The 72,089-nt window shown below is 39.0% G+C and overlaps 1 protein-coding gene across 1 annotated transcript; it reads right to left on the bottom strand.

The window, feature by feature from the left end:
• Positions 1–37,127: 37,127 nt before the first annotated feature.
• SLC25A36 (solute carrier family 25 member 36) lies at positions 37,128–67,804 on the bottom strand. The gene is made up of 7 exons (XM_042820713.1): positions 67,680–67,804; positions 60,320–60,490; positions 54,983–55,060; positions 51,790–51,890; positions 44,369–44,435; positions 42,282–42,571; positions 37,128–41,442 (listed from the first exon to the last, which is right to left on the bottom strand). The coding sequence occupies exons 1-7, from the start codon at positions 67,718–67,720 to the stop codon at positions 41,249–41,251; spliced, it is 942 nt and encodes a 313-aa protein (XP_042676647.1). The 5' UTR covers positions 67,721–67,804; the 3' UTR covers positions 37,128–41,248.
• Between the last annotated feature and the right edge of the window lie 4,285 nt (positions 67,805–72,089).

Raw genomic sequence — 72,089 nt, 5'->3', positions numbered from 1 at the left:
ATAGTTAATGGTGGTTGAAAAAAATGTTTTGTAGCTGAGGATTTGCTCTACTAAACAGTGCTATTGTGCTCTTCGTACCTATTGTAATTCCTGGGGAAATAAAACAGGTTTCAGAGCAACCCATGTAGATGCTGTGTGGCTGTACACACAAAGACACATTAGTGTCTAAATAGAGAAAACATAACTGGATATATTGGTGTTTAAACATCCGTTCAAGGAATACTTTAGTAACATTAGTACAGCACAGTATAGCATTAAAAGAATAAATTGCAAGTTCAAAGTTGCACATACAGCCCACTGACAGCATGAGCAGCTAGCTTCAGGTGAAATTTTCTCTTGTTCACACAGTCATGAATAGCCAGCAGTACATGGAAGGAAAGCACCTGAAACCTGACAAATCCCGGGCAGTTTGTTTCTTCCAGGTATTGTATATACATCTAAGCAGAGATACTCCAACCAAGAAATGAATGTTAAGCCAACCATTAATCAAAGCCAAAATACTCATATCTGGTTTTAAATCCTTATCATCTGGTTTTAACTTATTAAAAGCCACCACCAACAGAACAAAAACAACTCGTGCATAAAATGAGTGTGCGTTGTGTGCATCAGTTCTGCTTTCAGATATCAAACCTGCCTCAGCTGCCCACATGAGTTATGCATAAGGAACAGGAAATGATAAAATTATCCATGAAAAGTCAATGGCGTATTATTTGAATTTACAGGCAGAAGGAAACATCACTCAAGCTGTAATTGCATCAAAGCAGCATACTGGTGAAACAATTTGCATAGGATTTGCAGTTGCAAGATCCCCTCTCCCCAGCATTAAAGCCAGTCTACCTTGGCTGTACTTCTGAACTGCGGGTCAGCCTCTGCCAGAACAGACAAGCTAATTCCTTATTTCCTGTCACCCACATTCTCTGGGAACAAGCATACATACACCAAAACACAAAGTTATAACAGAGCTTAAGGGAAGGACAGACATAGGTGTGCTATGCAGAAGCAATTAGCACTGACTAAACTAGCTCAGTTAAGAAGCAGAAAGACCTGTTAATAGGATTCACGTATGCTTGTCAGAGTAATATTACAGTAACAGTAGAAATGGCCAGAGGATCAGGAACAAAAGGATTGCTGAGTACATAAATACATAAAATGCAAAGTAAGTGGAACCATACACCTAAAAAATCATAACTACTTGATACCTGTAGCATCGAATTTCTGACACTAGTAATTACTTATATAAAAACATGATTATACAGAAAGGACTGCCTTCTTCTTGAAGCCCATTTGTGCACTTAGTGCCCTATGACAGACCTGAGAGTTCTCATAAAGGCATACGAATGGTTTCTTCCCATCCACCCGAGCTGATGTCTCAACCTGTACTAACAGCCTCTGGGTGTATGACCAAGGCACCCATTGGCTTGTCCTTCCCAGGACTCCTCAGAATTAAGCTCAGTATTAAAATGCAGCTCTGTGAGAGCAGGGCTATCAGAAGTAACTGACACTGCTTTTACCTTTTAACAATTCCTATCACATTTGCAACTCAGGGCTAACAAACACTGGATGGTAAAGACATCACAGTAAGTAGCTAATATAAAGAATTCACACCAGTTTAATCTTAGTACTGTTTTTTAAACAATATCGAGTTAAGCAGAATTTATACAGAACTTAGATAACCTTTGTTTTGGTGAGGATTTAAGAAGTACCTTTGGTAATCTTTTCCTATCTTCCATTCTTCCAAGAACTGCAATTACTTACAAGGAAACAACCCATGCCTAATCAACCACTTCTTAAAAATGCACTTCCACTTGTGAGGAGGCATTCAACTATTTCTGAAGTGGCTATTCATCTCTGCCAAAGAAACAAAGAAAGATGAAAAATGAACGGTATGAGTTGAGCACAACTCTATCTCACCTTGCAGGCTATCATCTTTTCCTTGATCCCTTGAGAATGCCCCACAGCTTCTTGATTCCCCAGACATTAACATTTTAACATCTAATTACCACTGAGAGCAATCATAGCAAACTGCAACAGAGCTTCCAGAACGCAATATGCAACAGAGGACAATCTGTTTATATTAAGGTTAACTGGTCTTTCAGGAACTAATAGTATTTGCTAAAATAAAAGATAACTGTAGTCCAATAAGAATGATTTTCATTCTTTGTCACCAAGCTGGAAGACTAAAAAAGATAGTTTCCTTCAAGGATAAGAAGGCATATAGGGACATATTTGTCCCTAACTGATAAGTTCCATACTTCTTTTGTCCAACAGATGTTTAAAATACATTTACAGTGTACAAAGTAGATTATTCAGTAGTTCTCTATGACTAGACCATTACTCAGCAGTTTTAAAGGACAGTTTTATAAACAGACAATAGAAGACTCTTACAAAAAAAAACGCATATTGGTGTAAGAGATATATAACAGAGTGTGTCAAAAAGTTAAATGACACAACTAAGGACACTTACTACTGGAATGCCCCAGAACTTGTATCCGGAATGACATGGGAAGAGTTTATTGTTATCTTTGTTTTGCGCTGTAGTTTAATGCAGTTGTCACACTAAACAAAGCCTTGAAATTGAAAGGTCAAGGAATAAAACAAAGACTTAGAAACTTGCCAGTTTTTTATGCCATTTGAGAAGGAGTGCTTAAAATGGAATAGGCCTAACTTTTCCTATCAGCCAATGTAACAGAAGTGTCTATTCACTTGCACTGCTACAGTGGCTCTAAGCTCATCTCTGTCCTCTGGAGCACCAATGAGCTTAATGAGCCCAAAATGAACATCGTTCCTCTTCGCATTGCTGGATATTATTCCAGCTGTAGCACAGGCTCAGGATACCCAAATCATGTTTAGGAAGAACAGAGGGGATATTTACTATTATTTTATCAGTGAGATCCTGTATCAGAAGGTGTAACCATGACAATATCAAAGGAAAAAAAACCTAGGATCCTTCACAGCCACCAAGAAAAGAAAGTCAACTTGCCTCCTCTCCAAAGGAAAATCATAACAGGATTCAGATGCAGGCATTAACAGGTATCACACAGTTACATCTGTGTACATTTCAACAGAGCCTGTCTCACTGAAAACGGGCATATGATGGAAATACACTCAAGAATTCACCCAAGAGAAGTTCAAAAGTAGTTTTGCTGGAGCATGCAATTCATATGATGATTACAAGACAAATATAAAAAAAATAAGAACGATGCTGAATGAAACAATTGAAATAAGGGCCTTGAACTCTCAGGAAAAATATCCAGTGGGTGTTTGCGTGTGTCCTGGAATAGTTGCACTGAGAACTGAGTTATGTCATCTCCATTCCACATAAAATCAACTGTTCTTTACACATAACATTGCTACGTAACTCTGTGTTACAGCTGTTTAACACATGGCCAATGAGTAGGCTTTAAAATGGAAACTCTGGGGAAGATTCCAAAAGCTTTATTACCAGCTTTAACAGGCACCAGACTTTTCTCCATCAGAACATAAAATACATCTAGATAGACAAAACCACAATATTTCTGATTAGGTAAATATAACTAATGGTGAGCTTATAAAATGCCTATGCAGTTATTCTCGATTTGAATTAAAGCTCTTTTAAAATTAACACAAAGAAGAGAGACTCACTTTCATTTAGACCAACTAACAGTTAATCTAAAGTGATTCAATCAACTCCCTGAACTGACATGTCTCCTTTAGAATTGCAGTCCTTCCTAGAGATATTACTATCTGTCCTATTTCAGGAACAGGTATTCACAACTTCCCACTAACTCTGTGTAATCAACAGCAGAAAAAAAATATTATTTGATTTGTAACTTCATGTACAAAAACAAGCCAACAAAAAAACCCAAGCACTACAAAGCAGTACTGTTCTTCCCCCCGGTTTATAATATATTGTTACAGAATTACTGAAAACATCATTAAGAATCACAGAAAGACAACAGAATTCTTGTCTGCTTCTCTTTTTTTTTTTTTTTTTTTTTTTTTTTTTAGTTAATAATTGTATTTCACAATCAATATGGGCCATAATCAAAGAGAACATTCTCATGCAACGCACACTGCCTTGCCCCCTTGGGTCAGATCCCACTGCCAACACAAGGACTGATAAAATGAATGTTTGGTTTGAAAAGCTCACAATCAAAGCCCAGGAAACACCCCAACATTGTGCTTCTCTGCAAATTGTTCTATGACAGCACTTCCAAAGCTTTCCAGAATTAAATAAGGAATAAATGTGCGTTTAATAAATGTGTGTTTGCTAGCAGCAAACACAGATGTACCCGTAAGTCTGAATGTCTCCAGTGACACCACACCGTTTCTCCTGATGATGCAAATGCTTCTTAACATTCTTTAAGAAAGGCTCCCTCCTGTGATTTATTTCTAAGAGATGCTTGCTAAAATACGAACATTTCACTTCTGTTGCCACAGATGAATAAGTTACATACAGGTTTTAGTATATTCCTGCAGAAAACAACATTGGGATCCCTTCACAGCGAATGCATAGCTGACACACCTGCTGCCACCACTACCACGCACACAACAGGCTGTCACCTGTCACCACAGCGATGCAGAAAGGCCAAAACTGAAAGGATTCATTTCTTTACAGCCCCAACCCTTTACCACAAGGGGAGGCACGGTGGTTCTGCAGCCATGGGGACCCGAGGGCAGCCAGCACGAGGCCGGGGGCTGCGCACAGAGGCTCTGCTTTGGCCAGACCCCTAAGGCCTCACAGGCGTCACGTTTGTGATAAAAGGGAAATGAAAACCAGTTATTCTTGGGATGCATCTGCAGCACACAGCAGGCAAATACATGCTTTTACCTTGTGTTTTCTTTAAAGTCCTTCAGATCCTGCATCTCGAAAAAAAATCCATGAAAGTATGTCTGAGGTATTTCAGTTTCCTTGTTCAGCACTCAGAAAAACAAATAAACGAAAAGCTCGAAACACCACAGTTCTAAATTGAATTATGCTTTTCTTGAGCACACCAAGAAGCAGCAGAACTGCCCCCTATGACAACGACCGTAAGGATGTGAAAAACGGGTGGCAAAAAACACCATTTTACCTCAAGGTGTTTTGCTTTTTTTTTTTTTTTTTAAACACAACCCCAGAGAGAAGCTCTCGCTGGCGCCCACGTCAGCAGCCCCGCGCTCGCGCCACCGCCGTTCCGTCGCGCCGAGCACAGCGCGCACAGACGAGCACGGCGCCTTCCCGCCTTTTCCCGCGGCGCCATTGGCCGCCGACTGGAGTTGACCGTGAGAGACTGTGGGGCTGCCCACCCACCGGCGAGCAGCGCCGCCGGGCTCTCCCTCGTCCGCTTCCCGCCGCCTGCAGGCAGGAGAGGTTGCTCGGTATATCTCAGCGTGTGAACGGCTGACCCTTCAGAGCCCTTTCTCTCAGGTGTGAAAATAATAAAAAAAACCCAGCATCACTGTAATATGTGAACAGAGCTGAGCAACACCACTAAGAAACTGCCATGCACAATTACTGAAGGAGGTGCTGGTTCCAAACTTACTACATCACTATTATTCATTTGTGTCAATTTTTCCTAATTTTCAGTAGAAAGAAACCCAGATTGCATTCCATGCAAACATGCCCAAAGCCACCTTGAAAGAGTTGTGTGCTTTTCAGCAGGATGAGTACGAAGCAAGGAGGCACACCGTCCCCACCGCCCTGCTGAGGCTGCAGAAGGCCCTGCAGAATCATTCCTGTGTCTGCTGCAATAAATCCAGGTCAGTTCATTGGTACAAATCTTAACATTGCTGTAGGAAAAAGATTTTATTCTAATGATAGCTCCAAATAACTTTTATACATATAAATATTATGCTTTTAGCTTTGACAATCCCATGATGCTTCACACAAGGACAGTGGGGCAGCGGGGATAGGATTCAGTGTTTGAAAAGTGTGACTATATAAACTTTTCAAATGGTGATAAATGATCCTGATTCTGATGCATCATGATGTGCCAGAACCTCAGAATTTCACTGATCAAAGGCTGAATATTCCTAACTTGAACCGCACCCATTTGAATGGGAAGCTGCATATCTGGAGTAAAGAAAACAAATCTCATTTTTATTAATGCGCAACAGGGGCTTGAAACTTTCCATTAGTTTGGAATGCTAATGATACTGTGTTAGAAATGCAAAATGCATTTGGTCCCTCATTAACCTAAGCTTGACAGAAGACAAAACAGATTTGGGAGTGGGGAGGAAGAATAACAAAATTCTGCTAAACAAATTTTTTGCACTGAAAACAAATAGAAATAATAACCCTGAAATAACAGTAACAATTTGCTTTAGAAAGAGTAATAACCTCTTTAATTTCCCAATTCTGGAAAATGCTTGTATGTCAACTATCGTTTCTGCACATAAAATAAATACAATTTTACATTTAATATAATACTCCGTTGTCGCATTAAAGATGTTGTCTTGAACCTTGAGAAAGCTTTTTAGTAACAAGCTTTCAAGTACTGATAAGCTCTTTCACAAACCATACCACTTTTTTTGTTTTACTGATTTCACATAATAAATCCATTACAATTTCCCCATTTCTTATTTAGTAAGTAGGAAAAATATTAGACCAGATCATCCCCAGCAGCACTCACTTTTTGTCCAAATTACTAAACGTTTGAGAGCATTTTGACGTCAATTCTGACGGCAATACTTACCCATTGCTCATATACAATCACCATTAAAAATCACTTCAATGCATGAAGTACAAAACTAAAATGTGTTTCCAATCAAAGTTACCTTATTAAGTTTGTAGCATTTTAATGAACGATCCTTAGAAAAGATAAATACTTCTCCAACACCAGAAACTACTTCCTGCAATGTTTGTTTAAAGTGTTCTAAATTCTCTTTTATACGTTTTTAAAAGTTTTTGGAACGAACAAAATCTAGCAAAGAAGCAAAACTTGGAAAAAGCCTTCTATAAAACAGTTGTGTAATTTTTTTTTGCTTTGATTGTTTTTTTTTTCCCCACATGCCTGACAGCCAAACTCTTTGTACCTTTTAAGTGAGGTAGGAAATAACTCACATTCCTGCAGCTTCTGTCTATGCCTTCCAAGATTGTCATCTGTATATGTAGTCAATAAATCCCACAGGAGAAAACCGATGTACAATTTAACGCGTTAATCTTATGACTTAAAAATACGTTAACTCATTTCTTTTACTGTCTATCTCTATTAATGCTACTACTAAGAGCAAAGCAGGTAGGGCTGCTTTTTGTTAAGACTTGCATTTCAAATGTGCTATCTTTAGTTGAATGTAACACTTTAAATTTTGACGACAGAGTTGTAAATCCTTACAGAACAAAAAACTAACTCCCAGTAAATTTATAGGAATAGCTTTTTAACGTATAGCTACGTAGCCTCAACCTTTTATTTAAAGATGAAAGGCAAATTCTGTTTAGTTCCAAGTTACCTGTTGCCAAACAAGGTTGAATTTATAACCAAATCATATACACCGTCTTGTCTTGAGTGGTTAGCACTTCACTACCTCATGATTACATGGATCTTACCTTGTAGATCTTGACTCGCACACAATCAACGTACGCTTCTATTTAACACCCAAGAAAAGGCAGTCTTTCGTGCTGTTTGCCAAAACCAATAAAATCACTGCTGTGAGTACCATACTGGGGAGCATTCATAGTTTGATATTCAAATGGAATATTCTTCAAGCTATCTCGGATGTCCTTAAAATAATAAGGATTCTATGATGTAAATTCAGTGTATTCAATAGGGATGTTTTCTCAAAAACGTTACCTTCAGCAGGGGGGTTCATGTCAGACTTCAAAAGTTAATTCACCAGTTTATATTCTTACTATTTTACTTTATTTCGTTCTAATTTCTTGTCCATGCTATTTTTGAAAACAAAATTTTGAAATTAAATCTTAATGTCAAAACCATGAATGCAAATTAGAATGTCAGAACCTGCGTTTCTATTATGCCTGTATGCTAGTGAAGATAGGTTTGGTGCTGCTGAACACGCAAATATTTTAAAGCAATTTAGAAATGAAGACAACTTGCAATAGTAAATTGCCTATTAAAAGTTCAGTCTCTCTCTGACACTGCTGTATTTTACAGTGGGTAAGAATTATCACTCTCTTTGAAGTCAGCCACTGTACAGCTTTGCCAATTTAGATTGCTTTGTGATAAGTACATCCTGGGTTGTCAGTGAATAATCATTGAAAACATGGTGAAATAACAAGATGTTTAATAAATATGCAAATGTCAGACACAAAATAACTCATGGTAGGATGTACTGTCCCACCACATTAAACTATTCTCTTAGCTATGATGTAAGAGAATCTCTGTGTCCTGGCTGTAAATGGGACTGTAAATAGTTCAGCTCTGTGTTCCTTCACATTTTGTGGGTTCAGCGATCTCTCAGTACAGAAGCTGCATGGCACGTAGGCTAGGGAGTGGGAAGGCTGAGGGTATTCTGTTCTGTAGGACAATTTTGGGCTCAGCTGCATTTGTAATCAGAACAGGTTTCTAAGGAGACTTGGAAGGTCCTTCAACCACATCACAGGTAATGAGCACCTGACAGTGAATATCTGTAAAGCCATGCTAGATCTAATCACACTAGTCAAGCATAAACCAAAACCCATAATGCATCTATGAATGCTGGCTGCAGTGAAGCCTGAACAACTACTATCATGGCTAGCTGAGGTAATTTTGCTGTACTGATGTTTCTTTTTTTTTTTTTTTTTTTTTTTTTTTTCTCAATAGCAGCTTCAAATGCTGAAGAAAAGATGATTTTTGGCTATGATTAAAAAGCAATGAACTCAAATGCAATACCACAGTGTTAATATTGAAAGCAGAAGTTTAACTTGCCACTCACATATTTGTTTTACTCATGATTTCCATATATCATATTAGTAAGGCCAGCTTTCAAAGTAAAAGCAAGGCCAGCTGAAACACATTAGCTTTCTTCTGAACAACTAAGATAAGCAGAACTAGTAATCAAAAGGAAAACATGCAATTTGGAATCACCTTTTTTATCACAAAGTACTACCACAATCAGAATTTTATGAATAAGCTATTGAAATAATATTCCTTCATATCATGAAAAGCATTGCTTTTCTGGGAAGGAATTTAAGAGAAGAAAGTTCTGAAAAATAGATGGTTAAAAAAAAAAGGCAACAAATAGTGCAGCAGAACAGGGCAATGTACTGACAAATCTGTAGGCTGGGAACTCCACACCAGAGAAACGGTTGCATCACGGAGCAGTAATGGCAGCTGGATCTGCACAGCACAACTGCCTGTCCTTAAGAAGTGAGATTAAGAAATGGATTAGCTGAAATGTATAGTTAATAAAATACCTGATGCTCCTACTGAAATTATCCTAGTTTCTTCTCCTTTTCAAACATTTATTTCTAGAAAATTAGACTCTAATTGTTAAATTTCACAGAATCGCAGGGCTTGGAAGGGACCTCCAGAGATCATCGAGTCCAACCTCCCACCAAAGCAGGTTCCCTACACCAGGTCGCATAAGTTGGCATCCAGGCAGGTCTTGAACATCTCCAGAGAAGGAGACTCCACACCCTGCCTGGGCAGCCTGTTCCAGTGCTCCGTCACCTCACCTAAAGAAGTTCTTGCGCACATTTGTGCGGAACTTCCTATGCTGCAGTTTTTGGCCATTTCCCTTTGTCCCGTCTGCTGAAAAGAGCCTGGCCTCGCCACTCTGCCCCCCAACACCTTAGATATTTATAGACCTGGATCAGGTCCCCTCTCAGCCTTCTTTTCTCAAGGCTGAACAGACCCAGTTCACTCAGCCTTTCCTCATAGCAGAGATGCTCCAGGCCCTTCACCATCTTTGTGGCCCTCTGCTGGACTCTTTCCAAGAGGTCCCTGTCTTTTTTGTACTGGTGAGCCCAGAACTGGACTCAGTTCATTTCATCTGAAGCTTGAGCTAGTTAAGACTCGTAACTGATACATTTTCTCTTAAAGTTCTAAAAAATGCTACCTGCGAATAATGCCATATTTTAAACACAATAGAGAGAATTTACTACACTCAAACGCTTGCCAAAATTTTTCACTTCTAATATTTGAAAATTTAAAATACCTACATTCACTTCTAAAATGAAAATCACTCTGGGATAGTTTCCAGTGTAGCTAGCTAAATTCACAGGAAAGATGAAAAACATTAAGATGAAAAACATTAAGATGAAAACATTAGGAAGATTTTAACAAACTCTTAATTGAACTTATGTTATAACATAACCAGTTTGCAACATGTTTTGAAAAAGACAACAGATGATCATATTGGCACGACCAGCATTCCAGGTACACTGACAAGTATATATCTCACCCTCTTTTCAGACTGAAAGGAATTGTTACGTTATCTTTTTCCTCTTTGAAGTCAATGAAGAGAATTGAAAAGCTCAAAAATAATTGTCTTTCCTACTAAGTGCTAAGTTTGGAAGTACACATTATATTGAGAAGCAGAGGAGCATTGCTGAATGATGGAAGAGAACTTTCTTAATAAGGAAGTGAGCACAGAAACTGATACCCTTCTTCAAAAGTGAATGAAATACTATATTTCATTTTTATTGTATGTTTTTATTGAGGACAGTCCCCAACCAGGTGGTGACTTGAGCTTTTCTAATCTCAGCACAGCAGGAGAAAACGTTGGTAACCTATCCATAATTTCTTTTTCACTCAGCAGTCAGTCAAGGAAAAAAATCCTGTCACTCAATTTCCTCAGCATGGCTAATAAAGTATAGATCTTTTCTAGGAAGTACAGAAGATCAGAACGAGACCAATGGTAGGGAAAACGCCCTCAGCAAAATGAGTCTGGAGAAATTCTATTCACTGTTGCTGACAAACTGCACATACAAAAGAACAAATTTGTTCTTTTCTCCCATTCAGTTAAATTTTTCATTACATTATTTAAAAGATTACATGGACAGTTCACAAGGAATGATAAAAACAATCATGATGATTTTAAAATTTATTAATCTGCTAGTTTTCTATTAGAGTTATACCCTATTTGGGGCTTTTTTTTTCTCCTCAGAGTTGATCTTTCCCTTTGCAAGCAACCCAGCGTTGCTCTGAATGGCACTTAGTTGTTGTGGTAGTTTTCAGAAAATTGCTAGCTTGATGCAGAAATTGTTTTCCATGTTTCTACCTAGTCTAACAATTCTCCCCATGGAAATTTTATTCTTCAGTTCTAGGATAGTCCTGAACTGGCCAACTGGTACAGGTTGCAAAGCAACTGACTCAATTCACAGAATTCAGTGGCATCTTGATATGAGGCGTTGTCTGTGTGGAAAAGAAGCAGCTTGCTGTGCAAGCAGGTAACACCACTTACAAATCATTTCCACGGTTCCGCAGCCTGTACACACCTGTTGGGATCGGATCATTCAGAAGCAAATTTAAAATGTATTACATTGGATCTTAACAAGCACTTAATATAGGTAATGATTTCTGCTCTGTTTTCTGAAGGTAACTACAGGTTCTGTAGCAGTGCTTTCTCCAGTTGCTAACACGATCATGATAAAGCTGTTTACAGAGACATCTTTCCTTTCTTTTCGAACTCACATTTCATCTCTGCTTTGTTGAATACAACCTTGAATTACATGGAAAAGTAATTATCAGAAGTGCCACAGGCATGCTAAAAATAACTTCCCAGCGCAGAATAGGTAGGTAGATAGGTTAATTTGCCTTTTCAAGATCTCTCCTGCTTTCTTGGGGCTTTTCCATCTTCAGTGTATTGTTACTTCATTTGAAATGAATGCTTCCTTCTCTTCCACTCTAGTTTTTGCCTGAAAAATAGTCACACTTGCATTTATAATAAAGATAGACAGGAAGATCTATTCATTTTTAATGAGCTCTCTCTCTAAATTCAGTTAGTTAAAAAGAAGTACGAGGAAAACCTGAACATGTCACTGTTAAGTTTGGCTGAAGCCAAAAGCATCAGTGCTTTTAGTGTGACAGAAGTTTCACCCTCAGTGTGTCAACTCAGCTGAGCTGTAAATGCTTCATACGTCTGTACCAATTCCTATTCACACTCTGCAGCGCTGCCAGATGAAATGTAACATTTGTTTTACTCTTTTCCAATACAAATATTCACTGCTGACTTCATGGTGCACGACAGAAATGTACCAGCTGGGGAAGTGACATAAGCCTACCACATTTCTGCATTGAAACAAATCAGCTGATTGAAGTATGTTGGTAAAACTTCAGTTCAATTTCTGAACTGTCCAATAAAAACAAAGACCCAAAACATCAAGTCTTGAGTTGAATCCAAAAGAATGCCACAGCTGAGCCACTGTCTTCAATGTAGCTTCTTGCGAAATCCTAGATTGCCAGCATGGTTACCTGGATGCAATTTTTTTTTTCCTCTCTGTATGGTTCCTTTAATCTGGTGTGAACCATCTGAAATGCTGTAATTTTTAATTGAAAGCCTCCTGGTGTTGAGGTATATATATAATGATGTGAAATCCTCTGCAGGAAAGTTTTCAGAATAACTACAAATTTACTTTCATATTTGCGAGTAAAATTACACATCACAAAGCTTATGACATGACTGACCTCAAACACTCGTATTTTAGTAAATGCATGCCATACTGCCACATTCAGCTCAGTCTCTTCTAACTTGCTTTGTACATGTAAAGCACACAAGTATGAATGAGGTTGCTATGTATTTTAGAAATATCATCCTTAGGTGACTCCTTTAGTGAATATTAATTTTAGGTGTCTTTAATATCATTATTGTAGTTACAACTTTCTATGTTTTGAAAGAAAATTCTTCACAGAAGCTAAAGATACATGTTTATTTGAGAGCAGAACAGAAAACAAAGGCTGTGTTGGATCCATTCAACCACCATAGCAGAGATAAAGCAATATTTCAAGGTGCTTCCTGTCTGCAAGTTTTGAACATTCAGCTGAACAGAAATCAGTAGTTCACCTATCTATATATAATCTGGCATTATTTATAAACTGACCTGACTCAGAAAAGCCTAGTGTCTGCTTATTAGACCTCAACAACTCAGTGCCACTAGAAAACATTGCAGGTTATGCAGTGGACTCGCAGACAGACACAGCTGTGATTTTCTGAATCCATGGCTAAGCCGTGCATGAGGTAAGCTGGTGTAACACTCAAATGTGGTGCAAAGTAAAGCAATAGCAATGGGGTAGCAAAGTCTTGGACTGCGGCAAATGAAGATGAGTCCGAATGCAGAAACAAAGGAAAAAAAGCTGCTTACCTTTGGAAGGCCTCAGTTAAGCAGGGATCTCCTGCAAGATACTCTTGCCTCCACTGACAACCCTTCCATGAGGTCTGGAAACAGGTGGATCCTGGCTCCAGGCTTTCTAGTCACTCAGGCACACAGCATGCACCTGAGCTCCACTGGGTGGCCCTGCCTTCCACCAGATGCTCAACCACTGCTTCAAGCCATGACTTAGCATTTCCTCTGCAGTTGGGGTGCAGGTCTGGTCACTCAGGTTAATCATCAGAAGGCTGTTTGATTGTGAGCAGCTCTTACAGTGAATCAAACTGCTGCACAACTGACCAAATTCATGAATATCAAAATTCTTGAAGCAGTTATTTCCCTGTTCCTTTCCTCTCTTCACTACCTGTCTCAAAATTTTAGGGAATAAAGTTATAAGTATTATAGAAGCACACTTACTAAATAAGCATAAATTTTAAAAGAAAGTATAATCATAACCGTTGACTTCAGCAGGCTCCCTCCTAGACAACTTGCAGTATTTACTCAGCCACTTACATCGCAGTTTGGCTCTATTTGTAGATCTCACACTTCTCAAGAGATGGGAGACATATTAAATGCATTTGCTCATAAAATCTTAAGTACCATTTCAAGAAATTGGACAGTGCTCTGAGGATTTCATAAAAGAGAACTCCTAGAGTGAAGTAGCTGTTGCTGAACAGTTTTCAGAACAAGGAAAAGCTGCTGTTTGTTTCTTTTGTTGTTATTATTGCACACCGCTTTAGTTCTTGAGTGCCAACAAAAGGAAAATCAGAATTATTATATAAAGCCTGCAGAGTGGATATACATGATTATTAAAGCTTTTTCAAAGAAAGACTTTTTCAAGAAGCCAATTTTTTTTTTAAGAAACTGAATTCTGCAACCTGTTATTGCAGAATGCATTGAAACAAAACAGGCAGAAACTGAAGCGTGAACAGGAAGGCTGATGAAGGTGACCTTAGGAAAAGCTGGCAAGGGCTGAACTGCTATGCAAGGAATCTCCTTATCATTGCATTTCTTTATTCTGTACCCAGCATATTTTCAACACACTAGTGACCAAGACCACCACAGGAAAATATTGGTAGAGAAACACACAATTACTTGGTAGATAACTACATTTTTTGAGTAACTGCATGCAGGTGGCAATACCATGAACATAGCTGGCTCCTCCCAGCCTGTTACAGCCAATTGACCTATTTATTTCCTAAAGGGGAAAAAGAAGATGCAAATGCTCCAGTGGTGCAGAGGCAAAGTCACTTTCTAAGACAGTAGAGGAAGAAACAGAGACATCTTTATGTAACAACATTATTTTCTGTTTGTTCTGCTTTTTCTTGCTATCATCTGACAGCTCAACTTGTCTGACAGTATTTGAGCAAAGCAGAATTCCAGAAAATGAAACAAATTCTGAGATGCATCAGATCAGCTTGTCTACAACTGCTGTGTTAGGTGACAAAGCATCTCCTATATCAACAGTAATGCACACCAACCCAGACTTCATCTCATAGTTTATTCTGTCACTGACACTGGAAATTTCAAAGGAGCAAGAACTCTCATAACTTTCAATTGGTCTCTATTTGGGATTATCACTTGCAATAGGGACAGTTTACAGGGTGGTAAAGACAAAGATGACTTAAAGTTGAAAAATACCGTTACAACATTAAAAATTCCCCTTTATATTTTATATATTCACACACACACACACACACACACACACACACACACACACACACACACACACATATATATACATATATATATAAAAGCAAGAATAGCATGAACATTTCCCCCACTGAAGACATTTCTTATATGAGATGGAATTTCTCATTTATCTTCCTTACATTTAAAAAAGTAATTTAAGGAAAAAGAAGACAATGATTAAAAACCAGCAGATGCACGTCTTCAGGAGCCAGCTTTCTGCTTATTCCTTCAGTGACCAACTAAATAGTACCTCAGTCATTGCCACAACACAAATTATAGTATCTACTGTAAAAGAAAAATAATACTTATTCCCTGGCTTGGGTCCTATCTGACAAAATATTGTTAGAAATATCTCTTTCATCAGGACATTCCTAATGTGTTATTTTCCCCTATATTCCCCTATTATAAAAGTAGAGTTCTCAGCCCACATCTAGCATGACTGTATATACTTCCTGACCAGGATTTTGTAGATGGATGGATTACACTCTTAAAGCATAAATTCAATGGCATTATGAGAATTTATGCATAAGTTGCTTGAAAAATCATGCAGACATCAGGAACTCTCTTGCAGCAACAGTAATCACAATGGACTTGTTCTTACCACACTGTTTGCATGTCCATTGTGCACTATTTTTTGCTGTTCACATGTACCTTTCTGTTGTGTGAAAGGACTAACAGGAGATGAATACTGAAAATTTGCCAGTTGCTTCGATGAACCCAGACAAAAGCCCTGATAGTTATTTAGCCATGCAGCTACTACTGCAGAAAGGAAGGCAAATTAGTCTCTTGCTCATGCAGTGAGAAGGGGAATACCTCAGTAAAGCCCTTAGAGTTAAACTAATTTATGTTCAAGCAGATCCAGAAAAAAAACAAGCATGCTTTTTTGTAGTACTGTTTCTATATATTCTTAATATCAAGCCTTACTTTGGAATATTATTCTGCCACTGCATAAAGACATGATGCAAACTAATGTATCTGAACTCCTCCTAAATGATAGCATGTTTGTATTTCAGATTGAGGCAGAGTATTTTTGATGGAACATTACCATGAGAGAGCCTTACAAAAGCAGGTGCAAAATTGCTAAATTTACAGCCCCAAATTGATACGTGACAGACACAGTTATTCACAAACATTAGGACTCTTCTTTTCTCCTTGAAAACACATTGAGGGCGCTGTTTTCAGATTAGCACAGCTACTTTGTTTCCATGACTTTGCAAAAGCTTTCTCATTTTAAGCTATGGGAACTGAAGCAAAGAGCTGTACTTAATATTTCAGCCCTTACTCAAGATTAATCACTGCTAAACCAGCTGAACACATTTAGGGAAAAAGTCTAGTTGTACATAATGAAGATGGGCAGAAGTCTAAGGGAAAAAAAAAAAAAAGAGCAGCAGCTCCTTGATAATCTTAATGCACACCTTTTCTACAGGCTCAAAAAGCATTTAAAAAATCAACTTATCTTTTCATGACCGTTATAGCCTATAACCTCCAAACCTGTAGAACATTTTTTGTGGTGAAAGACTTATTATCATGTTAGTGGTATGTGCGCAATTACAGTAACATTCAGCTCTATGGAATAGCTGCTGAAGAAGCAAGGTTTATGGCCTTAAGTGAAGAGACAGCTAAACATACAGTGCTACCTCACCGGAATGCAGAGCAAATTAAGCTTTCCTTACCAGCAGCAGAGCTCATGAAGTTTGCTCTCCTGCACACTTCTCTCACAACTGGGTGCTTTAACCCAAGTCTTGCCCAAGTCCTTATTCCTTGGTGGCAGCTCTGGCACCCAGTGCTCCCCCTCATAAGGGTGTTTCGCAGGGATTTTTTCCTTGAACACCACTGATTTTGAAGAAACTTGTTTGACTATATCTTTTTACTTCTTCCTCTTATAAATTTGAGTAAAATTAGCCAACAGGGAGAGAAACAGATTGGAGAGGTAATCTGAGAGACACACTGATGGATAATGGGAATTCATTAGTATTCTTCCCTACAGAAACTGAGCAAAAACCAGCAGTAAGACAATTCTGCTAGTACAATGAATAGCAGTATAAAATATGCCCTACTTTATTTTCTCTCGATTTGCACTCAGCAAACTACTGTCAGCTTGACTGCTTAAGTCAGTTCTTTGACAAAATGAGCACTGACATACAGACATAAGCCAGTGGCTATGTACAGCAGCATCCCAAACTTTTTAAGATACTACTTGAAATGTTAATTGCTATTAACACACATACTTTTCCAATTATCCATAAGATTAAAACACTGCCTCTGTTTAGACAAGAATATCAGTGGTTTTATTGTCACTCCCCTGACACAATTGCTATTCAGGCCCATGAAATTTTTGTTTGTGCACTCAGTACTCTGTTACTGAAATCAGTGCCTCCATATGTACCAAGGTTAAGGAGTTAGTAATTGATACTGCTTAAATTTAAATGCTCTGGATTTTTGTTGTCATAGTTGTTAAATCCATCTGCTTAAGCAAGCCTTATGGTTGGACCCCGCACACAATTCTCTCTCTACTAGCGAATGAAGGAGACTTACAGAGATGCATCAGGAACAACAGGGTGCGAGGAAGGATACCTCTGGCTACCTAACACATCAGTGGGCAACTTTTGAAGGCAAGATGATAGAAGTGCTTTAGGGGTTTGATCTTCACTCTTTCTGAGATCATGACATGCTTGTCATTTGTCAGCTAAAATAAAGTAAAATCATCCCATGGAGTGAACGTGTAGTTCATGCACTACAGAAAAGTACTGCTATATCACACCACGTGTCTGAGGAGCTGAGCCTAGAAGCAATGGGACCAGCTTTCAGAGTTCCTAAATATACAGTTTAATATCATTAACAAGTGGAGAGAAGAAATCCCATCCCAATCTTCAATAAGCATGTGAAATAAAGCAATTTTTTTTACTCATTACAGCCTGACACCATCCCTAAATTTAATAGAGAAAATAATCCACTAAAACTATAGTTCTTAACTATGCTTTAACAGAAAAAATAAAAAAAAAATCTATCCATGACCAAACTCCAGACATAAATACAAGAATAAAAGTAGGACCTTTGGTGGCACCTCCTACTCATCTGGTACACAACACAGCCAGCATGGAGAGTCATATACTTCTGTATTGTGGATCTGCAACTAAAAGAATACAAAATCAACGAATATCACTGGACAAACTAACTGAAAGCTGTCGGTGCATGCTGTTTTAAGACAAGTCTTTGAGATACAGAATGCAACACAAGCTGCAAGTTTTCATTCTTTATCTGACTGCCCATTCAAAGCCTCAGCTATAAGCTTAATCCAGATGCATTTTCATGACAAAATGTACACAGAAACAAAACATTGACATGATCCCTGCAAAAATATCCTGTGTGATGCACTGCCATTCCAAAGAAAATTCTTTCAGAAAGATTTGCATCTGCACAAATATATTTTTCTCTGTTAAGATAACAAACAAGCTTTTTAAATGCAAATAAACATAGATAGCTACAATTAATATAATAAAAATAATTTTTAAATGGTCCTAAACTGATTACTCAAAATACAGAAAATATATGTATTATATTAATTAGATTCTAACATAATCCTCTTTCATCACCATTCACTTCAGTACTGTCCAACTAACATGAGAGAAAAAGCCATTTGCAAGTTTTCACAGCCCCTACATTCTGCTCCTGACCTTGACATACTGGTCTATGCCACATCCTAAACTTGGTTCACACCAGTTTTAGATTATACTTCAAACTGCATGCCATTAAATAAGGTCTCAGGTGTGTTACTCTTCAGTTTTATGTGACTGCGTATCAGCACATCAAGACGCATCAGACTGTGCCAGCTTGATACCTGTATGAAAGGGGTAACACAATGGAAAGCGCAGTAATGACAGCAGAGCAGCAAGGACCTAGGCTGCAGCAAGTGAGGACTTGCTCAAATACAACAGCTGTGGACACAAACATACAAGAAAAAAGCTGCTTACCTTTGGAAGGCCTCAGGTAGGCTGGGATCTCCAGCCAGATGCCCTTGCTTCCACTGCCATCCCTTCAATGAGGTCTGGGAAGGGGTGGATCCTGGCTCCAGCCCTTCCGGTCACTCAGGCACACTGCATGCACCTGAGCTCCCCTGGATTGGCCCTGCCTTCCACCAGGTGCTCAGTCAGTGCTTCAAAGCATGACTTAGCATTTCCACTACAGAGGGCATTACGAATTTTCAGAAATTCAGCTAAAACCCAATACCTGATTACCTTCAGATAAAATCCATGGATCTCTGAATGATTGTATTTTTCAGTTCTACTATTGAAATACCTTTGCATGCTGGAATCAAAAGCTTCCTTGTCAGACTGTAATTCCTGTGATAAACAACATTCAGCATCATAAAACAAACAACAGTTCTACCTTAAGGTATAGGCAAAGACAAGCAAAATGGAACAAGAAAGCAGAAAATCATGGATAACTGCTTTCCAACCTTTTATTAGCCTTTCCAGTTTCTCCTTTCGAGCTTTCACTAGCTTTGGCAGGAGATTTGCATTCCTAGAGATCTCCAATGAAATGCCATAAAGTATCAGGTAAAGACAGGGGAACCTGTATTCCTGGATTTGTGTACTACTTTATACTGGTAGCGCTTACATCCTGTGCTTATTTAGATATGGTAATACAAAACCAGAAATATGCAGGGTACTTTTGGGACATCAGATTCATAGCCATACTATATCTATTTGTACCACCACCATGCTTTACTTCAACAGATTCCATCTATTACTCTATTTTAATTTAGCTATTGGCCTGCCTGAAGAAAGGACTCATTAGAGACCACACTGTCCACATGGCTGTCTTCCTAATGAGCAGTGGTTTGTTACAAATCTCTGTATAGGAGAATTAAGCTATACTGTATGTCTTCAAACATGTTAAAAAGACTAAAACTGGAAGACCTGCACTTACATTAACTCGTTAACACAGGAATTTGAGAAGATATTCCCATTTTGAGATCATGTGTCTATAGAAAATGGACAGCCTGTGACACTGGATCTCTTCCTAGTTTCCAGCTTTTATCCCACAATAAGAGCAGCTGAAAAACAGGCAACATTTCCATGTAAACTACAGTGGAACAAGTTGATTTAGAGGTTTCAACACGACAGTTTCTTACAATGCAAGCCACACTATTAAAATTTTGAAATCGCCTATGCTAACACAATCTGAGGTTCTTGTGCTAATTAATTAAAAATGACATGATCAGAAGACAAATTCACTTAAGAGGACAGCATGCATTGATACCAGAACCAAGACATGGACTGTCATATCAAGCAAATGCTTCAGCACAGGGATTAAACAGAAGATGTCAAGGACATGAAGGGTTTTGGTCCAAAACTTGCAACTATTTCTGTTTTACGCTGTCTTTGAGAGCTGCACCACAGACACCTGGCAGAAGAGGAAGCAAAGAGACCAGAAGAGATGAATCTGCTGTATGGCTTATAGGGTATTTTGTGAGTTCATGAGAAAATTCCCTCCTTCCCCAGACATTTGCAATAGCTAATGTGCCTATTAAGACCCTGTTCCTGTCAGATTCTACTGTCATTTGGACTTTTATTTTTAAAGCATATAATTAACATTAGGCTGTATTTTAAAATAAACCAAGCAATCTACAAGATCGTATTCTTGTAGTTATTCCTGCAACTATTTCTGAACTTAAAGAGCACATTTTGTTTTCTCAATTTTCAAACTGGCTTCTCCTGTACAGATAAGTGTTTGCAAACAAAAAGTAGGACTAGCAGTAAAATCCAGAATCCTATTTCTAAGCTAGAGAAAACATTCAAAAATTGAATTCATTAAATAACTCAATATTTTTAACTGCTTTTTTGGTTCTCAACTGGAAAGAAACAAGATTTGCAAGTGCCATAAGTGTCTGAGGTGGAAAAATCTATCTGTGCTGCTCACATTCAAATTTGTTCTTAGCTCTCCAAAGGCGCAAATTTCTGTCCTTAAAAATTAGTATGCACAGAAACAATCTACACACTGTGCTGCCCTGGCAGTTGGAAGGCAGGCAAGCAGATGGGACACAGATATGTAGTAAAATGAACAGAAGATAGATTGCCATTCTTCATTACAAATTTAGATTCCCCTGTTTGGGGAGCATATTCACAGCAGCTTAGCGGGGTACAGTTATGAGTGCAACTCGCACCAATAGGAAATGCCCTGTTATATTCATAGCTACTTTTGAATAGTTATTGACCCAGAGGATGTGTTCTAGCACAGAGACAGCATCACCCAGCCATATGGTGGTACTGCTCAGGATATTATTTCATTAATCACCATTCAGGAAACAGTACCAGCTCAGAAAAACAGATGCTAGAGACTGGAACAGTGTTAGGGGGGAACACAAAGCCAAGCAACACATAGGTCACCAAGAGTGACACCACCTCATAAACGCATTTCTATATCTGCACCTTGGCTTCTTGACTGTAATCACCCTTATTTCTTGTCAGCACAAGCAGAGAATCTGAGCTGCATCCGGAGAATCTTGAGACAGCATACGTAACAGCCCTGCCTCAAGAATGATTTTATTGCAGATCCCCTAAAAAGTATTTTTAGTTTTAATTAAGCCTTTGGAAGCGTGGTTAAATGGGCACTCACTGCTTGGTGCATGGATTGGATAATATCTACTGTACAGAAGCCTTTCAATTTACCAGCCTACGTTAGATACTGACATGTCCACCGCAATGGAAAATTTGTCATAGAGATGAAGATGTCAGAGTTTGTAAATGCCAAATGACCTGAAAGGACCCAAAGTGAATGTCTCATCTTATGCATATACCAGATTGCTGTCCTCTGTTCTCAGTTTGTACGTACAGTGTTTTCCATCAGAACATCTATTCATCCATGCTGACGTCAGTGCAGAGTGCAGATACAGTAGCATTGGTGAGTGACTGCTTAATTGTAAAAGCTACCTCAACTTCCACAAATTTCACTAAGGTAAAAACATGCAAAGAACCCATGACACCAGGAACCCAAGTGCAAGCAATGATGAATCCTTCCTGACAAGATGCCCATACTTAGATGCCTGCAGGACCAATGTAAAAGATGGCAAATAAGAGTTACATATGCATAAGCTCAGTCATCTCTGCAAGGAGCTAAACATTTTCACCAGTTGGAATATTTTCTATTGTTTTTCAGTATTAAAAAGCCTGTTTTATTTTCAGCTGGGAAGATGGCCCAGGATGTTATATACAGAGACCTGAGAACAAGAGATCAAGACCTGGAGTCTTGCCTTGCTGCCAGGAGACTTCTGTAATGGTTTAGGTCTGTACTCAGGCCACCAAACCCAAATTCCCTTCCTCTCTGCTATGACTATTTTTGTATTGCCCCTAAGAGGCCAGAACTCAACTGGTCTGGGCAAAGGGCATCAGAATTACCATTGTGACACCAGTTATTTGAGGCCCGAGAAGGGCACAAAGCAGGTAGTGTGCACAAAGCCTTAAGGGTTGTCCTTAATATATGGCCAAAGTTCCACATAACGGTTAATTTACTGTTTAAATGTCAATAACTCTAGTTTTCTTCGATTTGTGCTGTAACAAATTCCAAAATAGCATCTGTATTGGACTACAGGCACTCTTAGGAACATGGCTTTACAAATTCTATGTAAAGTGAAGTCAAATATATTGTGCATATATATTATTCAGAAGCCATAAAACAGGGAAATCAAAAACCCAGTGAAACCAATAGAAAACCTATTCTTTCTTTCACTAGACCAGAGAATATCAGACTGAGCTAAAATCCTGTCACGTTTTAGACTGCCACTGGACCACTAAAATGCATGAAAACAGATGAGATCCAACTGCAACTCCTTGTCTTCAGAAATTGCTCTTTCTCAATCCTTAGTGAAATTCTAGCACTCACAGGACTCTCTCGTATCCATTTGTTGAAATATTCCACCTAAATCTGTGCTTCCAGTATTGCTTTGCCAGCTTCTGTTTTATATTATTTAACAATTCTCCCCCCCCCCAACTCTCTTTTAGTTCTCTTTTCCAGAATAGCTTTAAAGCTATTCATTTCAATAGTCTTTCTGCTTCATTAAGTTCAGCCAATAAGGATACAACTATGATAGATTTGAGATTTCCTGGGGTACAACATTTTAATGCCTCAATTACCTCCCTGACCGACCAGTTCCATTTGCTGAGATTGTCGAGATCACTATGGAGACAGGAGCAAAAGCTCTGCCAAAGAGCTGACAGATTGATTATTCATACATTTTTAGAGATGCATTCGTCATGAGACTTGTTTGAAGATCTCAAATTTAGCCCAAAGGGACCTCCTGCTGGCTTTACATCTCCATAGAACAAATATAAACATTTTGTGTTTGTGGAAACAGCTCTATTTCAATAAATTCTGGTTTGCTTCAGCTGAACTGTGGTACTACTTCAGATGGTAATTGGAAGCTGTCTCTGCACTAAGAGTATGTAAGAGATCAGTACCTGTTCCGTTGAGAACTTAAATTCTCAGATCTGCTGGACAATCTGCCCTTGTTTACAGCTCTGTTGTGTAGACTGCTGTGCTCTGCTGCCACCAACGTATAGCACAAGAGGCACAAAAAAATTGGTGCCTCACACACTGTTCTTATCTGTGATCTCCTGAGATCCTGTAAGCTTAACACAGGGGCTTATCAGTACCTGGATGTAAGACTCACGGGACAAATCCAGTTGGCAGTGATAATGAAAGCTGGAAATTCGGCTAGCAGGGGCCTCTCGCAGTCTTTCACAGAGTAGCTTGGCTTGCAGGCTTATCATGTCTCCTCATAGGGTTCCTGTCAGTCACAGACCCCCCCAGTCAAGATCCCATCACAAGTGATAGTGGGGGACTACATACCATCAGGAAACTAGCAGTTAATGGTGTTTGATCAAACAAATATACTGCCCATAAATATACTTTATCACCAAAACAGCTGGAACAGAAGGAACGTGCTACTTACTAAATGAAAACACTGTAACATCCTGGGTTTTCCTTCTCAGCCTCAGCCAGACTGAAATATGCTTTGATTCCAAGAGACGATGAAATCATAGCACCAGCTGGGATATCCACAAGTTGTACCCAAAAAAGAAGCCTGTACTAAAAGCTGCTTAATTTTTGGTGTTGCAACAAGGAGACTTAGCTGCTTTATTTTGTGCTAGTGCCTTATAAATTGTCATACCCTATGAATTCCCCAACACCAACATCAACAGCAAGTTTCTCACCAACTTAAATGAACAGAGAGTCAATCTTCACTTAGCAATTGCACACAGAAAACCACACTGAGTTGAGTAGGGTTGGTACTGCAGAGTGCTCTGACTTAGATTTTTAGGCTATTTGCTTTACTCTGATATCCGAGTGCCTGAATTCCAGCGTTTGTCTTGACACCTGTTTGAACTACATAAAGATCTTTTACAGAAAATTTTCAAAGATTAAATTACTTGTGAGCAATCTTACAGGATTTGAAATGCTTTGCAAAAGCAGCGAACTAAAGGCACCTTTAGCAACCTAATACTCACTTTGTATCACCACACTCAAAGCCTCAGAGATGAGAATCATACATTCATATTGGTACCCAGGTTCTACTGTATTAACAAAAATATTTTAATATCCTTTGTTTGAAAACTATGACAAATCTGATACAAAATGCATTTACTTCTAGATTCAACTGCAGAGATATAATGTGCCATTTTCCAAATTTGCTGAGGAAAAGGGGGAAAAAGACTTAGCTTCACAAAAGAAAATTTAGTGCAAATCAAAAGTAAAAAAAAAAAAAAATTATCAGCTTATCCTCATAATGAGAAAAAGGGGAAAAGAGATAGAAATGCACATCTTTGGCAGCATAACAACATTAGCTAAAGGACATCAAATAATCAATTAGCAGTGCCAAGCCTATGATTCAATTTCACTATGAGTTTTGCATTGCAAAACAGGCTTGTAAAATATAATGTTTTCACATCATAAAATTTGTTCTTCCATTAAGTATCTCAAAATGAGCTGGGGTCCTTCTGGATTTACATGTTGTTGGGCACTGGCAAAATGAAAGGGGAGATTTTCAAAGACAAATGAAATTTAAGCACCCAGCTCCAGGCTTTCGGGATGACTTCCAGCAGGAGCCAAGTATTTAATGACTAGTTATGTAGGAGAAAAAAGATGTCATACATTCAGTAAACCATGACTATAAGATACCTTCCCTGCAGTTGTGGCAGCTTCTGCCATATTCCTCAGAAGGAGGTCTAGTCAGACACACTGCTCTGTTTAGACCACTGAGACACTATTTTTCCAAAACCCTTTTCAGCTGTTTGCCCTGTCCCTTGCTGTTGCTGCAGCTTGACAACACATGCATGCACACACACACCCTAAAGTTTCCTGAAAAAAAAAAGAGCAATTTTAAAAATCCTCACCATCAAAAACATTTATGTCAATATAGTTATTGGGAAGGATTTATGTTTGAGAGCAACTTCATGTAGATGCAGACGCTGGCACACCAATGATGAAAACTGCCTTATGGTAATAAGCAGAAGAACCAGGCTAGGGAATAATCCCTTCCAACTGCCTGGGAAGAAGCAGAGCCAAACACAGCACTGTGGCTGTGCAGCTGCTCCCAGGCCAGGTGAAACAGTTTGTTCCAGGTGCTTCCAGACCAGGATGCAGTCAGGGCTGTGTGTAAAGCAGTCTGACAGCCTCCAACTCTGAAAAGAGAGATGGAAAACTTCAGACAATTGAGCAAGAAAGTAAAATCCCCATTTCCTTCAATCTATAGTTCATGCCCCTTCATTACTGCTGAGAGCATGACAACCCACCTGTGATAAGATAATATGGAAACTGAATATACAGCTCTCCTTCAGAACAACATGCTTGATATATATATGCACACATATGGGTTTTTTTGTATGTTATCTTAATCTACTTACATTTTCATTTCAGTTCCATTTGATTTCTGTGAAGCAGTTTTTAAAAAGTCTGCTTTTCATTTTACATTGTGGTGAAAGTAGTTTTTCATATTATGACACAAACTAAGACCATTACAGAAAGCTCTATAATAAAAATCCTTACAAGTAATACTGCTGATCAGAGAACTTCTCTAAAATTTAAAAAAAACTAGCCTTCCCACTAAGACTTGGAAGCAGTATTGCATAACCTTCCAGCTGAGACTGACGGACGATGCAGTTCATAGCAGTAAATAGTGGGAAGGGGAGAACTTTCTCAGGAAAACAATGGAGTGTAGAAGCCAGCTTTTCAACAACAGCATTGAAATTTGTAATACAGACTGGTTGTCATCGAGTTCTTCTGTTATCACACTGATCAGCTGAATCCATCTCAGTTTACACATTTGGCTAATTTCTACAGAGATGACAACGTGATTTATTAGTCAGACACTGATGTACATGGCACAACTCCAGCCAGGAATGGAAGCACTTGCTCTTGTAACTTCTAAACAACAGAACCACTGCAGCCTGGAAGGTCAGGCACTGGGCAATACTGCCAGGACAACAGATTTACCCAACACTGCAGAAGCAGTTGTAGACGCATACAGCAGTGAGGAAGGAAAAGCTAAAAAAAATATGCTGCAGTGTTTGATGCTCACTTTAGGACAGTCTTAGATCTTATCACCAAAAAAAGTAAAAAGGTATTGTACAGCAGTTGGTTAGTGCAAGCACCTCACCCATCAGTGTTCCTGAATCAAATATATTCAAATAAACAAGCAAATCCCAAGCAAGTTGGGATTGCAGAACGAGGCCTACAAAAGCATGCAAATTAAATTATGACAAGGTTACTTTTCAATAACATTCTCATTTCTTGAATAATCAACAGGAAATTTAGTACCAAATATTAATAGAAAAGCTTCTTACAAGATGTATGCATCACTGCTGCAAACCAGCAATTCTGACAGAAGATACAGCAAAAATGAGCCAAGAGAGTCAATCTGAACCAATTGCTGAAGATGCAGAAAAGCTGAGCCAGCTGTGTGACTTCATTACAAGACGTAATAGCTGACTCATTATTCTGATTGTTTTTAGAAATAATCATTTAAAAATTCATTAAAAGTACAGCATTCTTAATATTCACATCAAGGAACGAGGTAACCTGTTCTCACACATAAGATCTTCCCCCAGACTACTGTAAAGCAAAGTAAAAGCAGGAAATTAAGGAAACCACTTGTCTGAGATACAAACACCACATGACAGAAGTGACCCTTCACAGGGCTGTCTGCACTCCTACTGGTTACATTGACTTATACAGACTATTGTTAGGACTCTGAATTAGAGCACAAGTTCTAAACAAGAAACTGAGGTTTCGAGGCAACCTCCCAGTAGAACAAGTAACCTAATTAGTCTAAAGATGAGGTATGATGGATTTCTGAATGGTAGTACATATCACAAATTCCTATCACAAGAACGACATGGTTTTAATCACAGCAGAATCCCCTTTTGGTTTTGCATTGTTATTAGTTGGGACTAATTTCTTGGCATGTAACATTAAGTACTTCCACTTCTACTTCCACAGCTTGACTGTGTTTAGTTAAAATTACCAGTCAGAAACATGCTTGCATATGGAACAGTTAAATTAACTTACCTCTTTTCACTGTTTTGCACCTTCACCTCTGGAGAGCAGGGATATTGAAGACAGACGGCTCTGAAAATCAATTTAGCACCAAGTAGGGCAGAGAGTTCACTTGATTTGTTAATTCCAAAGCTCGCTGTTAAGGGACACTTTTTTGGTTGATTATTTTTAAGCCAAGCAGGGGGAGTCAAGCTGTTATGACTATCAATCTAAACAGAAGAATGAATACACGCTGAACCCTCCATTATAAAATGCTCAATAACTAATTAAAATCCTACTCTAAGAACTTGAGCTTTGATTTATATGTAAAACTCTTTACACTCAGTCACTCTAAATTCCCCATATGCTTCACATACTTTGGGAAAATATAATAAAGTCAAACATTTGCAGTTCTGTGTAACAGGAAAGACACTGTTTATAAAAGTGAACTTGTGTTAATTTTGGAAGCATTAGGACACATCCCTTACTTATTGCTTGGTGACCCTACCTGTGCTGCAGGGAACACTGAAAATAAGATATTATTACTCTCTTTAACTTTCTAAATGCTTTCCTGAGACCATCTTGTGATTTTTCTCCTGTCACAAGTTACACTCAGATTAGATTTCTGAATGCCTGTAAATAAGGAAATAGTGAATTAATCTTTTAGACATCCTTTTTATGTAATTTTGCTTCTGTTAATGCTGTCTTTCTGACTTTCTAGTAACCTGGAAAAGTGGAAGTGGAGGCACGTGTCAGTGTGTGGAAATGGTGCTTAGAGAACAACTGGAATTTACCTGGTATGCAATTCCCATAAGATCATACTACTGTTTCCGCACAAAAATTCTTATGACTAGAAAAATAGTGCAGAAAACCATGCTTTTGTATAAAAAGCTGCTTCTGATAAAAGGAGGATAAAGTTTCTCCATGAAAAGATATATTTACGCCTGAACAAATTTACCTTTTTGCCCAGAGGGAGAACTTCATTCATTTACACCAGCAGTAAGAGTGTTGCCTGGCAGAAAGAGCAAACTGTACACTGGATCAAATTTTTACATACTTGCAAAACTATCAGTTTTCATATTAAGTGAAAATCGGTAGTTTTATACAGCTCTGTTTCAATATTCTTGATCACCATGAGGCCAGGGACCAGAAATCCCAAGGTCAGGAACAAGCCTCAGTTTCAGAGTCAGAAGTTCAGAATGACCTCTTACAAAAATAGCCATCTTTTCATTAGTCCCTCTTGGTCTCCTGGAGTTACACTGCTTTTTCCACAGTGAACCACTTAAACACTTCAGATCAAGAAACCAAATAATATCAGATATTACAGGTGGAAATGCTTTTCTTCCCACTAAGTCTCCTAAGTCTTTGAAAAATTAACCAAGTGGAAGCTAAAATAAGGAATGTCTAACTACACCATTTACCCAACATAGGAGTCTGCAGAAAAATCAATTTGCATCTATTATTAGAAACCTAAAACATTCTGCATTGACAGTGGGTGCTTATAAAGCATCTGACACGTTCCTCTTGAAAGGAGCATGTCTAGGGCTTCACAGATTTTCCATGAGGACTCTTCAATGTCAGGATAACAGTACCCGTATCTTAATACAAATCCCCTCAACACAACTTAACAAAAGGCTTTAGCTGACAGAGCTTAAGTCACTTCATGTCACAGTCACCTCATGGTGACCATTTTGCAAGAGAAAAATATTACAGAGTCAAGCAGCCAATGCTGACCTCAGTGAGTTTTCAGTAAGGCTCTCATGCAATTTGGGCTCACAGGAGAGTTGACAGTTATGTCAAAAGCTGTGTTAGTTGTGTTCTTCAACTACAACAATACTTTAATTTTTTTTTGACCATCGGTAGTTTGAGGCTTTTCTCTTTGGGGATGCCCAGTAATTTTATAAAGGTGGAAAGATGTACTTGCACCTCTGCAAGCTGCAGCAATTTCTGTCACAAAAATCAATGCATAATGCTAAGAAGAGAATAAATGAAGGCCTATGTAAGATAAAAGCACATTTATCATTCTTACTATAACCTCCTTGTTTATTCTCTGTATTTCCTTCTGTTTCATACTAGCATTTTAAGTTCCATCAGTACATTATTAATACATTATTATAGAGAGCTCTGGCAAAATAGAACTGAGCTTGTCTTCAACCGGGGTGTTACAATATCATTTTTCTTTGTGTGAAAAAACAAAACAAAACAACAGCGTAGTATCAAGATCTTAAACTCTTCTTGACAGAACATTACTAATGGCCAAACCTAACTAAAGAGCAAACTAGCTGTCTCAAGACATAGGCACCCAAAAATTAACTGGTTAATTACCTTGCTGGTTTTCTGTCCTGAGAAATAACTGAACTTTAAGGGAAGTTCCTAACTGTCCCAGATCATCAGAGTATTGGTATGGGCAGTGCAAGATCTCACATTCCAAATATAAACTAAAAAACACAAAAATTCTGAGTATTTACACATATCTGCTTTGAGTAAGATAAAATACAGAGCAAAGTCTTAGCCTCCAAACCTTAAGAGATCTTTGGCTCAGAGAACACCATTTGTCAGGAAGACAGTAGCAAAGAGCTCATCTGCAGGACAAGATGGTTTCTTTCAAAGAGCCCCAAGCAAGGCAGGCTGTTTCTGGGCCACAGAAAATGGCGTGGCAAATCCAGGTCTCTCCTTTATTGAAGGAAATTTAAATGCATATAAACCTACTTCTCTTGGTAGAGACGGTCTGAACTTCCAGTGCTGAAGTGGAGCTGTTGTGTAGAAAACAGACAGAAAAAATATTTGGAGAAGGGAAGTCAAAGAATGTACAGAAGGGAAAAAAAAAAAACAAAAGACAAATCACTTTTTTGGAGAAAAAACATGATTGCGTTTCCCCTTCTAGTCAGTGATTTGAGAAAAAAGGCAAGAACCAGCCAACAAAACACTTCTATTTTCCTCCTTCCTTTCCTCCAAGTCTCCTGAATTCTTTACAGTTGCAATTCATGCTAAAAAACAAACAAACAAACAACAACAAAAGAAGCAGGAAATGTAAATCTGAGCTAGGAGCAGCCTGTCTCACACATCTGAAAGGCAAGAATCTTCAAGACAGAGAGTGAATATGAATCTGAGATTCTTTTTCTCTTCCGTGAGTGCTCTTACCTTTTTCTTATTTGTAAAGCAAAAGGAGCAACAAGCCAGAACAACACTGTCTATATTACCAAAGACAGCGCAGTTATTCCTTGTATTTTCATTTCCTCCTTCCTATTCTAAACCAAGCTCCTAAAAGAATCTGTAAAAATGAATGTGGAATTTCAGGATCAAGCTAGATGTTCCTGTCTACACTATGGCATTTCTGGATACAAGCAGAGAAAAAATTCCAGATGCTTTGCAAAGTGAAATGCTTGGGCATTCCTACAGTTCATCTACAGCAGCAAGAGGTCTCTGGCAAAATGCCGGCCCTGTGTGCACTGCTCTGCAACAACTAAAACAGTGTATTATCACATTACTCCTAAATCCAAAACGTGATATCATACAAGCCTCTAAGAAGGAAAATAACTCTCTCCCAGCCAAAATCAGAACAGGAGGAGAACGAGGAAGAAAAGTTTTTGTTCCTCATTACCAGCTGGAATCCATCCCCTTTCCCCAACTTACTGTTGTACCTGACTTCAGCAAAGAGGAGCTACACTGAGCATCCAAACAGGCCTGGGAATTGCTACAGCTCTACCTCATCTCCCTTCCAAGCTGCGTTCTGACATACAGCTAAGGAGAAACCAGGCACCGGGAAAGCTCCTCTACTGGTTCTCCAGCACATGCAAACCAGAAAGACTTGATACAGTTGCATTAAGATGCATATCTCTCTCTCTATGGGAGTATGTATTTTTTTTACCACATATCTCTTCACCTATACCATTTCAGAAGGGATGTACAGCTCTGAATCCCAATATTGTTTCAGCTTAGGAAGGAACAGGAAGCTTGGCAAGTACTGCCACCACATATTGCCAAGTTTCTCCACCATTTATCTTTCCTGAGATATTTACAGGCTCTAGTTATGTCTTTTGGGCTTTTCTTTTAAGCTAAAACCTTATGCTTTCTACTTACCTTTTAGTGGCTTTTCTTATCTGCCAACTCTAAAAATCCCATCTCTCCCAAATCAATTCTGCATCCCTTTTCAGGAATGGGTGCTATTTTTCCTAAGTGAAAAGTTCAGATTCTCAGAACTACCAGAACACTAACCCTACAGAAATAGCTGAGAATATCTGATGACTGCTCCAGCATCCCTATCCTGCCATAAGGAAACCATTTGATCTTCGGAAAGAAGGTGATGGGAGTACAGTTCTAGCTAAAGTGAGCTACAGGAGATCTGCAAGAGAACCTGAAAGCTCAAAATGGTTTGCCCCTGTGTGGTTAAAATACTTTAGTGTGTGTGGTTTCAACAGCTCTAAGCTACTATTGCTCAAAAGGTAATATTCCGTTTATATCCCAGCTATAAAGACTTGGCAACAGCCTCCTCCATAATAACAGGGACTATGGCTGATATCCTTTCCTCTAATGGGGAAAGGTCAATATTATTATACTGGTTTTGTGAATTTTAGTATAGCAAAGAAAGAGCTTTAAATGTCTGTCCATTGCCTGAGTGAATTAGAGAATAATACTGGACCACCCCACAAGCATAGCTGGGTGCTCGTTATTTTTCAGAATTTTCCCTCAACTAGTCTCTGAGGAAAACGTGTGAATGATAATAGATCATTTCTGTTGCAAGAAATTCAAACCATATTCCCAAACCTATAAATGTAACCAGCACAGATCCAGCAGGAATTCCCCACAACAATTTGCAAGTCATTCAATCACTATGAAAGCCAGGAAACAGTTTTAATGGCAGGCAATGATAATATAAACTCTAAACCTGCACTGATAGCTAAGTTTCAGAAGAGACAGAGGGGAAACAAGTATCTCCAGGAATGACAGACTGAGAGCACTTAAGATACACCATGAAAATCTACCAACTTAAGAAAAAAATTACTCTTACCTGCCTTTAGCAGGTAGAGGTTAAGAAGTTATTTATACATCAGTGAGAATCCAACATAAGAGACAGTACTTGTAGACTGCAATCAGACTTAGCAATAGTATCTCTCTCCTTTTCCAGAGGATGAAGAAGCCAGCCTCTATTTTTTCCCCAGAAGACCTTGCTGTTGGATGCAGCTGAAAGCAGGGAATGTCTAGGGAAATCCATGGTGATTTTCAGAATTCCTTGCAGAGTTGTCTCAACTCTGGAAAGAGACTCACACCTACTGGGCCTTCTCAGCAAGAACAGTTGTTTCCTTATTCAATCATTCACTCCCTCTTCAAAGGTTATTCCAGAGAAACAGGTGAATTTTCTCTCAAGAGATGCAGCCTCCCTTCAGTACCTGTATCTACCAGGCTCCTGCTAATTTCAACCAAAGCCTACCCTGAGCATACATTGAATAACCCTGAAAGAACTGGTCTTTCATCTTTGGAAGCAGGCAACATGGGTCTGCAGAAATATTTCTACAGGATGCTCTTCTGAAGATGCTACTGAGGATCTAAAGTCAGCAAGCAACCAGAAATAGCTCTTAAGAGTGTTCACACTTTTATATTCTCCTCACACAGACCAGTCAATGAAAAAATCTGGTGCAACAAAATAGAAGAAAAATTCTGCAAAATCACACTTGAGTTTTATTCCATAAGACAGTGACTGCCAGCAAAGGGGACCATCCTTAACATGATTTGTTGAAAGTTACACGTGTGACCCCAGATCATTAAAACAAGAGGAGAAATCCAATCACATCTCACTATCCATTCTATTCATGCTTCATGCTTCTTCTTGTTACAACGAGGACAAGACTTTTGCTTTGAAATATCATCTCCAAGTCATGCAGATTTTTATGCTTTCCAGGGAAATTCTTAACCTATAATTTGGAAAATACAAGCTTCTCAGCATCAAGACCCCTTAGAACTTTTACAGTGCCCCCAATCACTCCACATTCATTATTCTCAAATCCTTGCTTAATGCAGAAATTTGCCCTCACTACATACATTTTTTCACAGGCTGAATTAGATTTCACCTTGGAAGTTCTGGATTTTCTTTGTTTTTCCTACCTGCTGCTACACATCACTCTCCTGATTTTACCTTTAAAGCCTACTCTGAGTGAATACAGCATGATTACATGGAAATCTTCCCACATCATCTTTAGAAACAGTCATCTCATATTCATGAGGTCCAGCACTTTTATTATCATAATTCACTTTAGATCTACAAAATCCTTTCCCGTGGAAACTAGAGGAAAGCAACTATATGAAATAGCAATGAACTAAGCTGAACGAATCCAGAAGGAAGTACTGTGTAACATTAAGCCTATGTCAAAACAGTGGTCAATAGCATTATGAGAAAGGGAAAAGTACAGACAATGATAATTCAGTGGTTTATATTTAACTGAATATTTGGAACATACTGTATGAAATGCAGTAGGGATCTGGAACCAGTACAACTAAATGTAGCAGGAACAAAGTACCAAAGATACAACATTTCACATTAGCAGTCCCACTCTAGCTCAACTAAAGTAGACATACACCAGGAATTTCCTTGGTTTCTTGCATGCTCAGTGAGAAAGCAATGCGTTCTTTCCTAATGTCTTAGTAAGCAATAACATCATCTCTTAGGCATTAACAAAATGAAACATTTGCTGAAAAGCTGCATGTGGTAAAGTACATGGAAAAATTCACATCAGCAGAAAAATATATTGTTCAGCTAGAAGTGATAAACTGCTTGAAGATAGACGCACGAAGGGAATGTTAGAAAAAAAAGTTCTGGGGCTTGCTTGATCCTAAGAGGAAGGACAGAAGGAAGAAAGAGCCTTTGTTCATCTGTTCTCCAAATCCTTCTGAAAAGCCACATAAACCCCACAAACACAGACTGACTCAATCATTAACAGAGAACCTAATTCCCACTTAAATACAGAAGCAACCATTTAGGTTGGTAAATGCAGTCTGTGTTATCAGTAGACAACCACATCACACATCCCTTCAACATACTGTTCAGGCACTTGATGCCTACCTTCTTCCAGCTCTCTGCTTAGTACTGCTTTGCATTATTATGTTAGATATAATTAGTCAGCAAATAGCTCTTCATTTTGCAGCAGTAGGTCTTATAACTGAATGCTGGCAGGAAAGCCACCAGATCCCTTTTCAGATTCCATCAGGCTACGATACAGTTCTATGCTCAGACAGGACATGCACACTTCTCCCAATCATTTCTGTTAGCAGTGATGAACCAGTACTGTGCAAAATACCCCAAGCTGGTCAGCTCAACGTTCATACATACAATTGCTGCTCATGCTCCTCCAGCATCCTAAAACTCAAACTTCATTTAATATAGGTAGGTAACAGTGGTCACTACTGATCTGACTATACCTGGAGTCTTTTTCTTCTATCTTCTCAAGCTGAAGTAACATTCTTAGCCTATAACAAAAATTCTCATTAATAGTTCATAATTGATCTAGTATGCATTGTATACTACTATTTAACCTTATTTTACTGGTCAGAACAATCTACTTTCCTCTTGTGTTCAACACTCACCATATATTGACAGTTCTTTCCAAATGATCATATACAAATCATAATGATACAGCCAAGTTTTTCCTGTGCAAAGCACTGACAGACAGAAGTTACCAAGTCGGACTGTTGCAGAAATTTTCTAGAGACTTCATCAAATACTTGGTACTATTCACACCAATCCAACAGTTCTCACTACAAAACTTCCCCTTGAGACAACATCTTATCCAGGCTGGAATAACAAAGATTTTTTCTCTGTAGATCCACATTAGATACTGCCACAAAATGCATATGGAATGTATTTTCTGATTTTTTTTTCCATATAAAATAAAACATTGTCACAAGCAATCATTAGCTTATTTCAAAATGATCAGTTCTTGCTTACTGTACGCTTACCTTTACGTATAACATTCTGCAGAAGAGGGATGTACTGGGAGCTCTGCTTGCTACTGATGCCTGTAGTTTCCTCATGTAATTGTTTTCCTTCAATATTGCTAGTACCTTATCTAGTCGCTAATTATCTAGCAACGGTCCCAAATTATCAAATTTCTTCAAATATTTTCTGCCAGACTTGCACTTTACATGCCTATTTTCAGAATTTTAGACGGACGCTCAAGTCTCAGAATAGACAGCTTGGAATTTTGTTTGCACTTCAGAGGCACTAATTTCAGCAGTTGCATCCTCAGGCCCATCCTAATCATCTGCCACAGGAGCGAGATGAGAAAAAGCCACCAACTTCTGAACCACCACAGTTAAGGTATGAAATGCTCCCATAGGAAGAAATCCACAGTAGTGCTAAGATTCACCACCTGGAGACTGTCTTTAAAAGCTACTTAACTTCACACAAGTCTATCAGTAGCAAGTACACTTGCATTAGTGAAATCAGTATTAAGAGTATTCCATACAGTACTGAATTTAAAACAGGCAAGTCTATCTTCCCCAGTTTAATACACTGCTTTTTTGTTCATTAAAACTAGATTTCTGTCTCAGCATTTCCTACCTTTGACTGAAACTACTCACATTGAGTCAGCCTAAAGCACAGTGGCTGGTAACTATGCCTAGAAGATTTGAGAAGTATTTTTTTTGGAAGTATCTTTTTCATTTTTTTTTTTTTTTTTTTAAAATTTTTAAGTGTATTACCGAATTCATGGGCTTTAATTGTGAGAGACCTTTAATAAGCTTCACGTGCTTTAGGTTGCATCTATGGCCGACCACCTCTGCACTGCACCACGCCATGACTCAATTAGGATTTCACATACCTTTACTTTACATATATGCCTTTTGACCAGGGCAAGCTTAATACAACCACTCAAGTAGAAAGGGTTGTAAAGTAACATGAATGTCAAAAAATCCCCACACACTTAACCTGAAATCCACCCTGCCAATTTGCCTCTCTGAGAGCTTGAGATCAATATGCAGACAGTTACCATTATGTCAATGATAGGCTTCATTTCAGATGTGCCACGCATAAGCACATGGGTTGCCTGCAGTAATTCCAGCAGACCAATCACCTCTGAGTTTGGATGACCTCGATGCTAAGAGTCTCAGAAGCAGATTAGGGTAGGTCAATTCAGATTAACACCTACTGAAGAAAAAGAAATGAAAGTTATCATACACATGCTGCTTTAATGTAAATTCTGAAATACTTCTGAAAGAATGGAATTGGTGACATCAAGTTTGCACCACAGACTGCTAAGGATTCAGTTTCGGAACACACAGGGGAAGGCTAGGCCAGAATGCAGCATAAACTGCAAACAGAAGCTGCTTATACTTGTGCAGAATGATTTACGAGTTAATTCTGACAGTGGACTTCATATTAAATACCTGCAGTTAAAAAGAAATCATATCTAATAACGTTTCATCACAAAAGCACTTATAATCCACTCCTTGAATCTCAAGTCTGAACATTTTAAGGAAATACCACCCTTCATTTCTGCCAGTAGTACCGTGTGCTAGATGTTTTCTGATGGCTGGTTACTGAACCTCAGCTGACAGACAAAAACAGCATCTGAATTTAACTGTAAGAGCACACACCAGTAACTTATGTCAAATATTACTTCTAACAAAGGATGAATGTTACAAGTACAACACAAATGCATTATTCCCAGCCAGTGTGAAAAGGCAAAAGACAAAATGATTCACAGTCATCTCCTAATGAACCGCTCTGTTTTAATCACAATTGTCCAGGCACTGGTATATACCAATAATAAAAAATCAGAAACATCAAAGTACAGTTTATCACAGAAGGCAACGTCTGAATAGAAGCACATCATTTTAATTTGCTTTGAAGTTTAAAGCAATCCAAACAAAAGAGTTAACAATATAAATACAGAGTAAATGTACACAGTTTACAGCCAAGAATGTATGCAAGAATAATAGCAAACCTCACGAGTATGAAAGTATCCTCAAACTATCCTTTGTGAGTGTTTAGCTATGACTCTCAGGGCATAATTACGTTCACATATGCAGGGTAGGCAGACACTCTTAAATAGAAGAACTGAAAACTTACATAACTAAATCTCTACAGACAAACTTGAAAAAAAAAGGAGCACATTTACCTAGGCACACTTCAGCGTTCAGCTTTTTCTGAATTTGAACAGTTCAAACAGGAAGCAATATATATAAAGGCTCTCCAACATTTTGGATCTGGAAGTTTTCTTTTAAAATACTACAGGTCTGAGGAATGTTACAAATGTAATCATAGGAACAGAAACATAACAGAAAATGTCATTAACAAACATCTCAATTACAAAGAAAATATATGGAGTGCGTTATGTAAACAGGGAACTAAACAGGTGCAATGTCCACATCGAAGTGAACAGGCTGATGATTCACTCCAAACAACTCCATAAAACTCTAGTGTAAATCTACCTAAAACAACAAATGCTAGCAGATCTATTGGTCAGTGTAAGTGCTGGGTTCAGCCCGCTGCAACACACCACAACTCACCTGTTAGCACAGCACTACAGAGACAGAAGGGGTAACAGAGGGGCGGTGAGACGTGACTGCACTCACTGAGGTCAAATTTTCTCAATCTCAGGCCACCCTTGCCACATCACCCCTCAATATGCTGGAGAAACCCAACAACAAGCTGCACACACACCGTCAACACGCAGCTTGGCAGAGAAGCCCCTTCTTCCCTCCGATCAATGCATGCTGCAGTGCCACCTTTTGGCAAGCTCTGCACACTGCGGTCTCAGTGTCCCAAATCAAAATGAGTATCTTGCAGTAGCATTTAGGGGCCTATCACAACAAAGGAAATATATGGAGAGAAACTAATTACTGAGACTTGTCTCTGACCTCCAAAACCTTTGCATCTTTGGCAGGGAAAAAGGTGAAATAAATACACTACATTCAAACATAAACTAAGATGACCATTTAAGTTACAAGAAAGTTTAAACACACTCCTTTCAGTTCTGTAGTTAAGGATATTACTAATGTAGCATGTTCTTATTCCCTTTGCTTTTCTTTTTTTTTTTTTCTTTTTGTAAAAAATATCAGGCAAACAATATAAATAATTTAAAGATCTTTGGGAAATATTCCAGAGGTAACTTTATAGTTATCGGTAGTTTAACAAAAATCCAAGAAACTGGGCTTAAGTTTTGTTTCCTTAAATAAGACAAAATAAAAAGATCACCCCTGAAGGCTAAAACATTACTTCAACCCCCACTGACAAGGTGGAACTTCAAGCTGATTGTCTATTTTCAGCTATTATCACCCATATTTAATTGTCCTTTTAGCATTCTTTGCTTGAATTTTTGTTTTAAAAGCAACTCCAAGTGATCTCACCCAGAAGGTACACAGGGTACCCAGAGAGCTGCTGGAAGAGATGTACATCTGATCAAGGGAGACTGTATCCAGTAAAAACCACAGGAGAGTAACCTGCACAAAGCCTGGACTAAAGCAAATGTTAATTGTATTCACAAACATCCAAGCTGAAAATTGTCATGCCAATTTTATGTTTGGCTCTGATCAACCAACTCAAGATAGCTGATGAGTAATCCACTTTTTATACATCAAAAATTAAAGTAGTTAGTTCTGCACTTAGTTGTCTGGATAATGGTATCACAGTAAATCTTTGAAACTCAGAACCACAAATAATACTCTGGATTTATCCTAGAGAGGCCAATTTTAGAACATACATTTCAGCACTCCCCTCAGTTCTTTAAAACCATCAAATTCACCTTTGTGGGTACATCACAGACCACAGTATTTGCCTTTAAAAGGTAAGACAACATTGCCCAAGGACAAAGACAACAATACAGACCAGATTCCACTGCGAGGTCACTGTGTGTGCACTGTAAGTGGCTCTTAGAGGAAAAAGAAATTAGTACATTTACTTGGAGTACTCAAATATTTTGACAGTGGGGAAAACATTACATGGTTCAAAATAAAGTGAACAAGAAAAAGCCAGACCAATTGTTCTGTAAGCTTCAAGCTTTTATGTACAGCCTACAGAACTACTGCAACAGAGATCCTACAGGTCTACAGCAGAAAATGCTTTATCCTGCAGTTATATGGAAATCAAACCACATGCTTTGTTTAAAACCAAACTGCATGTACTGAACACAGTTTGACTACAGATAACCAGAGTGGGAAAGAAAACTCACAAGCCAGAAGGCCACAAAGTGCATAAGGAGTCATTGATAAGAAAGCCATTGCACACAATGCAGAGTTTAAGTACACTGAAGTACCACACTGGAGGTGTCGATAGCACAGTTCTGTCATACCAGTGTAGCAGCATTCACACGTAGAAAGCTATTGCCCCCAGTTTTGTAATGGTCACCTTTCTCATTAGGATCATGGATGTAGACAGACACTCAAGGTGCACATTAAAGATTTGTCTGGAAACCTGCACAAGTTCTCATAACGTTAAACTTGTTTTTGATTGTATGATCAATTGTATGATTTTGGACAATACTGTAAGCTATGTCAGAATTAACTATCTAAGCCTTGTCACTGAACGCAACACATTTTTGCAGCTGGCTTATAAAGCAACAAAAACCAGTGCCTGAATGTTCAGAACTGGAGGATAAGGTTACATGTCAACTGCTGTTCTGAACACCGGCTCAAACTGGAAAAAAATGATACAGCAATTATTAAGGGATATGCTTACAAAAAAATAATTTACTTCTCCATCATTCTGTACAGCGGTTGTCTGCACTGAAGAAACTTATCACAGCTCCAACTTTTCTTCTTTCTAGTGCTTCCAACCATTGTGATGCAGGATCTTCCCCTGTACTCAAGTGTAGATACCATAAGCTAGGTCAAGCTCTGTCCGAAGTCTTAGGATAAAAACATCCTGTTCTGCAATAGCAAGAAACTCTGAATTAATCCTGTCTTCACAAACAGTAGGCTGGGCTAGTTAAAGATATCTTGTAACAGTGAGCATTCCTTGGAGAAGGTATAAAGTAGCATTCAGCAAGCTCTCCCTCGGCTGTGTGAGCAACTTGACAGACTAGCAAAGAAAACTGATGATACAGGAGGGTGTGTCATAGGCCTCTCTTTTTTAAAAAGGGGGGAAAACTTCAGAACGAAAAAACAGTGATGCAGAAGAACTAAAAATCTACATACACCAATATCAAGAAATTGATAACCTGAAGAGTTCAATAATCAGATTCTCTCTCACCAATCTAGAACACTGTTCAAATTTAAAAAGAAAAAATGCAACACAAGTATCACTGTTTGTAGTGAAGAAGTGATTCAATTTTGGGTCCCTGTGTCATATCCTATTTCTTGAGGTAGCAACATGGAAAGCTTTACACACTGACTACCTCAGTCTCTATACGAACATTCAGAACAACTGAATGAAAATTTCAGATATGGAAAAGTATGGAAGTATTATCTTCCTCATTCTTCCAACATGTTACTGTGCAGTAGAACAGAACAAAAAGGATGTGGTTGAGAGCAACCATTACAAGGTGGGAATAAGGCTGCCCAAAAAGTTCCATGATCCTTCCCTCACGCATTAAGTCTCTGAAGATGACTGAATAGCCTTGTCTATAGATTAACAGATGGAAACAAAGTAGTAGTTTTGAATAAAGAAATGCATAAAGGCATTCCCTAAGGGGCAGCTTCTACTTGTCACATTGCTAAGAGACCATACAATAAGGCAGCAAAATTATCATAGTTGCCTACAATCAACTTCCTTTTTTGTCCATATCTGCATGTTCCTGATACAACTTTCCTTCTGCCCACCACATCTGGCATTCAGTAGTCCACTCCAGTCTTTCAGTCTTCTGCCTTCCTTTAGGAACACTTGTCACGCTGCTATCCATCCAGCAAGTAGACTACGACCTCATAGGTTGACATCATGATAGCTGTGTTTGGAATCTGTCTGACCAGATGTGTAGTTAAACCTCGGTAGAGGGATCCATACCCTTCTTCTCGCACAAGCAAAGATAATGTCTGGAAGAAAGATCTGTATTTTGTTCCCTCTTCTCTTAGCCTTGTTCGTACAACTTCTGTGTAAAGGAAACCAGATGGGGTTATGTTTGTGATATCACCTTTCCCAGTAACCAACCAGCCATTTCACATTAAAAAAGCCAACCATTCCCCCATTTCAGGTTCTCAATATCAGCGAAGCTCTTAAAAAAAAAAAACAGAAGTTAACCAGCTATGTGTAAGGGACAAACTAAATACTTACGCACTGCTGAATATACGGCTAAAGGAGTTTGCTTGTCAAAATCCAGAAGAGGACAGGTTGTATTTTTCAGCTTGGAAATGGTCACAAATTAAGTATTCAATACATCAATAAACAATATATTCATAACTACCCTGCTGGAAAATCAAGTGCAACCAAAAACCACACTAGGCTGCCTATTTTCTTATGAGCCAGAAAGTTGTTCTCTCTGTATTGGGTTTATTTGGCCTTATCTCAACCTGTGAGCTTATTCCATTATATTTTCTCCCCATCTTTCTGAGGAGGGAGAGTAAGAAAGCAGTGCATTTGTGCTTAGCTACTTACTGGTGGTAAACCACCACAGTCCCTCATAGAGTTACACGAAATTCCTGGGTACACAGATTCCAAGTTAAACATTTCCATCTCCCTAAGCACTTCAGGCCACACCCTGGCAAATCCCTGGGAAAAATAAACATTGACAAAAACCAACCACTGTATAATTCCATTTAAAATTATTTTTGTTTCCAAATATTACACTCATGTGGACTCACTGAATGTGCCGTGAATAGCATTAGCCAAAATTTGTTCTTGAGCAAGTGAGTCAAAGTCAGCTACAATTCACTTGAAGGACACAATTTGATCACACTGAGTCAGGCTCTCAACTACACGAGTCCCTCTTACCATGGGGATATGCTATTGATGTTGCACAAGTTTTAGAAGTGGCAGCAGCCATCATCATTCCAACAAAGTCCGAAGCTTCTTTTGCCGATTCGTCCTCATTGTCCATGGCAGAAGCAGTCTTATGCTCCAGCAGTTTTCTCTTAATGCTCTCATAAATAACAAAATGAATAACAGTCTCAGATATGCCTGCATAGGATGCCGACATTCCTCTGTAAAAGCCTTTAACACCATCTGATCGATAAACTTTTCGGATACATTCAAAAGCACTCATTCGTTTTTCTCCACGGTTCCTAAGAAGAAAAGAACCAGACAGATATCAAACCAGTGCAACTTGAGATTAGAAAATAATTAAGCAGGTATTCTGAGTGACAAGATGATTCAGGAAATAACTCACACCAATGTTGAGAGATTCCAATTTTGACATTTAAGTGAAGACTCTCAATTTGGAAGTGAACACAAGTAAAACATCACAGTGAATCCAATCCAAACTTCATATAGTATTATTAAAGAAAAATGTCATACAGATGAATAACTCCATGCTTCCCACAATCTTACAGAACAAAGAGTGAAAATGCCTGAAAAAACAGGCTTCCAAATGAACTGTACAAGTCAGGGATTTGTGAAAAATCTGATGATTTTCTTCAGCATAATAAAAGAATTTTCCCTTAAAATATGCTTCAAATAAACAGATTCTACAGCATGGCAATTACATCCTGTTCTAGAAGTGCAGGTTTTGCAGTAAAGCCTTTAGGAATTATATGATTTTGAGGCACTTGAACATGAAAAGAGTGGAGAGCAGCTATGATTCAAACAGCAGCCCTCACAGCACCACAGCTATCAACAAACAACTGAGATATCTAAAGAGGGTCTGCCAACCAAAGAACACAGGCAGTCTTTATCTGATTCAAGCAAGCCACAGCTGATGTCAAGGCATATACTCATTAGTCTTTGTGATATGCATACTACACTTGAAGGACAATAAAATCTTCATCCTTAGCCTCTTGCTTCTAATTTTCATTTGTCAAAACAAAAACTATAAACCCAAGTGAAGTTATACTAGACAGTATCAGTTTGGGTAAATAAATCTAACTCTCACTTTATCTGACACGCTGAATTGAACTGCGCACATGGAAAGATTTATGATTGTACACAACTCTGCAAAGTCCTTGTGATGATACATAACACATGCTTCAGTGCAGCACGGAGTGCACGCACTTGCAGCATACAAATTCCACCAGCAGAGGTCTCCTGAATGAGCAACTTGCATAGAACAGAACAGCAAACAACCTTCTAAGACATTATTATGAATCGTATGGATGCTGTCCAAGCAAGACAGAGATATGAAAATAAAATGATGCATCACTAGATGGCAGTATTTAAACCCTGATGGTCTGAAACTGCAGTACCAGACAGCAGCAAAGTACCAAGCCCAACTTTAAGAAAGAGTGGGCACAAGTATACACAACTGTGAATCCAAACTTGGCTGAGCAAGGTAGCAAATACTTCACAGCAGGTAATGCTGCTGGCTCTGATTTGCTGATGGGATGGGAAAACAGAGTTGAAGAACGACTGGCAAGAAAAGCAGCCAGATCTACGTCTTCAGCTCCAACAATATCCCAAGCCACAACTTTCTTGTGCGCCTGGATGGGTGAACTGATACAGACTGCTATAAGTAGTTGTTGTGATGTGAGAGCCTCAACATCGCTGCAAAGCCCCAAATATTTTCTTAACAGGATCAGTGGGAGTTTTGAGAGAAACCTCAGCAGAAAGAAAATGAATGTGTTACTGAAGGAAAACGTAAGCATGAGGCTGGAAGAATAATATTTTAATCAGATTGATTACCTCATAATTCATTCCTAATTGGCTGGCCAGTTTACTAAAGTGCCTCAAGCACAGCACAAAACAGACTAATAGAGAAAAATGATCGTGTAACTCGTAATTGTAACTTGATCAGCACCAACTTTCCAAATCAAAATTGTGGATATTGAAAGAGTCAACCCATTCTGAACAGCAGAAAAGATCCCCAGCATCTAAGCACAGTATTATCACAACAGAAATATTTCCAGTTCCAATTTGTAGATTCTCACCTTGCATCAAGCTGCAGTCGTGTCTTTACTAGCCAAATGGGATTGGTCATTGTGATCGCAGTAAAACCTAATATTTAAAAATGGAAGAGTTAGATGTGACAGTATCATAAAAGCAGCTGCAGCTAAGTTTGAAACACACATGGTAAGGTCGGATGCAAAAACTCGGACTATACTGATTTTCAGGAAGTACCCATTGTAACCTTTCACTGATATTTTATGAATTCATAAAGCCAAAAAACATCTGGCTTTTTTAAAATTTTACATAATGATTTTATAATTTACACTTAGCAAGAGATTCCCATGTAAAATAAGCCCAACTGTGTATACTTCTATGCCTATGTAATTATACCAACCCTTCTTTGACACCTTAGAACATCAAAGCTAGTCTAATATTAGCCAATTAACTTGGAAAACATTTTAGTAAGAACACACTGCAGATACAGCAACAGCAATTTGATATAAAGCATTGTGTCAATTTAACTTGCTCTCTGAAATACAATCCGAGTTTAAAAGCATGCAAACTGAATGAATACTATGTTCAGTGCAGTTAAAAGGCATGTATTACCGTAAGTTAAGAGACCTTTTAATAGTGAACTATGAGAAGTTAAATTTAAGAGCTAATGTCTTATTTTGCATTTTGCATTCAAAGCAGATTGTTGATTGCCAGAAATACTTTTACAAGCATATGAGTGTTTAAGTTGTTAAAGTAAATAGTATGACTTCTAACTATCCAGACAGACAGCGACTATTTGGGCTTGCATCAGGGCTACGGGTTAAAGCTTTGATTTTCAGTCCACTAAAGAAAAAAAAAAAAAAAGAAAAAAGACAAAATAAAAAAAAGAGAGAGAAAAGGAAAAAAAAAACAAAAGAAGTAAGAAGCACTCTTACTTCTGCGCAACCGTGGAGAGAAAAAGAGCAAAGGGAAAGGCAGCTCTGAAAAAAAAACAAACAAACCATCTAGAGTTGTAATACCACACGTGCACCACTAATGAGGTGACATGTCTGCAGAAGAGAGAAGGAAAAGGGAAGGACTGGAACATGGCCAGGCAAGAGATGATAAATTTAGACAGCTGCTTGCTAAGTGGCACACATCACTTGCATATCACTACAAAGACATGCTGCCCTTCTGCGAGGGAATGGACTGGGGTTGTGGGAAAGCAACAAAGAGTTATCTTGTTCAGTGCATACCTGGTACAAAATGCTTATACAAGTAACAGGGTATCAATAGGCTTGTTTATGGAGATCGTTAACAGCTTACATTATTATATATATTTAGTAGAACTGCTTGCATACCAGTTACTTCTGTTTAATCACAATCTATGTTTACACTGCACACAAATTACTGCAATACTCCGAGAAATGCCAAGGGATCTTAACTGTTTTTAAGGTTTATTCTGCTTCTGCTCCCCAAACTCTTCAATAGATCAATTAGGAATTTCAGTTACAGTTTTAAGGACAAACTATGGGGTTTAGAAGCTACTAAAACTGAGTTATATTTCTGTGCCAAAACAGCAAGAACACCTCAGCAATTTCCTGTGAACTCACTGCATAGACCATACAGGCTTTTGGCTGATGCTTTTTTGACACACTGCTTAGTTTTTCTATGTCAAGATAACATATAACCTTTCATGGGATGAAATCCTAACAAGCCAGAAGTGTTTTATACCTGCATTTCATGCACTTCAAATAATTATGTGAAAACTTAAAGCCCTCAGGGACCTATCTAACAGCACTGGATGATTTAAAAACATAACATCTGCAAAAAAACATTCTGCAGTTCAACCAGCCTTTCTGACCTGTCTGCCACATTATGGCATAGGAATTCCGCTGATTCCAGCAGCACTTGACCCCAAACTGAACTAAATGTACACTTTGTATTTTCATGTTCCTATCTCAAATCAGAGTTTTTCCACAGGTACAGTTCCTGTTGGATACTAGAAATGAAAATGACTGAAACAGACTCTTTGAAATAAGGTGGGGATAATAACTAACTTCCCCTACCACACACGTATTCCAGGAAAAGGCTTCTCTCAAAGCTAAGATCCATTCCAAAATTCCTTCTTAATTTGAGATGTTTAATAATAAGTTGAACAAGACCAAAATACTTTTGCATTCCTATTTATCTCAGGTACACGCTCTGGAATTTCATTAATGTTATACTGTGTTTTGCAGTACTATTAGCTCAGTACTTTCTCTTTCCTATTCAGCCCTGGTCTCTAAAGATGCTTTATTTGTAACAGGAAACAAAGATGAGATCAGAGGCAATATCTGAGTGACAGCATTTGCCCAGAGCAGCAGCCTCATTCTTCAAGGCAGGCTGAAAGGAGTACCCTGGAAACTGCCAGTGAATGGTGGCTGGCACAGGACACAGCCAACTCTGTCCAAACATGCTTTCCTTGGGTTGCTGTATACATTATTTAAGAACAGCACTGCTAACTGTAGGCTCGGACTCCTAGCAAAAGCTGTTTTATCCCCAGGGCTGCCACAAGCCCAAGCAGCATGAGAGCTCTATCAAAGCTTTCAAATCAAAGAGCCTTCAGCAACTCAGGTTTCAACATGAAACAACCACAAAACTCAATTCTTAGAAGTAACGTAGTAAAAATACAGTCAGTAGAAGAAAAATAAAGAGTTGAGTGATGCTGCCCTCAAGGAAGAGGCTCCAAAATATAAATATCCAGAATTTTGGGATCTTTGATAAGATAAGCTTTTCTTTACGTATACAGAAAGCCTATATCACAAGTATTGCTTTAGAAATGAAGGTGAAGGATTCCCAGCAACTGCTAAGCAGCTCTCATTTTTTCCTTTTTTTTTTTTTTTTTTTTGGATGCTTAAGAAGTATTCAATGTTGGCGTACAGTAAAGCATTTTAACTTTATCAACGTGGTATATCCTCAAGAGATTAAGATTGCATTACAAACGCAGATCAATCTGGCAGTACCAGAAACTCCTGTACTTCTATGTTTTAGTTCTGCAAATTCCTATCCAAGTCTCAAATTGAAAACACTACCTCAATCGACTTTTTGAGCTATTCCAGCTAATGACAGGTAAGATCCCAGGTATTCCTACTTCTGCATCATATTTCAGAAGTTATATATATTTTTAGATCTATAAGCCAATGTAATTGATACAGACGCATGTGAATATGGAATGCTGAATCAGAAATCCAAAATAGTAAAATAAAAGCAAACCGAAAGAGAAAACAGAAAGACAGAAGAGACACTGTAGACATATTAAAAAGAAAAAGAAAAAAGGAGGTCTTCAAAATAACGTGACAACAAATATCAGCTGCAGCATTTTAAAGGCAGCTCTGGGACACTCGAAAAATAAAAAAGCCTTGTTTAACCCAGTAAGGGACACTGAATTAGCCAACAGAGCTAAGTAAAAGTAGCAGCTATCAGTGAAAGGTATTTTCCACCTTTCCCTGAACCGCACAGAAAAAATTAATTCAATAGAGTTCAGGAGAAGTGTTGTCTTTGCACAATGCACACAATGTGTATTCAAGGTAATGAAAGTGAATTCCCCTTAACTTGTTTATTTAATAGATATTACAAACCCAACGTGTGGTTCTTACACTAGAGGCTGCAAGAGACGCTCAGTTCAGTACTCACGAGGTTTAAGTTAGTCCATATTTCTGCAGGAAGTGACCTGCGGGTGGGGAGCATGAGATGACACGATCTCACTCTTTTCACGGGAGAAATGTACAGTAAATGCCTAAAATAGACACAGGCTTTTCTGTATCATAACAACAAGCAGTGACCTCATCAGACACATGTGTACAAATCGAATCCCATTGGAAGGGTTTGTGAATTATTTTGAGATTCTAACTTTTTTCAGGTAAAAGTTTAGGAAAAAAAGAAAGAAAAATAATCAGAACAGGCCACAGATAATAAAATAGTTGCATAAAATGCACTGAGTACTGAAATTTCTGCTCATTTGCAGCAGTTCAATTTTACATCTCCATATACTTACCTATGTACGAGATGGCTAAGTGAACCCTCCTCCTTTCCCACACCCTTCCAAATATCACTCAAAAAAAAAAAAGTAGGCCTGTCTCAGGACTGAAAAAGCAAGGTGGATGCCTTATGAAATCAAAGTTTCTAGTGTCAATAATCAGCGACTTAAATACACAATTTACTTGGTATTTAGTTAACTGTGTACACCAAAAACTTACATTTTATCTTCACTAAGAAAGAAAGCAGTCCCAAACAAAAAAAAACATATCTACACTAGCATTGACTGGGTTTGTTTGCTAGTAGAGTTACAAAAAGAACAGCAATAGTACTTCAGGCAAAGTAGTTTTGAAGCAGATTTGCAACAATATTGCCTGAATGATGCTATTAATCATTAAAAAGCAAATCAGAAAGCCATACAGGAATCAAGTATCCCATTCAGTTCTTAAGTTTTTATTCTCTGCTGGGATAAAAGATGCTGAGCAAGTGAAATGAGAAGGCAGAATTCACAGTGAATCTGAAAATTTAGCCTAACTTTGGAATGTACAGAGAAACTATCTTCATACAGCAAACACTCATTCTTGTATGTATGCTGCAGCTCCACTCACTGTCTGAGCTTTCAGTAAGAATCATGTAATACATCAGGTGGTAAGCAAAAAGTAATCTCATTCTTTGTGGGGATACATTGGTATTTTAGAGATGAAGGTGATGCAAATTATATTGTAGAAGCTAGCACACAGGAAAAGAAAAATATTTTCTAATTGCATAAGGCATCAGTTACTGATATGTAGCATAATTCATCCTCCTCAGAAAAAAAGCAAATATACTGAAGCGTAAGTAAAACCAACAATCTATGCTTCATCTTGGGAAGGAAGAATCAAGCCTAAAACCAAGGAGGTCTAAAATACTGTACCTCAGTTTCTTGCTTCCAAAAATGCCATGTGTATGAAGTAATCTGCTTTGCAATAACATTAGTCTAGTGTGGGATATTTACGTATTAACATCAACACAAGTAAACAGTATTTCAAGTTTAGTGAAGTTCACTGCTTACAGTGCTTTGATATAACATATTAATGAAATAAAGCTATGGATGACTTACAGATTTTTTTAAAAACTGCATGTTTGCATCACTGTATTTTTCAACCTATAAGAAAAGTTTTGTAAGTGCAAACAACACCTCATACTCATTATGCATCAAAAACCTCTTAATTAAGACTGAGGCACTCATTTCCTTACTGAAACCAATGGCAGCTGCAAAAGAAAAATTAATGCTGATTATTTTCGCTAGTTGTAGTGTTTATCCAGCTTGCCAATTCTGCAATTTTAGGTTCCCAAGCATATTACAGCAAACTTCTGTTAACCTCTTTAAGTCAAGCAGTTAGGAGGTCTCATTTGATTTTGCCCCTGTTCTTTTGCCATTTCCTTGAGATGATTTGCATCACATAGCAATACAAACCTGGCTGGTAAAACTTAACAGGTGCTTTAAGTGCATTGTCTGAAATATATCAGAATTATAAAAACAAGGTTAGCATGTTCCCAAAAAAAAAAAAAAAACAGTTAGCACACTGTTTATAAGTACAGTCCTTCACACATTTATCAAAATAGCAGTTGCACTGAGTGCAAAGATATTCTTTGTAAAAGAACCTCCTTGCGCAGGTCTTCCAAAGAACGTTTAAAATTTACAAAAGAAATGTGACCTGCAGCATGAACCTGAACTGGGCATTCAGTTTCATTAGGTATATGATTTAAGAACAACTGCAGAACTAGGTAAGTGTGAGAAAGATAACAGCCACATAAATATTCAATAATAAAGTGACTGCAAAAGAAATCAAATAGAAGTTTGGGCTAAAATACATTTACCTCAGCCTACATTTAGCAGCAGTCTTAAGTGCAAGTGCAAAACACAATCTTCTGAAAGGGAAGCAAGTCAACAGGCACATACAGAACTCCTTGAACATCTGTGTCTCAAGTCCTTGGGAAAGTCATTACACCACAACTCCACAAAACTTCTTTCCATTATGGATAGAGGACAGTAAGTTCAAAGGTACAGCAAGTCAATTCCTCATTTGTTTGTAGTAATGCAAGAGTTTTACAGTATGATCTTCAACTGAGAATAAACTTTCCCTCCCTCTCTAGCATCCACACATTTTCCCCCTTTAGAATTCAATTTTTGCTTTATTCTCTTAACAAACAGCTGAAGACAAGAAAAAATAATCATATAATTAGGATTTCTGAAGTGATTAGCTGATGAGGGTCAACTTTTCATGAAACTCCTCCCACTTCATGCTACTCACCTACAAATAAAACACATACTGGTAGGTGGGAAGAAATACTCTATCATTTGAGAACCCTATTTTGCCTGTTTAAGATAAACGGCTGTCCTCACGTCTGTAACTTAGAAGGTTAAATACTGCCACTACACTTCTCATACGATGGAGCTAAGCATTAGTGTATTATTTAACTAAGAAGCTAACGTCACTTAAATTTATTACAGTATACAACAATTTCTTTGTAATAGATCATTAGCAAGTATTAAACAGAAGTCATTCTGATCATCTTTTTGTCAACATCCTGGGCAGCCCATTGACTGTGAAATTTGGCATGAATTAGAAAATTCAAAAGCCTATATATAATAATACTGCAGAATTCATCCTTGACTATCTATGACCCATGCAGAAAAACTTCTTAAAATTTGTTTCTGTACAGAAAACACAGGCAACAACAGGCAAATTGTGAGCTTGATTTTTTCAGGTTAAGTCTGTTATCAGAACCTTTAATTCCTCATTAACAATCCCAAAGCACAAAACATGTAAGTTAAGTAACAACAAGTACTGCCAATTGCTAAAATGCACTGAAGTTACATGGTAGATTAAAGGAATTCATTTTCAGAGAAAATATATGAATATGATGGAAGTCTGCTCTACTATGGCACTGTAGTGGTTGAATAAACTTCACATAGATCAGTGTTTGAGCAAAGGATGTTTGGGGGAGGGAAGATGGACAACTGTTACATATGGTTATACAAATCTGTAGGCATATTTCAGAAAGACAAAAATAGGTCAGACATATAAAGCTGCAACAGAAAACATCAGCATAAAAAATACATTAAGAATTATTTAGCCAAAGTTCAATGCACACAGTGCTGTTTATAGTTTGCAGAACAGATAACTACTGTATTTAAAGCATTCAGTTGTGTCACAAATTTACAGGTGAGGAAGCAGACATGCAAGTTTTCCTCGTAAAGATTATTCACACAGTTTAAAGATTTTCATTAACACTAAGTGCAATGCTTCTTGTGCATATTTCTCCAAGTGCCTTTTATAACAAAGGGCCAAAACTGGTAACAGCTACCAAAAGAAGTCATTCAGCCACCAAACATTTTCTGCTTTTTTTCCCCCCATACATTTACAACCAACTCTCATTTGTCCCTAGGACTGTAGAATGAAGAAGCTATAAAGTTACAGATCCTTACCTGCCACACCAGCTGAAATCATGTGTACCTGGGTAGAATCTGGATTGAAAATATTGTTCAACTTTTCCTTGCAGTTTGAGTAAGCAGCAAAATATATCGCTCTAAAAGTAGAACAAGATGTGAGTTATGCTGTTTTATGTGTTGATGCCCTTACAGGCAGTAAGGAAAAACTGCTCAAGGAATAATTCCTGCAAAGCAATGGGACTATTTTAGGAATGACAAAATGAGAACACCAAGGGGAAGGATGCATAATTGAAAATACAGCAGTGGCTTGTGTGACAGTAAGAAATCTACAGCCAGGAAAGCAAAATAACAGACCTGAAGGTATATTGCTCAGTATTTCTGTAACAGCCCAACTTTGTTCTAATGACATAACTGTTTTCAGCATTACAATCTGAGAAGAATAGGGCTTTTTGTTTGATTGTTTATTTTAAAAACCAAACAGAGCAGATTTAATAACTTCAGGTTAGAAATATTTATATTTAAAATGCTCCAGCAGCTGTAAACATGGGATCTGAGTTTTCTTTCTCTAGCCTCGTATTTAGAATGGGCACTTTGCTTTTTTCCTCAATACATTACACAGAAAGCACTTGTGCTACATTCAAATCTGCAAGCTGGTATCAAAACAAAGCTAGACAAAAAATCATGTCAATGCAGTCATAAGAATACTTGTTTTCATTCATCAAGGCCATAAAGCTGATATTAAGTACATAAAAAAAACTTACATTTGAATTTGTAACTCAGGGTTTTTCAAGCATCTTTACAAAAGGAAAAAGTAATACAAGTTTTCACGAACAGAACATCAACCTCATTAGCTGTGCAAACAAGTTTTTCTTTATTACAAGAAATGACAAAGTGTTTGCTAATGGATGTAATTTCTAAAACGGAATCTGGACCCAGTTAAGTATACTGGATATGTTATAAAACATGCTTCTCTACAGCTTATTTAAACAAAGAGCTGCTGTTAAATCCACTTAGCTAGTGCTTAATTGAAATGAAGTAGTGGATGAAAACAGTCTGGAGGGGAACAGGGATGTGCCTGTTTATAAGGCATTACACCAAGAGGACATTTTAGCATGAACACCAAAGAAAGCAGGCTAGCTAGATGCAAACAGAAACTATTGAAAAGAAATTCCCTAATAAGTTCTTAGCAATTGAGGCTATTCTTCATTGAGGGTAGTCACTTCAAAATGGAATTCAATGCTACGTAATAATGACTGTTGTAATGGATCTTTTAAGTCTCTTGCAAAAAGAAAACAAAAGCTGATTAAGGGAGGAAAAAAAAGCAGCAAATGCTAAATTGTCCAACAAATTACTACCCCTAAACAATAACGAAGAGATCAGTGAGCCTTTATGGGTCAATAAATGAGATGTAAAAATGACTTTATTTTGTAGAAGGAAAAAGTGAGAACTGCAAGCACAAGACTGCAGTCCACACATGGTGTGCATCCCCATGGTTTTAGTAGCATAGAGAGAATAAAGCTGCAGGTTCTAAAGAAGGAAGCTACAACTACACATTGTTTTGTTACAGATGAACACAGAACACAACAGGGGAGATTAAAGGGACAGGAGGTGAGAGAACTTCCTAGGGAAGGCATCTGTTGGAACCAGAGAAAGCCACAGTGCTGAACATTCAGATCCAGCTAGACTATCATCAAGTCCACTCTTCAGCATAGAAACTATCTAGATTACAAATGGGGAAATTAATTATTCTAGCCTTCTCTCGCTTTTGTTTTCCCTCACCTGCTATCTATATTTTTTGTTGGTGGTTCCTAGTTCAGAGATACACATAATATTGTATTTGACAAAGTCTTCAGATGCTAACTGCTCACTGACAGCAGATTAAGAGACAAGATCTTCCTTTCATTTTTGAAGAAATTACATTCAGAATGCTTACATATTACATATTGATATCCCACAGGTATCAAGAATACAAAGCTACAATCACTTCAGCTTCTCCAAACACCAGTGCTAAGTTAGTGACCAGAAAATACCTAAACTATTCAAAATATTTCAAAAAAATCAGCCGAAATTAAAGTATTCCAACTGCTGGATGATGCTTTTCTCTTATTCATACAGAGAATCTACAAAACACCACCTCATCTGATTCAAATAGAAGACAAAGCAATGATGAATAGAAAACCCAGCTTAATAACATTTTCCAAAAGCATGCAAGGACACTGAACCACAATAGTTAAGATACTTCCCAAAATCAGTGTGCAGGAGATGGGAATAATATCTTCTGTTCAGATAAAAAGAAAACAACGGAAGCAGGGTACAAAGTCAGGGGAAGAATAAAATCATTATGACTATATAATCCTGATGCAAAAATATTTCATCTTAAAAACAGAATAGAAAAGAATGAAAATGGGCCAAAAGAAGACCAGCCTCACTCAGAATTAAGCAACTGTAATAGTCTTAAAAATCTTTGCTTACATATTCCTCTTTAGATATTCTGTTTTTCAATGAACTGTGGCTAATACTTGTATGCAAGGATCAATACAAACTTGGCCATAATCTACGCCTCACACTGCCTGACACTGATAGTAGGGTAGCTACTAGGGTAGCATTTCAACCAACGCAGAATAACTGACAGCAGTAATACCACTGCCACTTAGACCAGGTTTACATTCTGACCTGCTTTATTCTCTAACACTGCCCTTCTGCCCTTTGGAGTTCAGCCTGCTGCTGGATCTGCTTAATCTGTGATGGGTGTTAAGTTTCACCATACTCATTTTTATCTTTATTCACATTTTAGAAGGCCAGCAGTCTGTGCTTCACCAGAATTTATGTACAAAAAAGAGCCAGTGTTTTGCCTCTGGTCATACAATTACTTTCCAAATGATGGATTAACTGAAGGCTAACTCTATGCATAAGGTACAAACTTCTGTTTACAAATGCAACTCCTTACACATACTCCTTTTTAACTGGTAGAAACTCAAGAGTAAGGAATAGCATAGAGAACAAGGCATTAGGAAATGCTGAGACACCCAGTGCAGGAATGTGGGTCTGGAGCAGCAAAGCATGAATTGTTCAGTATTTTCAGATACCATCTATTCCAGGAACAAAAGGATAATTACTAGTAAGTATTTAGACTGCAATAACTCACTTGAAATAAGCCCTCAATCTCTTGAAAAATACACAGCAACCAAAATTTCACTGAAATTATTCCACTTTGAATATCTGTATTTACCTGGAAGGAGCAACGCCTACCAAGTTAGGACCCAGCCCTCTAAACAGAGAACGAGGACCTTCCTTTTGCAAGATCATCCTAGAAAACAAAAGCAACAATATTTTAATATTCATATCAAATTTAATGAATGCATTGACCAGAGTCAATATGGCATCATCATTTTAAGCTTTGATCTTTGTGTATAGCTTTGACAATGCCGTGATGACCACAAAAGTTAAATCATTTCCCAGAATCAGCATAACATTTCATTATTGCTTAATGTACCATAAAAACCAAAGAACTGAAGGCAGAAGTCTACACAGACTTTTCTCAAAGATCAGATTCTACCTATGATGCTACTCATTGTTAATATGCTTAAGTGTCCTTTTATTAGTGAGAAAATACTGAGCACTGAAGTGGTCACATTTCTGTAGGCTCTTTTAGATGGCATTAGGGAGAAATGGCTTTAGAGAGATTCTGTCCTATTTTCCTTTCATACTCCTTAGCTCTCAGATTTTGAGAACCTTTGGGGGTAAGAATGGCAGAGCACAGAGGAAGAGAGTTATAAAGATTCAGTTACAGGAACAGCTGTAAGCCTCCTGAGAGCATTCACTCTGTTGCTAAAATCATGCCCAGCCAAGCATATATTTTACAAGCTCCCACTTACCCTTCTCATAAAGACAGAAACCTCAGTATGATTTGGCATGTACTGCCCTGGTTTGATCCTACAAGATTAAGTACAGTAAGTCACCTGTCATCTGTCGAGGGAAGCAGACTTTCAGATAAGCAGCACTGCCCTCTCTGTTCCCATGCAGGGCCCACATCAACACGAGAACCCCGTCTGTCCCATTTTCATGATTTTGATCTGCGAGACCTTTGTAGCAAGATTCAAGCTACAATACATGTGACCTCTAGCAGTACACGCTCCCTCACCCCTCTAGTCCTTCATGTTTCCCTGCAGGGCTTCTTCCTACACTGATATGCAAGTTCACAAAGCTGCAGGTGCCTGTGTCACTGCTGCACCACAATACAGCTCTTTCTATGACTGAGGTACTCAACATCTTCCTTCTATTGATTGGGTAAAAAATTATTAGTAACCACTTAAGACAGAAGGTACTCAGTTACTAAGTTTTCAACCAAAAACACATTCTTTGCTTTACTCTTTCTACAAGATAGAGATTATTTTGACTTTGACGTCCCCTATAATAAAAGGAAATTGAAACATCCAATATGAGAAGTGGCCCTTCCTTGAGGCTTGGAGGCTTTCAATCCTCCATCCAACAGCAATAGTTGAACAGTTCTGAACCACTGCCTGTGTGTTCCTACCCAAGCAATGTTGCCAGCCATGGAGCTGTTGGGTCTTCTCAAATCACTACTGAAGACAATTCTCACCTCCTCTCACAAGCAAGAAGCCTCTTGTACTGTCCTAATCTTATAGGAACCAGATTCACTATAAATACAATTCTGGAAAGATTGCTTGGATGGCAGAATTCCATGTGACCTCCTGTCTTTGTAAGACTTGCAGAGAAACAGGGAATACAGAAAGTCAGTTGATAGATCTCAGAGGAGGAATTACTAACAGAAACACTTGGAATATCCATCCCACCTAACTGCAGTTTCTTAAAGAGAGAACAAGCTGAAAACTGCAGCAAGATTTTTTGGTACAGAGGATATCCACAAATCTTCAATTTTAGTGAAACCTAACTGATAGATGAAAGCTCTCTGTCGCATAGAAAGAGATTCCGGAATTAATCTGATTTCCTGAAGCGGAAATTGTGTATTTCACAACAGCTCTGCCATCAAATCAAACCAAAAGTTTAATAAGTTTATTCTCAGTAATCAAAATAAAATAGTCGTTCTGAACTGTTGCATCAGTATAAAGAAGTCATCGTGACTATCAGGAACGCTGGCATATAATGTGCCCAGCAATAATTTAGCTTCATATCCGTAATAGTTACTGAGGTCACTGAGTCACTTCACAGAATTAGTGTACTGAATACATCCAAAAGTGCTTCAGAAATCCTCTTTACTTCAGCATATCTGCCATCCTGAAACCATTCTAATACTTACACAGAAGGAACTATCGGAAAAATTCTTAGCACAGAGTTCAGCACAGTCACAGTATCAGATTATAGCAAAACTGAACTGAACATGCAACCTGTGTTCCCAAAGCACTCATACTTTAACATTAATCACCTACAGCATAAAGCACTGCACATATTATAAGTAGGCATGCACATATATGAATATGTATAAAGCAGCAGAAACCTCAGTGCTTTTGTAAAACTTATAAGTCTTCCATTTTTTTTCTTCTGGATCTACAGCATCCCAAGACTTCTCAAAGCAACAAATAACAGAAGTCACAGAAGAATTTCCTTCGACAGGAAGCAGGCAAGACTACAATGGCGATAGTTACTGATGCTCTTCTGCGTTCACAGGCATCAGCTGGAAGAGTTACAGTCTACTCTGAAAATGACAAACTTTTTGAATTAAATATCAGATCTCAAAGTCTGTACTGTTTATCAAAAGCAGTAAATGGCAAATCTGCGACTGGGAGAGCAGCAGTAACGTTTCATTCAGCCCCAGTTAACCTGCAAATATCACGTGAGTAATTTGCAATGCAAAGCTGATCAGATTTCTGTCATCAACACCTCTGGCTTAAACTCAGCAAAGTTAGACCCAAAAGGCATGAGCAATATGATATACACCCAACAGATATTTAGGAATAAGAGAATTCACTTCTGTTGCCAGAGAACACAGTTGCCTGCACTGGCTCATCTGAGTTTATTTTCCTGGCACAGATGCCTCTGATATCTCACCACTATTGACTGTTTAGGTGAAATGATTCCACAACAGTCAATTAAATTGAAATTCCAACTTCACTTGCACAATTCATCCTACTTTCAGACGAGGACTGTAAGCTCATGCACAAGACTTGGAGCACTGCACTCAGGTTAGTATGAGAAAAGACAACCAAATCCTGACCCTTCAATTCTGAAAACGTTAAAAAAAATCTTCCATGCAAGCAGCTATTTGGGTACAAGCTCTATTTAAGCACCATCTTCTAACCAGATAAACCCTAAATCTTACACAGCAATTTGCCAAAAGAGACTGCCTACAAATTACTTCACCAAATTATTCAGACCAGCAGTAGCTGGTCTGAAGCTTAACTAAGTCTTTCTAATGCAAGGAGCAATAACAGACCCTTCCTGGAAGAGAACTAGCCTCTTATATCCAAATTCTAAAGCTACCTTCCCATAACTGGCTAGCTAAGCCCCCCAAAGTGAACTCTACCTGTGATCAGACTAGCAGTAGAACTGTGGACAGAGACCTCTTCTGCTGCTACTTCATGAAATAAGCACTCACGAGAAGGGGAAGAAATGCAGTCATAGAATCATTAAATGACTTGGATTGGAAGGGACCTTAAGGATCATTTCTTTCCAAGCACCCTGCCGTGGACAGGGTTGCCGACTACTAGATTAGGCTGCCCAAGAGCCTATCCAACCTGGCCTTGAACACTGTCAGGGGTGGGGCATCCACCACTGTTTTGGGCAACTTGTTCCAGGGCCTCACCTCTTGCCAAGTAAACAATTTCTTCCTAAATCTCCCTGCTTTTAGTTTAAAACCATTCCCCCTTGTCCTGTCACTATCAAACCATGTAAAAAGTTTCCCTCTCTCTTGTTAGCTACCCTGAAGTACTGGAAGGTTGCAATGAGGTCTTCCTGGGGCCTTTTCTCCAAGCTGAAAAAACCCACCTCTCTCAGCCTGTCTTCCAGCTGTCGTTCCAGCCCCTGGTCATCCTTATGGCCATCCTCTGGACCCACTCCAACAGCTTTACATCTTCCTTACACTGGGCCCCAGGCCTGGACACAGTACACCAAAGGGGGCCTCATGAGGGCAGAATAGAGGGGGACAATCATGTCCCTCATTCTATTGGTCACCCCTCCTTTGATGCAGCCCAGGATACTGTTGGCTTTCTGGGTTGCAAGCACACACTGCTGGCTCATGTCAAGCCATTTTTTTTTTTTTTTTCCTCCATCAGGACCCTCAAATTGTTCTCTGCAAGTCTGCTCTGAGTTTTCCTCTCTGTTCAAAGATGTGCCATGCAATTAAAATGCCCCAGGCCACAGCAAAATTAGAACATACTTAACTCTTACTAGCTCTAAGAAGTGTCACTAGGCACATGTCTACCAGAAAACACCAAATGGCTTCTAGTCTATGTTTTCATCAACATTCATGATCTGGACACAAACCAAGTTAAAAATTTGTATTAACAAATCCAGCACCTAATTGGACTTCTCTGTAAGGGATCTACATAGACTGGAGAGTTGGACAATCAGTAGTATGAAATTAAACAAAGGAGAACGCGTGCTTCTGCACCTAGGAAGAGCAATGCCAGAAACAGCTACAAATTGGTAAACAAGTGACTGGAGAGCAGACCAGCAGAAAGGATCTGGGGCTGATGGCTGACAGCAGGCTCTACATAAGCCCTGACAGCCAAGAGGGCAAGCTACGTTTTGGAGTGCATTAAATACACCAGAAGAATGCATTCAATACATTACAATGCATTAAAAAGATGCAATTCTCTCACCACGAGCATTGGAGAGGCTTTGCCTTGAATACTGTGCACAGATCTGGGCTCCACAATATGAAAAGGAGGTTAACAATTGAAAACATCCAGAGGAGAGCAACAAAGCTGGTAAGAGGGCTGGCAGGTGCATCCTGTGAGAAGAGTCTGGGGTTGTCCAGTCTAGAGGCAAGGAGGCCTAAAGGCGACCTCACTGCTCTCTGCAACTCCCTGAGCAGGTGAAGCAGAGGCACCACGCTCTGCTGCTGAAAATGCACTGGGAGTGATTAAGAGCTGTGACACGGTAAGATCAGACAGGATGTAGGAGAAACTTCACTGTGAGGATGGCCAAACATTGGAAGAGGCTTCCTAGAGAGGTGACTGATGTTCCATGCCTGTCAGTGTTCAAGTGCCCTCAGTAACTTCAACTTTTGTTTAGCCTTGAAGTGGTCAGACAATTGGACTGGGTGATCTTTTTAGGTCCCTTGCAACTAAACTGTTCTAATTTTAAGTGTTAAGAGTGCTCCCAGTGAGTTTTGGGGATGTAGGCTGGGGTCATGAATTCCACAAGATACGCATGCTCTGGATAGTTCAAGGTACAGACTCAAAAATGAAAGACACTTGGAAAGCTAGAATGTAAAATTTATAGCTAAATAGCAAAATACAGGGAATGTAGAAGTGAGGTGACAGATACAGAAGTCCATCGTTTACACAGATTTGTCCATTTGACTAGCACACCTCCCCCTCTGGCCCTAAAACCAAATCAAATAGCTAGTAACGTGTACACTCACTTCAAACAATGGAGAGGTCCAGGAGAAACTCTAGTTACTCGATTCACACTAGCACCATTCACAGTGTTGAGATGAACTTCAGAGATGTACAGAGTCACAGAAGAAGACTGCAACCGTGTTTTCACAACTTCCAGTGGACATGTCAGAATTGCACCAACAGTACCTCCACACCTGCAAAGAGAAACAAGGTCACTATTTTCTAAACTGCAAAGAAAATAAAGTACACAGTAATGTTACACCGAGCAGAGATGAACAGCAAACAGTGAAGAAATAACAGTATATGCATGATAATGGTGTAATGACTTGTCCTTGAAGACAAGCAAACTATTGACATTCAGTGAGAATTTTAACAGGCAAATAGAAACTTTCTCCATGTGGTGAAGGTGCACTGCCTTCAGCACATGCTTTTAAATCCATTCTGGAAAGTCGCTCAGCATTTCAAATGTTTAACTGCCTGTAGTAAATGTTAACTTTTTTTTTGAATGTTCAATGAGTTCCTGGTCACAAAGGAGATGCCAAAAATCCTTAAGAGTAGAGCATAATTTGTGCAGTGCGCACACAGAGCTATGCTCATCGCTCTTAGGAAAGCTAGTAAAAACTGTACTGTGGCAATTTATTAAATCAGAACCAACAATCTCCCTTTGCATTTCGTGCATGGTACCATCAAAGTAATGCTTCACTGAGTATTTTTTGAGCTCTGCCCATTACACAGCATGAGACACTGGATCCCAAGTACTGAATGCTGTAGAGCTGAATCTGGGAAGATAAAAGTCTGCCCCTCATTTCTGTAAGAAAGCCAAACAAATGTGTGTGACTTACACTAGCAAAGTTCTCCCCTTTCTGCTACAGCAGAGTACAGCCAAGAACACGCTGCTGTTCAGCAGCTTTGTTCAGAGGATTTCTCAGGTGCTTGCTCATAAGCTAATTATTAATATGTACATTCCTGTTTAACCATGACAATATACAACCTCTGAGAGAAGAATATCAAACCCACGAATTCTCATTCCAAAGATAACTCCGAATTCTTTGACACAACTGTTACAAAAAAAAAGAGCTTGGCTTGAACCTTTTCAGAGACCAGCATTCTCTCAACTTCACCCAACACCATTCTTAAAATAGCCAGGACATTTTATGCACCTACCCCCAAAACCAACCAATTTAAACTGCTCAATGCTACCAACACCACCACTAGCAACCACACAAATGTAATTTGTATTACATTCGAAGGGCTCAGCACTCTTTTCTCTCAAGCAAGAAGTAGAGCTGGTAATTGATCTTGGCAAGCACTGAGAAAAACATTCTACTCCATTGGAAGTTTTTTTAAAAGCCTCAAGGTTTGTTTAATAGCATTTTTAATGCTATTAAAGTCTTCCAAAATGAAAGGAGAATTCAGTACAAATTAGCAGTAATACCCAGAACTTAAGATTTCCTAGATCTCTGTGAAGAGTCTGTCAAGTATCACTTTTAGAGTCCATCATGTATAGCTGTTTTCTGCTGTAAATAATAAAAGAAATGGCAGTACAGCACTGCATCCTAACATGCTAATCTGTTTGTAAGAACTGAACTGAGTACCTAACAATAGCATTCAGTATGCTCAACCATTGCTGTTTAAATTAGCAATCTAGAGATAGCCTATTGCTAGAGCCTGGAAGCACCTTTTTCCAGCTCTAACTCCAACATTAAATTGAAATTTACCCTCTTACACATTTGGATTGAGGGAATAAAAGTTTGTCAGCTTGAAATAAAGCATCAGCACACGAAGATGGTAGCCAGTTTCCCAGTGCACAGTACAGAAGCAGTAAGACTGATACAACTTTCAGAGTGCATCTCTGAGCGAGCATTTTACTTGCCTACTCTTCTAACATTAAGCTACAAATACAATTTTAAAATAAGACACAGACTAGACTCAAGACAGCTTGCTGGAACAATTACAGCAACAAGCCCATCTTCAAGACAGACAACAAGCTGCTGTATTTCATGCAACTCAACAGCAGCAAGTGCTGCATGGCCATGAGCATGCGCAGGCAATGCAGGAAGCTAGCTTCAAGGTTTTTTTCATTTCTTGCAACCCCCCTGTTTCTGATCCCTCAGTATCTGCTTCCACTTAAGATCTTTCTGCATTTGATTTTGGGCAGGTTACATGAGGACTTACTTTCAAGCAACAGCAAGAAAGTGCATATGTAATGAGATAAACACTATGGAATGGGGAAGAAATGAGCAGGTGAGAAGTCGGCACCATTCATCAACAGGGCTCGGCATTTGGAGCCTTTAATGCTGCCAGCTCCACCACTACTCCACACTGGAAAATTTGTCTGAAGTTGAAGATTAACACCATCCTGGAGGCTGCATTTTGCACGCTCCCTTGCACCACTCCAAATAGCCACAAGGGATCGGTGCCTGGCTGCAAGAGCTCTGGTTAGACTTCCCTCAGCAATGGAATAACAGACAGCTAGGGAATGGGACAGACACAAAACTTCACAGAGCTTGTTCCTTGACCAAGTGTGCTTACAGCAAGCGATGCTCCGTGATAACCGCCTGCTGTAAGGGCAGCTGGCAGCCTGTTCAAATTTACACACACTGGAAGAGAAGCAGCCAAACACTTGCCTCCTTTTAAGAGCTGGGCACCCTTTACCTGCCATTCAGGTCATGATTTCAAATAATCAGCTTTCAGCACTACTTCTTACTGATGTGTTGGTTTCTTTCATTAAGCAGTTTAAGACGTCTTAGCAGAACTTGGTCACATCTTGCACATCTTCCACTAGTTATTGATAGTCTGGATTCAAAATCTCTCTCCCAATTTTCAAGATCTCAGATTGCCACTTAAACAGCTTGTAGTTAAATCAAGTGACAATTCAGTAACAATGTGACCTGTAAAAAATAACTGACTATTCAGAAACATGCCTCCTGTTCTGCCATTGCAGTATTTTATGTAGAAATACGCTTCTGGCCTTGTTAACTTAACACAGTACTAGGAATACAGAGATGGCTACTGCTTTGAGCTCCAGACTGGCACTCCAAAAGCAGACAGCCATAAGCTCCAGCTTTCTAGGGGCTTCTTTTCTTTTCCTTCCCAATTTGTAGCTTAGTACAAGTCAGGGAGTTGCGGAGTTCAGAAAAAAACATTTCTCAACACCTAGAAAATAATCAGATTTATTCTTCTCCTGGCTGCAAAGCAAGGCATTTGCTGACCCGGACACAGACTCAGTCCTTCATTCCAAATCTGCCTGTATTATTTGTGGGAATACGCAAAGAAATAAATGTGCACATGCTTCAAAATCTAATCCCATTCTGCATTCAAATCCCAGGTTTTATTTCCAGAGACAGCTGGACAGGTGACCTTTTTGTCACCTGGTTGAGGATATCTGCTTAGGAATCACCACCCTTGTCCAGAACTGCTGCATACCTTCTGCTGTTGCTTTAAACCCTGCAGTAAAAGCAGAGACAGGTCTGTTACAGATGAGGATCTCAACACTTCAGATACTAGACTGACTACAAATGCTCCTACAAACATTCCCATTGCCTTTCAGCTCATCTATACTTATAACTACACCTATTTAAGAATCCCAAACTTCTATTCTTTTAGATAATTATGTATTCTATACAAACAAGATGCAGCCAGGTAGGCCTGACCTCAGATTCACCTTTCACAGTGTTTGTAACCGCAGCCTCAGACTCCAAGATAACCCCTGACCCTGTTATCTTGCACCTACATTCATTCACTTATTTTACCAGCTGCTTCTCTTTCCTGTATGAAAATGAAAGTTCCAGACAAGTACTGACTGACAGATGACACAGCAAGGAAAGCGAGTGCAAAACTGTTGAAAACAAACAAGCCACTACAGACAGAGCTCCTGATGTCTTTCTCACTTAGAATAAATTCAGCAGTATCAGCATTTTCACAGCCCTGCCTTACAGCACAGTTGTAGCTGATTTTCACATCCACAGATAACGTACAGATCCAGATATTAAGCTCACATATCCCACCTTCAAGACAATTTAAGGCTTTAACTAAGAACAGTTTTCAGAAACAACAAGAATGCACCTCATTAGCACATGGGTGTCATGACTCTCCTGCTATTATTCGCTAAACTTGTATATTATTTACCTTTCTATCTTTAGCCTTACTGTCCTGGCTAGGAGCACTGCCGGCTAGAAGCCCCAGCTCCTTTATTCACTGCTAATACTTTTTGCCAAGGTTTAAGAAGTGAGTTTTAAGTTAACATCCATTAACTAAAAGTAATAATCAAATTGCTGTTTCTAATTAAGCGTAATAATGAAGTTCCCCTAATGTGCTGACATACCGAAACCTACAAATGAAAATTGGAAAAAATAACAAATGGAAAAGCATCACTGGCTTCCATTATCCAAAACAAACACTAACACAAAGTGCAGATTCAATTAGGAGCCAGGGCAGATAAACACAACATGACTTCCATATCAAGTAAAGAACAGCTGAAAACATCAATCAACCTACAGGAAAATGTGAGAAACACATCAGCTTCACAATTTTTGAAACAGTCATTTTTATGCAATTCGGTCACCTCAGGGAGCAAAACCCAAGCTACCTTTAAGTAGAAATTGCTTACTCCCCCTTTACCCACCCCACAGAAAAGTATCTGAACACAAAAATAAGCTCAAGTCAGGGCAGGAAGTTACTAACCTTGCCCTGTGCCTTACAACAGGAAGAACTGTTCTGAAAGACATTCAGGGTCAGGCCAGGAGTGAAAGTACTTCAAGGAAAAAGGTTACTGGGTGGCCTGGTAACTCCATTACAGCTCAGCTGACTACTTCTGAAAGGCAGGAGAAACCCTTATCACCACTCTACCTGCTCAGTTATTAATATCTTCTTGAACTGAAGTTATTTCACCTGTGTAGTACCCGATTTTTCTAAACTACTTAGACTTTATATTAAATACATTATTTAAATTTTGACTGTTTCTACCACTGCAAAGATTCGGTAAGAACTTGAGTGATTCAATCTAAAATTTTATCAAGACAAATAGAGACTCCTCCCTATAATTAATCACAAAATAAATCAGAAAACTGCCCAATTTTCTGAAGAAGCAACAGAAAGAAAGAAATTTCAGAAGTAAACCTATGACTGTCCAGCCCTGAACTCAGAAAAGCAGCCAGCCATCTCCAACCCCAGATGGTCCTGCCTTTTGCTGAGGAAAGAAGGCCCTGGGCAAGTTCCCATGTTCTGATGGAATAAAATTTCACCACTTCAATTTATTGATGCTGCTAGAACTGATCCTCAAAATGAGTACTGAATTATTTTTAGACATAGAAGTACTATTTGGAAAATACTGGTCATCTTTACAGTAGGTATGTAGTTATGAAGCAGAAACAGATTGCATTCTCAGAAATGAAACTAACAGTAACATTGCTCAAGCATTTTGGAAAGCAATAAGGACACAGAGACAGGGGAAAAGAAGGATGGAGGAGGGATTATTAGAAATGAAGCTTCAACTTCCTGTATGAACTGGAAATTCCCCAGAAGTAGCGCAGTTTGACAGCTGGTGTTGAATTGTCATGAAACAAGTTAGGCAGCTACAGAAAAATCGCAGAATAGCCCCACCTACATTACAGAAACAGCAATGTCATCACTTACTCCCAAAGAAAATGGGAATTAAAGACTTGGTGTTTAACAAAACTTTTTTTTTTTTTTTTTTAGCAAAATGGTCAGCAGACTGAGACAATCACGTTGTTTTCAAACAATTCCTAGCGAAAACTAAAAGAAAACAAAATTTCCTTCATTTTTAAGTTTCACTGAAGACTACAGATAGTTCAAGAGATCTATAGTCTACCACGCTAGAAAGAAGTCATGTGATGACCCAAATAACTTTCCTGCTGCTAAATGTGACCAAATATACGCTGTTTTGCTGACCTGTGATTACAGAAAACATGTGGCTGCCACATGAAGAAAAGTCAGCCTTTTCCTCACATTATTACCCTTGACCCAACTGGCTGCCAGCTACCTGCAGATCAGATTTTCCGTAAAAAAAAAAAAAAAAACAACTTCGCTGAGCTCAGCAATCTTCACTTCAGTCTTAAGATTACAGGTTGGAACGCTGCCTCAGTCATCATGTACTGTTCCTTACTAATCTGCCTTTTGCAGAAAGTAGTTCAAGCTACTGGTTTTTTGTATGTTTATGAGGATGTGAATTCTGAAGAAAAATACAGAGCACCACGTTTCAGGTCTGTTAACGTATAACCCCCTTCCTCTCAGCCAGAAGTTGCAGGGGGAGAGAACCTGCATAAGTACTAAACTGTATAATACTGGAAGCCTGGAAGGCGTGTGTGCTCACACATAGCCAAGTTACCCAGATCTGCTCACAAGAAACAGTGCAGTCTTCCACCTCAAACACTCCAGTCACAGGCACCATTTTGTAAAGGAGTAACACAAATGGAAACCCAAGCTTCAAGCTCACTCAGACATACATTATGTTCTTTGTTCTCTTCCCCTACTTCCATATAGCCACACTCACTGCCCAAATACATGCCTATTGCTACAGGAAACAGACTCTCCTTTTTTCTTTTAAGACGGCGCTGCTCCCAGTCCACCCCTGAAGGAAACACAGGCACTGTAACTGGGCACTATAAAGCTTTATAACACACCTACAGTTACCTGAGAGTTAACCCCAACCCAAGCAGGGCTACAGGGACCACGTGTTTACTTTTAACTGTGCTCTTCTCTCCAATTTCTTCTATCTTCGTGCATAGATGCTGCAGGCTACAAGTTGACACGGAGCCCCTCATCTATAAGCAGTTGAAACACAAGCAAGCAATGCTTGATCCTGAAGTTACCAGCCTGTCTGTAGACTGCTGGGAAGACGGGTACCTTCAGGTAACCTCACTGACAGCGGGACAGCCCCACGCACAGAAAGATCAATTTATTTCTCCAAGGAAACACCGAACGAAGAAGAAACTTCTGGAGGAAGCGGGCAGTCCGCGAGTGCAGCCTCGCCGCAGTTCCGCCAGGGCTCAGGTGCAGCCGGCGCCGATCTCGCCGCAGCCCAACGCCCGGACGGCCCGGCCTGCACGCACCTCATCGCCGCGGCGCGAGGGCCGGTTGTGCCGGTGTCCCATAGGGGCCCGGCCGCGCAGCCCCGGCCCGGGGAGGCCCGGAAGGGCCCGAGGGCAGCGGGAGGGAAGCAGCGCGCCGGGCGGGCCTCAACGCGGCCTGGGCGCCTTGCCTCAGCGCCCTCACGGCGGGCTCCGCGCCCCAACCCGGCGCGACGCGGCCCGACGCAGCCACGCGGGGACGGAGCGAGCGGCCCGCTCCGCCGCCGGGCCCGGTGCCGAGGCTGCCGCAGACGCCCTGCCCGCTCCCCCGGCGCGGGGGGGCGGCTTCACCTACCCGCCGGCGAAGAGATGCACCAGGGTGTCTCTCTGGCTCATCCTCGTCGCCTACACCCGGGCGGCAGGGAGCGGTGCCGGGCGCTTCCGCCCCACCGGCTCCGGGCAGGCTCCGTACGAAGACGCACCACGGCCCCGCGGCTTCCTGCGGCTGGAGACGGCCGCGCAACCGGGGCGTGGCAGAGCTGCTCGCTCCACCCTTCGCGCCGAGCTGCTACGGCAACACAGAGCATGGAAAGAGCTTCCGCATAAATATGCAATGAGCTTTAGGGTAAACAGAGGGTTTTATTGGCTGGAGGAGTGTGACGTCACCGCCCTTCCTTATATAAGAGGGGCGCGGAGGCCGTTAGGAGTGTTTCTGAGGTAATACAACCTGTGGTGCTGAGCTGATGCGGTGCTCTGTGTTTTCTGCAGCCACCCTGTGTCTCTGTGTTGTGAGCTCTTTCGAGAACTTTCTGTTTTTGGCTTTCTAGAGGGGCTACTCCTCTGGGAGCCATTTGTGTTTGCTTTGATGTCCCCTGCTTCGGTGGGGGGGCTGTGCAGCACCCGGAAACGAGGAGAGATAGGGATATCTGCAAGCGCTCGAAGTGCAGGCGGCCGCGGCACTGCTAGCAGGGTGCACAGCTGGGCTTTCTTGTTCTGCTCCTTTCTTGTCTTGGGGCTTGTAACCTCGGCTGCCACATGGACGGTTCCTGTCAAAAAGGCAGTCAGAAACTTCCCGGGGCTTTTTGTGAAGTGAGTACAGTGAGTTACTCGGGGTTAGAAACACTGTGGTCCCATGTGATAGAAGTAATGCCCCAGCAGGATTCTTAATGTCACATACAAAACTGCTTTCTGAAGTAATGTTTTGAGAGCCTAAGAGTCTGAAAGCCAGCAAGTGTCTGGCAGGAGTTACATTCTTTTGTAGCATGAATGTAACACTGCCTGAACAATGAATGCAAGCTTTTTTCTTCAATATGTATTTCTACTTCTTTGCAAAAATTCATCTTTTGCCATTTACTTCCAAACTGATCCTTTTACCTTACGTAGTAATGTGCACTATTTACCCTTTAAGGACTTTTATCTTAATGACTGACACGTGGTACATTTTTATGTTGGAAAACGTTTCCTGCACGTGTGCTTTACAGAGTGCCATGGGCAGGTAGGGTGAGTTTGTATCTCTAGATTTTGCCTTTCGTTTTCTTGTATGTGGGTTGTATGTTTCCTGGTTTCAAGTGACCCTCTGTGAGCCTGCTGTTTCTTGTGATGTTTTCTGAATTATGTAGTACAAAGTATCTGGTTTTTACTCCTTTGATCTAATCATACTTTCTGTTTTTTCTTTCTACTGCAGATATGGTGATAGTCATTTCCTTTACTCTTTTTTAGTGACCAGTTTCATACTCACATTTGTTGTAAACAAAACAAAGGGTTATTAGTTTTAGTGTAGTGTATGTTAATAGTAGTATGTTTTTGCGCAGCATATTAGTATAAAGAGCAGTTAAAAAAAACACAACCAAGCAGCATGCATTCTGAAGCAGTTATTTTGTAACTGTAGGAAAAAAAAACTTGTGACAAGATGAGCTGCTGTGGGAGACACAAGTAAAGCAGACATGTAGTGCAAAGCTTAGGAAAAGTGTTGATAGTTGAGGAGGAGGCTGGGTGGAAGGAGGCCTGGAGAAGTAAGAGATGTGGTGTTGGGGGGGGGGCAGTAGTTAGAGTGAGTTGAAACAAAAGTAGGGGGGTGAGTTTAGTTTCTGCATTGGTATTTCACATGGTATCTTTTTGAAACTAGTAAACAGATCAGTGGGAGTTGAAATAACTCATTGAAAATCAAGTGTTTCAAAAAACACAGATAAGACACATAGCAACCTACAGTATACATACATAAGTATGCACCCTAAGTATTGACTCAAAACTTGAGAAGGGATCATGTGCAGCTTGGCTGAAGGTGTCACACAAGCAAAAGTAAATATATTTGGCTTAATTAGAACTATTACATTTACTTAAGAGTACTTGAAAATGCTACCAGTGATTGCATTAAATGCAGCATAGGAGATAAAGATGCAAAATGCTTATTCTGAGGTCTCAAGTACATTTTTTTCTTACCAATTCCCTCAGTAGCTTAAGAGGAAAGAGGAAATGTTTTTTCTGCCATTCCATGAGCACGTGTTCCTGTGAACTTGAAAGAATGTTAAAACATGAAGAGAGCTTGACAAAGACCCTTCTTTGTTCCATCTCTGTATAGGTGAACTCCTAACCTGGGAGCCATGAACTTCATCTAACTCAGCTCATAACTAACTGACATCTAACACAGCTCATAGAGTATGCTGTGACAAATGAGAAGTTGTAACTTGATTTTTATGAATGTTTAGAGTGGTAAACATAAATAGAGCTATTGAAACATTTTATCTGCATTATTAGAAGCTTTGTAAGTTTTTTAAAAATATCTTTTGATAGAAACTTGATGGTATTCCACTGAAACATTAAAAATTCCCCAACTGGAAAATTTTCTGTTTTTTATTAGTAGTCTGAAGCACTCTGATTCCAAATAATGTTGTGTAATTTCTCGAGAGCTGTCTTTAATAATACTTTTTGTTCTATTCTCCTTACTAGGCTGAATTTTCTGTCTGAGCTGCATCTGCAATGGTCTGTGGTTATGGATTCTTACAGTGCGTTTCACCTTTTATCCCAGTCAAGAGAGGTAAGTTCATGAGGAACTGTCACGTGGAATCACTTATGAGATTCTAGTTACACTAATAAAAGTATTCAAATTTCATGCGATCTCGATTTCAAAAGATCTTCAGTCTTTATAATATTTTATTTTTTCATAATTTTATTGCAAAATTTGAGCAACATCTACAAAGCCCTGTCATTCTTACCTCTTGATTCTTCTGAAATTGGGAGAAGAGCGTTCTGTTGAGAGAAGAGAGATGCCATGTTCTCATGAGGCCTCATGCTGCACACTTTTTGTCATCAGCTTGTTGGCCCTGAACTACTGCCTAGTAACTTGGAGGAAACTGACTTGTTGTGTTTAAGGCCATCTTCACACTTCTGAGTTGGAAGTGGAAAAGGAATGTATCTATGAAAGGAACAGTTTTTCAGGGCTTGCACCCCTAACTCTGTTTCAGGACCAGAGTTAGCACAAAGTCACAAGGTGTCTATAATTGAAAAAGTACCGCAGATGTTGAGATTGGATTTTCTAGGGATTAAACATTGGGGAAACACCCCATGAAGGAATTTTCACATTTGAATAGTCACATTCTTTGTCATGGATGTCACTACAGAAGAAGGAAGCTTCCAACTTGCTATTTCCAAAGCTTGCAGCAGTAATATTGTAAAAGCCTTAGAATACAAAAGTCCCTAGATCAAAATAAAAAGGAAAATATGGGAAATAGTTTAATGAGGGACTGTAGGTGGTCATGTGTGGTGAAATGCTGAATAGCAGGCATTAATTAAGAAGAATTAGGAAATTGGTGGCAGGAACAGAAGTGTGAATGATTGAAGGTTGTTGATACTGCAGGTTCAGCTGCAGCCTCAGATGAGGTTTTATAAGCTCAGTAAGTGGAATATACCTCTAGGACTTAGCAGCAACTGTGTTACAATATGCAAAACAATGAGCTACTTTCACTGGGGAAGAGACTTAAAATTACAGCTTTTGTGCTTTGGAAAAGAAGTGAGTGACTAAGATTTACTGTTTTCATTTTCGTTTGCTTTTTTATAAAGTGCTTTCTTAAAAAAAAAAAAAAATTGGGTTCAGTGTTTTTGGTTGGATGAAATACTACTCATTAAACAAACCGTTAATTTCCCTATATGCCTGTGAGGCTTGACCTAGTGCTTATTACAGGTAATGAGGAGTTGAACTACTTTGTTACTGCTAATGAAGACTTGACAGGAGGGTTAAATTTAGTTATAGAGTAAGCCTCTGGAAAGACAGTGGCTAGGTTTTTTACCACATAGTATCTTAGATTAAGAAATGATTTTTTTTACTTTAAAAACTGTTTTTATCTGGTGTGTTTTTCTAGATTGCTTCCACAGACTGTTCAAAATAGGGGGAGATGATGGTTGTAAATCTTTCATCTAATAAGTTCAGAAACACTTGGAATAATGGGAAAAGAGCTTGAGACACAACCACCGAAATCTTAGGGCTGACCTATAAAAAACTTTTTTTTCTGACTTTTGCAGCTCAGAATTCCATGATAAATGCCCTCATAAATGACAGGCATAGATTTTTTTGCTAGGAGTTGAGTGGTTATTTGCAGGTCTGGAATCATAGCAAGGCCATTACAAGTAATTTATTTCAGCTCATGAAGTGTAATCATGCTGGAAATAAATGAGGATGTTTGTATTTTTCTCTTGACACAACAGAAGTGAATTTGTCTAACAATGTGTAGTCCATATTTGGAGGACCTCTGTCCTATCAAAAGCTGTCTAC

This window comes from Centrocercus urophasianus, unplaced genomic scaffold (assembly GCF_019232065.1).
Source record: "Centrocercus urophasianus isolate 14NV4802_14NV808 unplaced genomic scaffold, USGS_Curo_1.0 seq_19, whole genome shotgun sequence".
NCBI classification, from domain to species: domain Eukaryota; kingdom Metazoa; phylum Chordata; class Aves; order Galliformes; family Phasianidae; genus Centrocercus; species Centrocercus urophasianus.
This window is presented reverse-complemented; position numbering and strand designations above follow the sequence as displayed.

What these genes read in the sequence shown, in the direction of transcription:
- SLC25A36 (XM_042820713.1), bottom strand. Translation starts at nt 67,720, where the DNA reads ATGAGCCAGAGAGACACCCTGGTGCATCTCTTCGCCGGCGG. An exon ending in GTGCATCTCTTCGCCGGCGG is followed by an intron (nt 60,491 to 67,679) that starts GTAGGTGAAGCC and finishes TTCTCTTTGCAG; the next exon opens with GTGTGGAGGTACTGTTGGTG. An exon ending in CGACTGCAGCTTGATGCAAG is followed by an intron (nt 42,572 to 44,368) that starts GTGAGAATCTAC and finishes TTTTCTTCTTAG; the next exon opens with GAACCGTGGAGAAAAACGAA.